Here is a 72,089-nt window from a genome sequence, read left to right as displayed (position 1 = left end):
TAACACTCAGAAAGGAAAACTCATATGAGCAGGTGCTTGCAGAGGTGGCCCCGTGAAGGTGGCCTGCACTAAATGATTAACCTAACTCTATCAAACTCTTGCTCACAATTAAGGTTGTTTTTTCCTTGTTTCAGTGTGGGATTCCCTTTCCAGGTCTCCAGTTCTCTCACTGTAGTGGAGCCAACAGTAAAAAACAAGATTCTGGCATCCCCATTCTGTGTATGATGGAGAAGGATCCCCATGACTTGGAAAAGGGAAGTCAGACATCCCAGATCGCTGCTGGGTTTCTTTGAAGGCTTCAGCCAACGTGAACGGGAGGTGAATTCCCGTCGATGTATCCTGCTTGGCTTTCCAAAACACTCTTGACAGTGTCTCCCACCTTTCTCAGGGAAGTTACTGTTCCGGGAAAGGATGTGATGTCTCCTAAGAATCTGTAACTAGTCCAAAAAAGGGAAGCAAAGAGTAGTTACAGGCCACTTTTCATAGCAGAGGGAAGTGGAATTGCATGAGCAGGCCTGCTTAGGTCGGGGCTGCTCAACGTATTCCCAAGCAATTTGGAGAAGGGAGCAAATGCTCTCAAAATCTGTGTATAGCTGAGCCCTCTAGTATGGTAAAGATGATGACTTAATGTGAAGAACATCAAGAGTAGTTCACCATACTGAGTGGGATGCAAAATGGCAGGTGAAATTCAGTGTAAATATTAATGTAAAGTTACTCACATGGACTGAAGTCGCATCCAAGGTAATAGATTCCAGCCTGTTATTGCTCAGAAATAAGATTCTGTTATAGTCCTGCACAAAGAAAAGTGAGCTAAAGCATTGAATGGATCACGTACAAAGAATGTGTAAACAGCCTTTTCAGACTGAAAAAGAAGTAAGAGAGAAGAGAGAGCATAGAAATATTTAAAAAGTACAAGTGGAGCAGAGAAAATAAATACTTAAAGGAGGTTGTTCTTCACACAAAGTGTAATATGGGGTGCAGATCTCTGCCACAAAATATTGCAGACACTACTACATTAAGTTTACGTAAGTTCAAAACCCAGAAGCGGTGACGGGGCTAATTCATGCAAGAAAAACCCTCTAAAGGCCACTAAGACACCAACTTCTGGTTCCAGAAGCCCCTAAGGTGCAAAATACTATGAGAGAATTCTGTAAAATTGTGGTTTGCTGGACAGGATACTGGGCTAGATAGACCCTTGATCTGGCCCAGTAGGGCCATTTCTGTGCTCTTCACGTACTCTTGAAATCACATCTCGTTCCCTTGCTAATGTCCTACTGCAGTCACGTAGTATTATCAAAAATATCAACATTTCTGACCTATATTTTATGCAACACTGTACGATGGCCCAGTTCTGCTTCTGCACTATTCTACAAATATTGGTACATGTTTACAAATTACAGATGCAAACCCATACACTAATAAGAATAAAACCATTGATGGCCACAGCATCAGTGAAATAGTTTCTGTTTACTCTTGCACTCTTGCTTTCCCAGTGCATTTCAGGAGCAAAGCTTCCAAAAAGTCAATAATGAGTTTACACTACGCAACCCCAAAATGTACTAATTACTCTAATCTACATTAAGAAACCATTATTAAGATCTCCACATTAAAGGTAATTTAAATAGAAGCTTCGTTTTAGTGAAGCTTCAGTGTGTTGGCGCTCAGCTAGGCAACGCTTATATCCCAATGCAGATATTAATAGAACTAACCATAAAACATCTTTTCCTCCACAATTTTGTATCATTACGTACAACGAAGAACATTGTGCTTTGAAACGGGCGTCTGGTCTTTCTCTCTTCCAGTGATGGCAAAGCCGCACCGTAAAGAGAAAGTTCATTTGCAATTGGGAAATCCGCCTTCACTCCAAACAGGAGGAAAATGTGGCTTTTTGTTCCATTTTCTGTGAAAGGAAAATTGTAGCAGGAAGGAATGTCATTCACTTTGACAAAAAAAAAACCTGTTAAAACTGCAAGATATAAAGAACATCCAATTGAAAAGTCATTTCCAAAACTTCTGTTTTGATAGTGGCAAAATGGGACATCTTGGCTGGATTTTTCCATTTTCCCATTTTCTTCCTTCCCTAAACTTCTAGTAAAGCCAGTGTTATTTCACAAGTTGCTTTAACAAATTTATATATTTCAACAGGATAGAATTACATCAGAGCTTCTTATAGGGACAACAAAATCCTGCATGAAGTTATTACACATGCAAAGAGAAAAGCATTTTCATTCCTGTTTTTAAGCACAAAAAAGTCAAGTTCAACTGGAAAAGTCACATGTCCAAAATCAGTCCAATATATCAATGGCAATTTTGGACTCTGAAATTGCTTATTCGACCCCCAATTTTGAATTCCAGCCACCAGCCTGATGGTGCACGCCAAGGCTCTCAAATATAAAAGAGCAGCTGTAGTTACATTGAATTACATTGACTTTTTCGTAGAAAAAGTAGGTGTTTTCATTCTAGATTACTGAGGATGTGTTTATGAGAAAGCCACACAATTCAACTTGAAATAAGCTCTTTCCTGCCTTTCTTTTACATAACTCATCACACCCACAATTTAATATGCGTGTTCATGTTTCAAATCTGCACTGCCAATGTATTGTATAAGCAGCACCTTGATCTTCGTTCTGCACAACAAATTTCTGACAAAAGCTGACTTCGGTGCTAGTTTTTATTAGCAGGATAGTAGGAACAGTTGATAGGAGGCTACAGGCCTCAGTTTTAGCAAAACACTGAAGCATGTGCTTACATTTAAGCGTGAGAATAATCTCCTTTTGGTTCAGCAGAGCATAATGGCTATGCTTTACTTTAAGCACACGCTTAAATTCAATTAACTTCATTTTAATCATGGGCTTAAGTGCTTTGCTCTCTCGGGATAATAAGGCCATTGGCATTTCATTTAGCTTGCTGGGCTTGTTTTAAGTAAATCTCCAGCTCTCAAGCACAAACTGAGGAACATGCAAATAACAGTTACCTTTTTTGCCTAAAGACAGTAAATGATAAACCAAGTAGTTTTACAGTCCATGAGGGGAAACACCTCGGCAGAGAGCAGATTTTCATTTCCCTGATACTATCATATTAATTATCCGCTAGTGAAATACTGCCTTGCAAACACAGATTGTACCATCTTTGATCTACGTTCTGTACCTCAGCAAAGGCAGGCACGATCATTATTTCTCAGGAAAATGAGCATTTCGTTGCTTGTCTGCTAGACAAAAGCAAAGGTCTTTGAGACGTTGTGGACCATAGCTTCGCTTGCTATAAATTGGCACATCTCTCTCATTCCTCTGGAATTAGACTAATTTTACACCTCGGAGTAAATCTCAGTCTTTCCACGTCGTGTATAAACTTGACTAGGGAGATGGTATATCACGAGGAGAGATCATAATATGCAAGTGTTTCACAGACATAAAACTTGGAGGCCCGGGAATGCTACATGGTAGCTAGAATAGTGAATACTCCCTGTTCGGGTAATTTGGGGGACTGATGGTTTGTAAGAAGAATAAACCAGGTTGTAAGTAGAGCCAAAAAGCAGTTTTCTTTACCCTGGTACTTCTAATTATCACCTTTTCCTCAATGAATTAGTAAAATACGAATTAAGTCTTAGATTGTTCAGAAAAAAAAACCCTTCAAACTTCATGAACGTTCACTAGAGAAGTGACCATTTTAGAAAGAAGTTAAAACATAACTGACAATTTGGCATAAACTAACTTATACCACTGGATAGAATATTTTTGATGAGAATTGAGATCCAACATAAAATAATGCCAATTTCACCCAAATCCAATTTTAAAGGAAATAAGTGTTGTGTTGTAATAGTTACTTCAGTTCTCCTGACATAGATTTTCAAAATTTGCTACCACATTGAGCGTTTTTGAACTCAGACCAAAAGCAAGCCCAGTAAAATCAGCATTTCTGTCTCCTATACAATTACATCTAGAAATAACGATATTAACGAAGGCTTGGCGTTAAAAAAAAAAAGGGGGGGAAAAAGCATCCAATGCATACTTCCGTTTTTATCTTGTGAACACCACTTCAATTATTTTCAAATACAGGAAAAAATATTCTTAGCGGAAGAAGAACAATGCTGAACGGATATTAGGAGAACTTTAGACAGGAAACCTGATACCTTCAGAACCAGGGCTGGAGAAAACGTTGGGAAAGCTCCGCAACCGGCTTGGGGAGCTGGGAAACCGCCGACAGCTGCTCATCCATGGAAAAGCTGGAAGGCACCTGGGAGTGTGAGGAGGGCACCGGGGGTGCCAGCACCTGAGCTGCCACGTGTGGCCGTCACGTAGAAAACAGCTGGTTTGAGGAAACAACGGCATCTGTGAGAAATCCCTAAAAATATTCCCAGTGGGGTAGATTGAGCGGGCTTCTTGGCATCGCCCGCGGCACGTTCCCAGGTTCCAGCCTGGGAGAGGTGGGAAAAGACTGGGCTTTTTCCATTGCAGTCAATATTGTTCCAGGAAGCCAGCATGGAAATAATGGAGAGAGATCGTTAAGAGCTTGCAGTGGTTATGTTGTTGTCTCAGAATGCAAAATATTCCTCCTGCTGTTAGTAACCCCCAAATTTATAGGGAACAAGTGCTGAATAGAAAGGCTTTCCCCAGAGCTACCCTTCACCTGGCTGACAAATACCTTCCTCTGTACAAAAGTGGTCTTTGGCCCTCCTTTTAACTGGTTGTCTCCTCTTGCCTTCCTTCCTCTTCCCAAGGCTGAAGTGAAAAGAGCATAAAGCCGTATAAAAGCCCTAAGAATATTTATTAGACCCCTTTTCTGGAAGAAAATATCCAGGGGCAGAATGATTTCAGGGTGCTCAAGATTCCTGACATGGAAAACCCTGTGATGAGCCAAAAGATAATCCAGTTGTTTCCACCAGTTTTACAGCGCTCCAACCATCCCTTCCTGTTGGCTGGTTGCAAATCTGCTTTGGTGTTGAGTGAGAACAAAGTGAAATCATCCCTGAGCGCAGAAGGGCTTTTGGACCTCTATAAGAGGTCACTGCCTTGTCACACATGGCAATAATTCAGGAGAATCCTTCCTGGGTCCCTTGCATTTGAACATCAAATACCACGTAAGGCTTCAGAAGTGCTTTCTATCTCCACTGTGAATCAGAGAAAAAAAATAAAGCAGAGTTAATAGCTTCTTTGGAGCAAATCATCATTTACAGCCAATTCACCTTTAATTTGTACCTGTGCAACTACCCTGAGTTCATCAGGCTCAATGAGTTCAGTAAAATTTAATGGAGAGTATCATATATTAAAAGTCAAGTCATACTTTTGTTTTTGGTGCAGAGGTCTTCTTTCTTCTTTCACTAATAGGGCCTGATTAGTGTCAGCAGAATTCAGCAGTATGTGAATGCACCATTTTAGTGCCCCAATTTTGTATATCTGACAGTAAATTAGAAGTAAAAAATAACAAATTAAAATGGTGCATGGCAAGTGTCTTCCACGTACTTTTTCTCATAAGCTGAATGGTTCTTTTCATAACCCAAAGACTGAAAACAGCCTCCTTCCCCCTGGAGCTCTTTTTTTTTTTTTTTTTAATTTAGCCTTTACAATCCTTTATAGCGAAAAACCCACCCTTAGCATATGTTGATGCTCTGCTTGCAGACACCCTTCCGTTCCAAGGGGCACAATGCGGCTCCCCGGCTGGTGCACGGTTGGGGGAGAATCGTCCATTTTTATCACTTTCCTTTCAGTTATTGTTTCCTTCCTTCACCGCAACCGTTTCCCGCCGTGCCACGACTTGCTGCTGCCTCCTTCCTCATCCCAGCGAGCAGCAAGGGGCACGCTGGGCATTTTGTCCGGTGTTTTTATGTTCTGGTAGGCATGAAAACACCCCGTAGGGATTCCATTATGTTTTTAGTGGTTGTGTTGAAGGGTGAAATAACTTCACAGCCTGTCACGGTAGTGATGCAGCCTGAATAGTTCCTTCCTGATGCTACGTGTTTTTACTTAAACATTCCGAAATGTGTTTTGTGACAAACTGCTTTCAGTGTATGAAGCTGTTCAGCGGAGGAAGAGCTGTTTTAATTTTCAAATGACCATGAAAGATCAGAGAGAAGCACCAAACAGGCACATCTCTGGATTAAGCCATCCAACTCCTTCTGGGGATCCGAGGCCGGAGAGCCAAATGTTGGCAGGTTTTAACCTTCCTTCAGTGTTTTCCTGCCTTTGTTTGCAGAAATGGAGACGGTTTTCATCTGGACATTGACTGCATCTCAAATTTGGGCAATTTTGTCTGCTTTGGGATTTCTCTTAACACCAAATCCACCAGGGTTTGCATGGGTAAAGGGCAAATCAAGGCAAAACCCACATTTGTGTCCTCATTGCCCCACTTTTACAGACAGTTTTGGCCTTCAAAGTCTTGTCAACAAGTCCTGCTTGTCAACAAGTCCCACACCAAAAAAAAACCACCATAAAATGGCATTTTTGCCTTTTTGTGTGACTAGAACACACCTCACATACAGACTCTTCATTGCTAGAAAGTTGGAATTTTTCACTGGTTTGGTCACCTTCCTGCACGAATGATGCAGGCACTTCCAAGACCACCTTGTTCCCTGACACGTTAAGTTTAAACGAGGACAACAGCCCCTTCATTGGAGAAACACCTAAATCCTGGGCATTTAGAGGCACTGGTTCCTTGGGGTGTTTTTCCAACCAACAACAGCAATAGCTGCTTAGGGGAAGCTGTGGCAAGTATTACATTGCTTACTAGTTCTAGCCAAAGCCACCAACTGAGACAGGACATCAGACCTCCACAGGGGTAGTATAGCATTGGGTTTCCTCACCTCTTCACATTGTAAAATTTCAAAAAAAAAAATAACCTGCTCCCCAGCTTCCCATCTTAAAAGCAGACTGATTTCTAGACTATTGGCTTCTGGATGTTGGAGTAGTGACTTGGTGATGCAGAGTGAGGCCTAGCGGAGCGCCTGCGGCCTGCACACGGCCGGCACGACACGCGCTGCCCAGCGCCGGGCTGCGGATGCGGCCCCGGCTCCGGGCGATGCTGCTCTTCCTTCCTTGCCGCTTCCTTCCTGCCTGCCTCCAGGAAGCGGCTCCTAGCGCAGCTCTACGCCTGGAACAAAGGGCGGCCCCATCCCGGCATGGCCGATGGGGAGGAAAGGAGTTCCCTGCCCGCGCGGCCGCGTCGCTTCCCGGCGAGGACGTGGCTGCCCTGCTGGGAGCGCTGGCTTTGATGCGGCGCCCGGCGCCCCTGATCCGCACCCGGCCGCTGGGCAGTGCCACCTGCATCCCTCCCTGCCACCTCGGCACGTGGACGGGAGAAGCTTCCAAGCCCACCTGCCATTCCTAAAGGAACAAGCGGAGGAGAAAAAAACCTCAAATCAGTCAACTTCCCGTTAAAAAGATGGCAGCGAAATGGGATTTGGGCAACCCCTACGATGACTGGAAACATCAGACCCCCCCTTCAAATCTCTGTATCCCTGTGATGATATACAAGTCCTAAAGATGAAATTCATTAAGAATAACACCCTCATGACTCGACCTGGGTTGGAAATATTTTTTTTCGCCATTGGCTAATATATACCCTAAGGACAATAACACAGTGTTTCGCAACTGACCCAGCAGAAAAAAAAAAAAAAACAGATTTAAATAGAGAATTAGATAGATTCAGCAGCGTACCTATGTACACTAAAGTAATTGCACCAAAATAATACTGAGAAGCTTTATATGTGCAGCAAAAATAAATCAGATCTATCCTTGAGCTGAATTTTCATAGATTTACTATAATGGGAAAGCTTGAAAGGGAGCTTTTGCCTGAAAACTCGTGGTGAACAATAACAAGGTTTCTACAGCATAATGATAAATTTGCACAAAATGAGGAGAAAATTTTGGAAAGCTCTGCATCACAAATCTACCCTGCCTTTTTAGGGAATACTGTGGGGTGGCAGGAGTTTGCAAAGGTAACACAGTAAATTTAGCAGCACAAAGTTAACAGCAGCTTGTTCTTTTAGCAGCAAAGAGGTTTTGAAAACAACCAAACTTATCTTTATCTCAGATTTCTCAGAATTTGGAGAAAACACTTTTTTTTTCTTTACAAATAAAATCAGCAATTCTTAGTAAGTGGATTTAGAATCCATTTACTCAGGGAATAATTAAACTGCATGCCAAGGTTGCTGGCAGCATGTAGCTTGCACGCAAAGGACTCAGACAAGACTTAGTGCTGCCTCCTGCCTCAGCTACAGGAGCAATTAATAACGTCCCAGAATTGATTCGCATTCACAAACTCAGTGAAACACAACACAGGAAAAATAATCACCTGGGAATGCACAGAACACAAGAACTAGTAGAAAAAGATAGAGTACAGTCAGAACACGTGCTCCATCATCGTATTTTCACTCATGTACTTGCATCTTTAAAGACCCTGCACCGCCATCACTGGAAATCATGTTTTTTGTTTTCTTAAAAGATCAGATAGAACCTATTAGCTACATGCATAAAAATTACAGTTGTTTTCTGAATAAAGAGCAAAGAAAATCCAGCCTTTGGTTTTACTTAGACCAGAATTTTCCTGCTGATAGCTCAAAAGCAGGTTGAGAAGTGGGCGCTTACAGGAGAAGCGACCAAGAAGAGCAGAGGGATGTCAACACGAAGCAGGAGGCAGCCTGAGGTTTACTTGGGGGACTGCCACAAAGACTGACGTTCTTCGTGCTGAATAGTCTGCTACTAAGTCACAGTAAATAGACCCAGAACATCTAATGCTACCTGCATATGTGTTATTCTGGTTGCATGCACCCTTAATAGAGTAAGCGAGGTGCTTGAGTGGCCATTGCTTTGGAAGAGCAGATGCCATGTGCTCTTTTCTACCATCTCTGGTCAGAGGAAGGAAGGAGAGAAGCTAAGGACGCTTGTGATTGCGAACCAGAGGCCGTATCCACAGTGTGTTGTCAACAGAAAGGTTTCCATTGATGTCAACCAGCATCAGGATGGGCCCCAGGAGCTTCACTGAGTGCCAACCACGTTCTGTTGCCAGCTAGAGCGTTGCTGGGTGCATTTCAGATGCCCAGGTTGCAGCAAGGGTAAAAGGGCAGCCTGCAAACGCAAGGCTGCAGCTTTTCAGGCTGGATCTAAGCAAGGACCAAGCAGCAGCGCATTGCAGAGCAGCCTTGGGCCGTGCTAAATTAATGCCATCTGCTCCTGGCCTTCCTCCCCTTGCCTCCTCCCACCTCCTCCCTCAGGGGGCTTCTGACAGTGGAGAATAGCTGGAGTCCAGTCGCAGGGACTCACGCCTCTTCCTGTCCCCAACACACCCTTTACACCCTTTGTTTCTCACCAAGTGTCATGGGTGGAGTAGGATCCCAGTGCGTTGGCTCCGAACCAGCTGGCAGCATCTGGCCGCTCTCGGCCCCCTTCGCTTCTCCTGTACAGCTCGCACGTCTTGAAGAGCCTAGCTCTGCGAGCTCAAGGGTTTATTATTATTATTATTATTATCATCACTAATTATAATAGTAATTTTCACCCAGGAATTGAGTCATTTTCAGTGACATTAGAGCCCAAAAACCTGCAAACTTTTCAAACACAAAGAATCATAAAAAACGTGTGAAATCTGTCCCTCCTGCTTGCACTCTTTGCCAAGGACTCTCTGAGCGGAAAGCTCCATTGCTCCTAGAGTTCAAAAGGTAAGAACCATTTCTCACCACCAGTGTTTGCAAAGGCAGTTGAAAGTAAAGATCCTAATTACATTTGGCATTTCTAATAGTCACTCTTCCGCTAAACAAATGACATCATTTGTGGCATTGGCAGTAAAAGAGCCCACTGTAAGAGACCGTAAACAAGAGTCCATCCAGCTTTAACAAAAGGAAGGGGAAGGGGGTTGAATCCTGCTAAAGGACCATGATGTTCAAGCCTTTTTTCAAGTATTGCACATCTCCTGATACCTCTGCAACATATTTTTGAAATGGGAGGAAAAAAAACACGCTGAGAAGCTGGGACTTTCAGAAAACATAAGGAAATCCCTGTGCTCAGCAATGCACACCCGCAGCTCTGTGCTGGGCCACTCCTCTCTTCTGGATCCAAATTCTGCCAGTGTTACAGATCTGTGAGGCTGGACTGAACTTCCTTCTAATTACTTGGATGCTATATTTGACATTTCCATGGGATGCACTTTCCCAAACAGGAGTTACATTTACAATTCCTCTTAAAAAAAAAATGCACATCAGTGTTTTTTTCCTAATACAATACTCTACTCTTTGACCTTCACTTGAGGGTGTCACAGGTCACAGCTCCGCAGAAGCGGGAGACGCGATGGTTATACTTAGATATATAGAGCTCCCTCTAGAGTGGAGCAAAGAGGTTATTTCCCAGTAGGAACTGCAGAATTTAAAAAAAAAGCAGTGCATCAGCCTGACCTTGCAAGGAAGAGGCCACTGAGAGAATGCAGGATCAATGCACCAAAACATGAAAGAGAAATGAGAACAATTTTCCCCTGCTTTAGAAAAATAAAATAAAATAAAATAAAATAAAATAAAATAAAATAAAATAAATAAAAATACCAGAGTGCAACATCTCAGTCTCAGTTTGCATGACCAAATGAGACATGGATCCTACCACTGTGCTTAGGTATTAATTCCATAACAGTTCAGAGCAAAGAACGTGGTTGACACATAAGCGTCCCTTGGCCATCTCCTTTCCGTGTAATGATCCTGCTCAACTCTGCTTAGTTTGTGATATTTGAGGGCATCACGGCATGGAGCAGCGTGAACCCAGACCATTAATTGTAACAGGATGCGGTTAGAGGCTTTTTGATATCCACACGCCTGTAACTGTAACCTGTATTCAGCTATTTTCAACCCTTAATGCAAATAAAAGTAACATTTGCATTCAGATTGCCTTCAGTGCATAGATGCATTGTGTGATAAGTTAAAACTGCAGTGTAAGGGGAATATCTATCTATTCCACATCAAATATATATATTTTTTTTCTGCCCAGGAACTGGAGTGACCTTTGTTGGATCTGTTTTTAGGCAACTGAACTCACCGCTTCAGAAAAGCAACTGCTCCTTTGCACTGCGAGCTGAACTGAGATCTTAATAATTTCACACCTCTCTGTCTTTGAAATCTACTTAATTATGCTTCTGGTAGAAGCCTTAACCTAAGGATAGGACTTTTGCTTGGCAGTTAGGGCATACAGGCTTGACCCAAACATACGGAAATATCTCCTCACCTATAAAAGATAAGCTCATAATGTTCCATTCTCTTATTAATCTAGTTGCAAGATACTGCCTGTGAATCACCCGTGCTATCAGCCTGCAATCCCTTCAGCCACAGTTTGCCCTTATTTATAGGAACAGCCTCCTTGTCGAGTGTGAAAGGGGCTATTTATGCCTAATAATGATATTAACCAGCCGTTGGGAGACTGGGGAAAGCAAGGGAAAATAAAACACGAGAGAAGTTTACAGGAAAGGACGGTCAGCGCTGCCAGGAGGGTGAGGAGGTCAGACATCTGGTGCTTCGTCCCGCTCCGGATTTGGGGCAGGAATGCGCGGCTGTGGGAGGTGGGCTGGGGCAGCCCCTGCTCCTGCCAGGGGCCATCGAGGCTGCGGGGACATCTGGCTTTGCCCGCGTGCCCCTGGGGACACCAGGCTTCATTTCTGCAGCAGGGTCAGGGCACAGACCTGGCTGCTTCTGCATAGTCCAACTCCCAGCAACTCAACAGAATCTGAGCAAAAGGAGAAAAATACTCCCTGAAAAAAAGATTTGGAGCTTAGGCTGTGTGAAAGACAAGGAAGTGCTTATAAAAAGCCCTCAGAAATTGCATCGTGCTCATGCTTGCTAATCATAGCAAATGGACAAATAAAACAGGGATCAGATTGACTTCCATGCCCTAACTCAGTGGTCCCAAGTTTTCTGGGCATGGAGCAGAGGTATCTCATTAAGAAGTGTGTATTTCTGGGAAACCAGCTGCAAACTACCCTGCGATTCAGATGTCCTGCTTTAAGCAGCCCCAGACATTGCTGCTTTGTTCTGCGCTGGCAAAGGAGCCACGGGGTTAGGGTCTTATCTCAGCAGCGCAGTGAAATCCCCATTGCTGTTACAGCAAACACGGTCTGGACACCACCACAGCGTTTGTGCTTCGTTGCAAGAGACCGAAAGAACGTCCTGAAATTGCAAGTATTGAACCAGCAGGTCGCTCTGGGGTTCATGGCGCTCACCGAACACTCCCGGGCCAAGGCTCCCGCAACCAGACCCCTGCACACGTGTTCAATAAACACAATAAAAAAGACACATGGACCCATTGTGAGGCTGATTTGTATTTAGTGATGGGCCTTGCAAATAGGAATTGCGGAGCAGTGTCCTAGCTTCTTCCTGCTGCAAAAACAATGGGATGAAAAGCTCATTTTATCAGCTGTTATTTGGCCACAAATCATTGAACTATAAAGAGAAAAGCAGGGAGATGTAGGCTACAAAGTAACTACAAAGTGCCTACAAACCCTGTGTTTTCCTAAAACTCGAACTTGAGTTTAGCTTATGAGAGCTCAACAGCCCACAAGAAAAGCAGCATTTTATTAGCAAATCTTGTAAGAGCCTCCAGTGTTTTCCCTTTGATGCTGCAATTTCACCACCTCCAGCCTTTATTGTAAGTTATCTCAAATATTCACTGCTCAGTTTGCATTCAGATCCATCTATTTTTAACAAAAAAATAAACCCCAATCCACACTGAAGCAGTACAATGTTTCTCTTGAGTATCATAAGACTGCTTGATCACATCTTTTCCTGGCACTTAGTTCATGGGTTTATGAATTATTTTCTTACGCAGGGTACATACTTGATAGTTTAATGGCTGAAAGTGATTGTTCTTGAAGTATGGATGGAGTTGTCATGGCAATACATTGCTAGGAAGATTAAGGCATGCTTAAATTAAGGCATGCGTTGGATTCTCCGTTGTTTTAGCTACTCTTTCATTGCCATGTTTGGAGAACATCATATCTAGTGAAATCCTCCAAGGCATCTTATTGGATTACCCGTCGAGTGGTGACTAACCAAGGTTTGAGTCACCAATTTGCCATCCTTGGGTTTCATCCAGCCATGTGCAGCCTACGTAGGAAGGCCCTTTCCAACAGGCAGGACAGGGATGGGACACTCACACTGTTTTGCAATACTAGAAATTCTTTCCAGCTTCTTTGAGCTACATCTTGAAGAGACTAATACTCCACTGGAACATTTGGCTCAAAGCACAGGGAGATTGTCAAAAGCACAGAAGAGTCCAAACAATAACAGAAGCTGGGTTTGAGGGCTTGGTTTTTAAGGGGTTTTAAAGCATTTAAGGGGTTTAAAAACATTTAGAGTAATAGATGGAGTCTTAAGGGATTTTCAGAAATATTGATTGGAAGCGTCACCCCCAGGGTTGCCTCCCACACACCCTACCCAGCAGTTTGTTCGGAGGTCACCATAGCGATTCCTATCAGAAATTCTGATGAAGAAGATGTTTAGTTAAGTAGATCAGCATTCCTTGTGTACTGATATCATTTATGATTTTTATTGAATGAGATCAGCTGACACTAATTAAATATCCAGCCGTATGTGAACTGCCCCAGGGGGTTTCCACGTGAAGGTTATGTGGATGGGAGGAGAAGATGGGAAGAGGAGAAGCATCATTTCTCCCAAACTGGCTCCCCATAACCAACCCACTTGAACCATCTCAGCGGTCTACCAAAAACCTAGTCCCTGCCTACCCATCCATGCACAGCAGTGAAAAACACACACTGAAAACTCATCTTTGAGAACATCTGCTGCACCAGAAAGGAACGTTATTGTCTGTCCCACAGAGTGTCCCCAGTCCATACTGGTATTTGAAACATGAGAAACAGTTGTGCAAGGACACTTGAGGAAAAAAAAATATTAAATGAAACAAAAGATCAGTCTATGAACACACATAAATGCAGTTTTCAGGATTACCTAACTGGAACAGGAGCCTGTTCACCGTATTTCCGAAGCTCCCGTTACCATGGATGGAGCAACCCCCTGCAATAATCATTTGTGAAGAAAGCCCTTGTCAAGCACACTGATGCAGAGCAAATCAACCCACTGCAGCTGCAGCCAGCGCTTTCCTTGTAAATCAAGCAAATAAATATTCAGTGCCCTGTACGTGCTCTGCAGCTTGCAGCAACGGCGACCCCAAGCACATGGGAAAAGGATCAAAACAAAAAGCACGTGACGATCCTTAACAGAAACCATGTTATCCAAAGGGACAAACACATATGGCCTTCAGATTCCTTCAGAACAATACGAGGGCTGCACCATGGCCAAAACGAGGAAAAGCAGCTGCTGAGCAGGGGTCGTTCAGCCCGCACAGCGCGCGGAGGAAACCCGAGCGCTCCCGCACGCGGAGCGGGGCTCGTTGCGAGCTCGTTTCCACAGAGCTTAGGTGAACCCGGGAGAAAGGCAGGACTCGGACCAGCATCAGGAGGTTCCCTCGGACCCTTCACCCTCTCACGCAGCTTCTCCTGGAGACCGGAGCCAGCTACCCAAACGATGCCTGGATTAATGTCAAGAGCTACTCACAATGCATTGCAGCTTTTCCTCTTAAGAGTCCTCATTAGCCACACTAAGGACTAGACTGTTTTGGTTGGTGTTCTTCATTAGAAATAAGAGATTCACACCAAACCCTGAAGTACAAGGAAGAAGAATTCCCTGCACGTGTTTTTTCACTCCCCCAGAGCTGCATTCAGTTTAACCCACCGATGCAGAGATATCTCTGCAATCCAAGGTCATCTCTAGTTTTGAACGGGTATCGAATCCACTGCTTTGGCTAGAAAGCCAAGTGAGCTATCGTTTTGGGATGGTGGAAGGAACCAGATGACCCACACAGATCCCTGTCACACTATTTTCCATCATTTTATAAGCTAATTACAACATGCAGAGTTTTAGGTGCGTCCAAGAACGTTTGACCTCCTTTGAAGTGCAAACCTAAACATATAAAAGTTAGTACTGTAATTTGTAAGGACTAGTACATTTATTTTTTTAATATAACCTATTCCCAGTTCATAGTAACACATGTAGAAAATCTGCACTATTTTTACAGCTGTTTTAGAACCAATACTCAGTTTATGGCTCAGCCCTGTGACTCTTACTCAGCAGTGACACATATTTTGGGCGTCCATGTGAGTTGAGCATCTCAGTGGGGAAATGTTCTTCCCGAGAGAGCTCCTATGGGGAGGGAGGGAGTTTCATACGTGTGCGTAAATGGGTGGACACATTTCCCAGTTTATAGATGGGAGAGAAAGAAACTCCAGAGCTCAACTACAGCCGTGATGGAAGGAAGGGGCTCACGCAGACCAGCCGTGCCGACAGCCACAGAGGCTCCCGAAGCAGCCGCTCCAGCAGCAGAATTCCCCCTTTTCTTGCATGTGCGGAATGAGCATGATTTATCTGGGAAGGAATTTGCCCTCAGCGTTGATCTCCTTAAAAGAGCCAGTCACTAAAATAGCAGCAGGCTGCTAGAAAAGGAACCAGCTTCCACATGCAGCCATTTGGGCCTCTTTTTTCCGCCCTTGTCACCAAAACAGGGAATTCTCTTCCCAGTGATCATGTTGTTATCCAGCAGGTAGCAACAGTGTGGCTGAATGGGGAAAGAGGTCGTCATGGCTTTCAGGGGGGTTGTGATGCTGAAGCAGCATCTTGGTTGCTTGATTGGGTTGGATCATTCCCAACCACCAGAAAGACCCCATAGAATCGAGGCTCTTTTGTAGATTCGATGGCCAAACTGCCACACAACCCACAGCTGAGCATTGGGTGCATCTGGGCTTCACTTTGCTAGCCAAAAACACAGCAGATTTGCAGGGCAGGGCTGGCCTGAGCTGGGGAGGTTCATATGTCTCCTAATCTGCTACAACTAAGATCTGCTGTAATTCACACTTACCCATCAAAACCCCAGTCGCATCTGGCTTTGCATCTCCATGCAATGCAACAGAAGATGCCAACTCAAAGATTCACTCAAAAAATCTCCTCATCTCTGACCCACCTGCAGAGCTAGGCACAGTTTTGCCCATAGTGCTTCTTTATCACAGAAAGCTTGTATGCTATCAGCCCAAAGCACTTGTCTGGGGTCTTGGGGCCCTTGTCCCACCTCAGGGAGCCCAGGGGCAGCCAGAGGTTGAATTTGTCACCTTGCCCCAACCTCAAGACTTCATAGAGATGATTGTGAGCACAGGAAAGGAAACAGGCCAATTTCCTCCAACATCTCCCACCTCGCATTTTAGGAACATAAGTTTTTCTCAAGTCTTTTTACTGGTTTTCCTACTCACAAAAATTCTTTGTTTTAGGCTTTCACTTAAAAAAAAAAAAAAAAAAAAAAGCTCATTCAAAAGTTTAATGAACCTCTAAAGAAATCACTGTATAGCCTGCAAAATTAACCTGCCAAAACATTATTGCCGAGCGCCTGGAAATTCATGATGGGAAAATGCAAGTTTAATGCACCTTGTTTAATTCACACTATTCGGAGGAATCAGCAGGTGCATTGCTCTTAAGCACAGGAGATGCTAATGGAAGGCATTGTGCAGTCATTAAGCTTGTGCCCTTTCCAGAACTGAGGAAAAACAGTAAGAAAGAGAAACACTTTCCTCTCTCCCCAGAGCCAGAGGCAGAGGGGGGTTTTTGGTTCCTGAATTACCTGCTCTAAGTAGCCCATAGTCACTGATGCAGCCTGCTGTAGAAGAGCAGACTGGTTTGATTGCCCAAATGTCAGCAGAAAGCAAAAATGGGGAGAAGTAAATTCAGGAAAAATCCTGTACATTATTAGCATGTAAGAGGGCAACATAAGTAACAATTGGAAATACGGTAGAAGCCAGGAAGCCCCTGAGCCCACATCCTCACTGATGCAAGAGATGTAACTCATTTTTCAGGACCGGAGCAAGGAGATTTGGACATCCCCAATGTGCTGGGGTTGTCCTGGAGCATGTCCGGCCTGTTCTCTCCATTCCCCTTTCGCACACCTAAGACCCACACTGATGCCCTGAAGACCTTTGCTCCCCAGCTCTGCCACCCAGGAAGCACCTAAAAACCTCACTTGAAACTTCACCAAGCGCTTAATTAAGCTTGGGCAAGAAGAAACCAAAAGTCACATATTTTGCTCCCCAAGAGTCTGCTTTGGCCACCAAACTCCATTTCCCCTGAAGCTACAAGTGCACGGACAGAGAATTTGTGATTCACCGGTACCAGAGCCTGATGTTACTGCACAGGGGCTGCGTCCTCGTCTCCAGCAGGACGAAAGCGGAGAGGATTCTGCTCTTTGCTTCCAAAACTGCTCCATCTGATGGCGAGTTGATGTAAAACATACCCATGGATAAAACAGAGTAGCGGTGAGAGCGGCTGTCCGCAAGGAGCTGCCAAGCTCTGTTCTCTTCCCAGAGCCCACTCATCCCACAGCATCACAGCAGGGATCACAACAGTTCCTGCAAAGCGGAGCAGGTTGAAGCAATGATGCTAATTCCCTCGTTTCGACAGACTGGCTCAGCTGGCCACTGGAGAAGGGGATCCTTGTGATGCTCTGCATCTGCATCACTCAATATTCACACCCCTTGGCCTCTTTGCTTCCACCTGGGAATTTGCAGGGCCTCCACAGCACAGAGAGGAAGAGCAGGGTGCCCAAGGGCTGGGCAAGCAGGACCTGAGCATCCCAGCCTCCTGCCTTCCACTTCCCTGGGTCTTGTGGGTTGCTAGAAACAATGTTGGGTTGCTCCTGCTTACTAAAATCAGTCCAGTTTTTTTTTTCTGTTTTGTTTTTTACAGTGTCATTTAAACTGTTTCCTGAGGAAATTTCACCAGTGCACTGGCAGGCAGTGATTTCAGGCAGAAAATATCCCAGCAGGAAACGTAGAAAGGAAAGATGTGCCGTAATTATCTCTCTGCCGAGCTGGCAGCACCGTGAAAGAGAAGGCATCAACTCATATGTGTGCTGAAGCTGCAACACGAAGTAACGCTGTAATTAATGCATGTAATTAATGAATGTAATTCGGGGCACTGCATTGGGATGCAAGCAGCTATGGACCGGGATGCAAACCCAGTTTTCAGGCAGTCTCTAGAAATAACACATGTCCCAACGGAAAGGAAACAGAAGCTCAACAGAAGGGTTCTGAGAAAGTCAGAAAGAAGCTGCTTCACCCTGGCACAACAGGAGACATGAGTTTTATACAACTTCTCTGAAACTACCTCGGGTTTAGCCAGTTTAGGATATTCACCCCCCTCCTTTAGCTAAACAGAGTTTAGTCTAGATCCATTTTTTTTTTCTGCTTCAAAATTTTCATAGTTTAGGAAATGTTTTAGAGTAATAATTACTCCCAGAAAACCCAAATTAAATTCCACTGAAGTTAAAAAATAAAAAGGGGGGGATTTTGCAGAGGCAGCATAAAATAGGTAGCTTTTCCTTTCTCTCCTGTACAATTTAAGTCCTACTTTGACTTTGCAGCCTGTATCCAGACGCAAACATTGCATCTGCTTATGAAAGGTGAAACGCACTTATTGCTTTACATTTCTCCTCAGGGCAGATTTACCTGCCCCTGTCTATACAAAAAAAAAAAAAAAAAAAAAAAAAAAAAAAAAAAAAAAGAAAAAATTCTGGTGCTGTGGGCGCAAACACAAAATTTGGGCACAGTTTCCCAGCTACATTTTTATGCATCTGATCCGTGGGCAGGGCGGCGCTCTGGCTCTAATGCTGCCTTGCAGCAGTTTCACTTTCCTTGGAGGTTAACGAGAAAAAAAAAAGAAAAAAAAAAGACACTTTATGGCAAGGTTGGGCCTCGCGAGCAGCTATTTATACCTGGGAAACAATAGGCGACCTTGGCCCGCGGCCCTGGGGACGCCACACGCTCCCATTGTCCCACACCCCGGCGAGCTTTCATTTTGGGATGAAAGTGTCATTTATCTCCACCTGAATTTAGGAGTTCCCAGTGCGAGTGCCATCAAGTCAATACATTTGCAGAAAGGCCTTGGAGAAGCTGGGCTTGCTGGCTCCCAGAATAGGCCATTTCATTGCTTTTTTTGCACTGTTTTGCAGCAAAAACGCAGCAAAAGCTGCTGGACACGGACCCATCGCTGTGCCCTGCAGTGGTGGCTGGGCCATTAACCCCTCGCAGGCAGAGCTGAGGCTTCAGACACTGCTTGGACGTGGCCCGAGCGGTTATTTCAGGCTAAACAATTTCCTACTCCCTCTTCTAATAGTGTCTTCAACTGGCACAGGTCCCAGTGGGAAGAGGAACCTGCCAAGGAAGTAGTTCTGAGCTGCAGCAACTCTGCTGGGGGATTTCAATTTCTCTCTAGCACAACCAGGTATCAATAAGCTCTGACACCAACTGGATGAGAGGTTGGATCACCTGCAAAACCCCGGGAAGAGCTGCAAAAACAACACGGAGAGGACTCCTGCAGCAAGACTCCTGCAGCAAGCCCAGCCAGCCCCACCAACATCCCCCATTGTGTCACAGAGCATCCACAGGACCGGCAAAGTGCCCAAGGGGTGCCCAGAACTGGCACCAGCTCCCTGCATCCGCTAAAAGCCTGGAGGCAGCTCCTGGGTGCAGATGCTGCCAGGGCTGCGCGCTGCAGCGAGCAACGTCAGGTCCTTTTTGCCAGCCTTGCTCCTGCTGCTGGAAAGAGGAAGTCTGGCATGGCGCTTAGTGCTGCATTTTGCTTTTCTCCTCATCCCCAATACCAAGGGGAGCCTCCGAGCAAAAATCTTTTGCTGGCGCTATTCAGAGCGGAGCTTCAGGGGCAGGAGAACCCTTGCGAGCAGCGGTGCTCGCTGTTCAGCACCGCTTCCCGGCAGCTTCCCGGGGCTCCAGCACAGCCCCGGGCGTCACCTCCGCTCCGGAGCGGCTCCCGCAGCCCTCGGCCGGGCAGCGGAGCGGGAGCCGCAGCGCCCGGAAGGTGGCGGTGCTGCCGGCGCCATCGCGCCACCCGGGACGTCCCCGCGGGCCCGGGAGCGTCACCCGCTGCAGCCCGGCCCCAAGACCCGGCTACCTGTGCGGAAAACCTGCAGCGAGGAGCCCTGCATGTCCAAGAGCACGAGCTGCCCGCGCTGCCGCCGGCACTCGGCGTGTGGAGCAAGGGCTCGGGGGCGGCTCGCGTGGCAGGTTGGCAGTAAAAGCGTGGTCAAAAAGAATACTAAAAAAAAAATCAGTTTCTATGGTTCATTCTGTTACATCAAAGGCACTAAAACCCTGGGAAATAAGTCATAGTGAAGAGCAATAACTTTCTTTTTGAATAGGTCCTGGAAACAGCTGGACTCATCTCTTGAGTTAATTTTTACATGTGAACATAAATATATGTATTTACATATTTTATATATATATATACACACACACACACATATATATATAAACTGCAAGGCCATAATTATAGCCGTGAGAAAACCTCTTACATTTTGAATGTTGAGATCCTGCTAATTTAAGGAATTTGGTGAATGCCCAATGCGTTTCTGAGGTTTGGAAGGAGTTTGGCTGTGTTGCCATGTTGTTGGGCTCTCCAACCCACCAGATCCAATTCTCTCACTGCTCCCATGGACATGCCCAGACCATGGTGGCATAAACACCTGTGGAGAGCAGGGGAGTTTTGCTGAATTACCCCTTTACTTCCCACCTCTTCTTTCCATATGTGTTTTAGTTAAAACTTAGTTAAGTCTCCCTCCTCCATTCAGCTGGGTCTAATTGATCTTTCTGTGCTTTCAGAGACACCTTTTGCCATCCCCTGCTAGTCCTCTTTCCTCTGCCCTTTTTGCCTCTGCACAGCCTGTCGGCAAACTGAACCTCCTGAAAAACGCTGACTTCCTCCTCTCCATGCCCAAGAAGGCTGCTTGCTAGAAAGGATGTTGCAGAAAAGTGGAAGTGCTGCAGACAAACCAAGCATCAGCACGAAATTACCAGAAATGCGAGGGACTGAGTGCTGCTTTTGAAAAGCTGATTTATTTCTTATCCTCCCCTTGCATGAGCAGGGACCAGCACCTCAGGGTGCAAACCCCAGTGTGCTCAGACAACACAGCCAGAACATCAAATCAGATTTATTTCACTTTAGTCTGGGGCCATTTTGAATGATCATGTGTAGCCTCTACCTCCATTTAACTCCCAATTGCTTTGCCTCATAGGGTAGTCATCCACATGCACCACTTGGTTGTTGGTAAAGTGAGCCCTAACGACTGATATCCTTAGGAAACGTGACAAAAATGGGACTCCAAAATCATCCTTCAACTTTTGCAAAAGCCTCGTGCTCCTTCGCATAAGCAGCAAAGCCCCAGAATCAGTCCCTTTTCCATGAACAAGAAACAGCAGCTGCAAGTCAAGAACCACGAGCACTCCAAACGATGTGTGGATTAATTCACTAATTGATGTTAAGGGGGTTTCCTTTCTCGACACAATCTATCTGGAAGGGAGCTGTCCCCTTGGCCATCATGACAGGCTGAGCTGGCGCTCTATTGGCTCCTGCCTCCCTTGTTTTTTTTTTTGGTTCGTTCACAGCAGAGATGACACATCCCTCTGGAAAATTCAGTAAAGAGTGATAGCCCCTTGCCAATTTGCTGTTTTCCCATTAGGGAACTCAAGTCATCTCCTAGTTAGTTTTAGCTTCCTTCTTTTGGGCAAGACACAGCTTCTCCCCCCACCTTGTTTGGTGACCTCAAGGAACCACCCATCCTTTCTTGAACTTTTTCTTCTCCCAGTTCTTTCCTTCCCCTCCTGCCATCCAGCTGGACCGGAGCCTCCTGGATGTCCCAAGCCCCAGAGTGTTCGAGCAGCAGCACGAGCATCCTTAGGCAAGGCAATGGAGCAACATCTCACTGCAGACCTCCCCAGATGGCATCACACCAACGTCTGCCTCAGAGCCCGTTGTCCCCTTGCCCAATACGCGATTTCAGCACAAAGAAGAGGTTCCTCATTAATTACAGCTAAGATGCTCTGAAAATTTTGCATGTACCTCATCATGCTGATGAAGATTAATGCTCCAAAGTCCTGGATGAAACAATTCTTCAAAAAAACCCAAAGGGCTTCAAAGGGAAAAGTATTCCCTACAGTCAAGCCTAATTCCCACTGAAATCACCGTAAGTCTTTCCACTGACTTCAGGGGCAATTGGACCAGATGCTGTCCAGGAGGCAACCTATGATGGATGAGGTTTCTGAATCATCTGCATTTACAGACAAATTTAGATTCTTTCCCCGGAAGGTCTTTTATCATGGCAATGCTATTTATGTGAGGAGCTCTGTCCTCCTATCCCCTCTTTGCTGCTACGACCTGGCATCGCGCTTGCTGTGCTCACCACAGATTGCAAAGGCTCAAAGCATCACCTCCCAGCTTCGTGTTTAAATGTGTATTCATCTTTTCCCCCTCAGCATCAGCATTTGTCTCTCACGTACATCACCCTCTACAGCAAAATCTTTTCCCTCTATTGTGAAAATAACACATAACCATTTAAAAGGAGTAGGGTTTCGTGTCCTTGGCCATATCCTTGGTACTGTCAGATTATAAAGGCATTTTTTCCTTAGACTGACTTAAATTAAATACCTACTTAATCCTGATATCTCAATAGCATATCCTGCAGGAACATGGCTTCCCTACATATTTTCCAGAAATGCCCTATGTAGTAGCTGTCAACAAGAACAGCCGTTCTGCTGTCAGTCCTTGTCCTAGTGGTGGGATTCCTTGGTCAGACTCCACTCTTGCCATGCTCCTTTGTCCATAACTTGATCTAACAAGCAGAAGACCACCCCAGGAAATTGAGAAGTGTGGAAATCATACCAAAAAGACTCTCAGAAAATGATGTACAGCACTTAGAGGCAGCCATTACGTGATCACGTGAATGAGCAGCTACAGAGAGAATGAGCTATCACAGCATCTTTGTAGATGCAGGCATCACCTGTAAACTCTATAGCATGAGATCTTCAAAAAAAAATTAAAGAAATAAAGAATTGCTTATGTATTAAAAGGGCTTAAGCAAATTGAAGCTTAACGAGTTCTCCAAGAACACCCAGAAAAAACAAGCATACATGGAAAGAGAGTCCTCCAAATCCAAGTCCATCCCTTCTCTGCTTCACCAAAACACCTCTCAAGTCAATTAGGGGGATTTAGGAGAACCTGGTGTGTTTTAGGAGGGGGCTGATGAAGACACTGGCAGTTAGAAGTACAGTAATTATAAAGAAGGCTTTAAGAAGCAATGAAAGCTTTGAAAGCATTTCATTGAAAGCAATGAAAGAAACATCATACCACATGTCTGAGACTGAAAGCAACAAATAAAAGCTGTAATTACCAGAAAGAAATGCTTCCAAAGCCAACAATTATCTAGTTAAAATATACAGAGCCAACCTGAGGACAAGCAGCCAGCCCGTGTCCGTGAACTGGCCCTGCATGTAAGCCAAGGAAGAAACCCTTAAAGTTCCTGCTTGAAGGGGTTCTTCTAGGCAGTGCAGCTGGATGGCATTTGGGGGAAAGAAAAGAAATAAATCAATAAGGCAAAGCACACAGACAACAGCCCCCAGAACGACTTCTTTTGCTGGGTGGGTGTTTTTCCCACTGGAGGCAGAAGAGCTGGGTTCAGCTGGCCGCCTGCCATAGCTCAAGCAAATGCTGTCCATTAGGTCCTGTCCAAAGTCACGGATTTCATTACACTCCTACACTGCTTGGCACGGAGGGCCAAGCGTAATCCTAGAAGGTGTTCAACACCCACCTTTCCATAGGTTAGTGCCAGAGGCTCGGGATTAAATAGGAGATAAAGCTTCATGCTATGGCAACCGCGTGCAGCCTTGCACACTGTCACTTCTCAGACTAGTCTTTGAGACACGTCCCGGTGCCCTTACCCTTTGGATTGCTTTGTATTGGTGGGGAAAAGTTCATTTATAAAAGATGGAGAAGTAGATTTTGCGATTTCTGACATTAGTAGGAAAACTACATAAGCATATGCTTGTGTAACATTACCTGTAAAAAATGTAGCTGAGCAACATCTGTTTTTCTTAAGTGTAACTTTCATTTTTTAAAATTTAGTTTTGCTAATTGCATAAACTCACTTATAATGATAAGATTAGAATGCAGATAGGGAATTTTTCTTTCCTTTACATTTTTTACCTATTTCTTTAATTTCTTGGCCCAAAAGAAAGGGGCCAAGACTTTTTGCCTTTTCTTATCAGTGTTCCATGCTTATTGTTAATTTTGTTCTGTAAATTAAAGTCCAGATGTCTTCCCTGTAAAACCAAGCCAGAATTTACAATGGCACCAAAGCTAAAGCAATAACTCTTGCAGAAACTAAGCAGATTTCATTACTGTCAGCATGCTTTTCACATCAGAGGAAAAGGTTGGACAATTCAAGTATCATATAAAAGGTGAGATCATTTTACTCGGAGACCATACTGGAGTATCTTAGTCCCTTCGGTGTTTTAGCAGCAATAATTCCTCATTTGAGGAATTATTTTGTCTAGAGACAAAATACTGAAGAGAAAGCTTTTGTTTCAGTAGGATTTGGACCAACCCAGATATGCAGAAATAAGCTTGTTTTGAGTCTCATTCAGCTCATACAGAAGGTTTTGGCATCTACTTTAGCTGGAGCCAGCTATTGCTGTGGAAGACAGGTCTGCAAGGAAGGCTGCCAAACAGATGAAGAAGCAAACAGACCAACCAAACAGAAATGTATTCTGTAGCCCAAGGTCTAAATTTCTTCTTAATTCTCAAGTCACCTTGGGCAGCCCTTGGGAATTCTTCCAAGAGCTTTGGGATATTTCTCCTGAGGCACTGCTCTTTAAATCCTCTCCTGTCAGCACCTTATTCATTTAAGTGAGGGGAAAAAATAATTAAAGTAATATATAGGAGAAATCCAGCACACAGCAAACACAGGCACCAGTGAGGAATATAGAAATCATTTTGCTTCCTGCAACAGTAGAGGCACTTTCAGATTGCAATCATTAGGGCAGATAGGCAAATTCAGGATGACTCCTTAGAGTTAAAAGCCCATTAATAAAAAAACAGATGGGTTTCTTGCAGTAAGAGCCTGCTTTCCTTTTGGTCTCATACATAAGTACTACTGAACATTTTCCCACCACATTCACATATTTAATTCCCTCCTAAAGCAGGGCTTAGCCAGAATGAAGCCCTATCACGACTTCCTCCATAGCTGAGGCCCATATGAAGGCCGTGCCACCCTGGGGGTTCAGCACATTTTGAGGTGTTTTCTGGGCAGAATAGGCAGAGAGAGAAAATGAAGACATGCAACACTTGCAGTGATGGAGACATCTTCACTCTTACCCCAGAGGAGAAAGGGAAATTAGCAGCAAGATAAACCCATCTACATTTCTCATTTATTGCAGGAAACCAGGCCAAAATGTGAAATTCCATCACAGGCAACAGGGCTACACCCATTCATGTTGGTGTTGAATTTTTCCCCCCTGTTTATATATGTGGTGCTCCTGAACTGCATTCTGCTCTGTGGCAGAGGAAAGATTTTTTTTCCATTTATCAGTCAACACCCACTTTCTTCCACTTTTCAGCTAGAGTAACAGGATATCTACCATGCTCAGACAGTTATATAAACAAAAATCATCTTAATTTTATAATAATGAACAAATTTATTGTGAAGTTTAATAGGTGATGAAGAAATAATTAAAGCTTGGGATTGGCAGATCATTTCTGCAGGAATTTTCATGACTAGACTGTAACTGCTGAGCATGGATAGTTTCAGTCCCAGAGAGACTAAATTTCCAGTATACTCTGGCTTTAACGTACCTGAACATTACTACTAGTGATTGCTAGAAATGTCAAATTAGGAGCCAACTGGTGTGTGCATGCCCAATGCCTGGCTCTTGGTCTGTACAAGCATTCCAGATTACACCACCGAAGCTGGAATAACAAAACCATATGGAGAGCCACAGCCTGTGGAAAACACTGAAGGCCTAGGTTTTCTTTACTTAGCAATAGAAACAAAATATTGTTTGAGTGAAATCTGAGAAAAATGTATTCTTCAAGACCAACTCCAACTTTAACTCCAACTTTAGAAGATGTATATCTATACATATATATATATATATATACACACACACACACGCATATATATAGCCTTAAATGGCACAACAGTAGTTAGAAATCCTAGGAATGATACGACATGTAGTTTGCTCTTGACCATGAATAATTGCTCTTCACCTCAACATAAGGCAGTTCTCTCAACATTTTTCAATGCAGAAGTAACTGGAAAAACATCAGGTTATGAATGCAAAGGACCAGCCAGCCCTTCTGTGCACTAACATCGTGTTGAGAAGCTTTCCTCCAACATCACGTTGATGACCTGACTGCTTCACCATCCGCTTCTGCCTGGCACCCAAACGCACTGGAGGCTCCATCCCCTCCCGCTCCCAGTGCTCAGCAAGAATGGAGAGCAGCTTTGCCGGAGAAAGAGGGAATCCAGGACTTTTTCCAGGAGGTTGTGAAGAGCTGCTTCCATGCGGAGTTCCACAGGGAGCAGAGCAAACCAAGAGCACAGAGAAAGATGCTGACAGATCCCTGCCTACAAAGCCCAGCAGAGCCAGGAGAAAAGGCAAAGAGAGCAGGGACAAGCTGAAGTCCAGGATCATCTGTGCAAAATTGGGATCATCCTTAAAGCACACAGGCAAGGACACATTGCCCTGAATGGGAAAGGTGGCCTGGGAATGGCAGGTCTTGGACCAAGGCCCAGTGAAAATCAGCTCGGGTTTTGCAGGGCAGCACGAAGGCACTTTTTCCTACTAATGCAAAACTTTTCTTACTGAGGAAATGGATCAAGATGCAGCAGCCACATTTCAAATAACTGCAGATGGTGAGTGGGCTGGGAAAGAAAGCCTGGGACACACAATATTATAGACAAAGCAAAAGCTTGAAACAGCAGTAAGTTTAAGGAAATGATTTCTGAAATCCCTCGGTTGTCTGAGTACAGCCTGACCATATTAAAATGACTGTGTTCTTTCCAAAACTAAAACATTTTATATGCCCGAAGAAGCTTTATGTAAACAAATCAGCTTGCTTATATTTCATCAAGTGAAAACACCAGTTGTGGTGGCACTTTGCTGTTGGCACAGCGAGTTTTCATTTTCAAAGTGATACAGAAATAAAAGGAAGAGGAAACAGGAGTGACCATCCCAGGAAAACCACAGAAAACTGCCTGGAATAGCGCAAAATCCTGCCGCCGAACAAGCCCTGTGGCCCCCAGCCTCACTGCGCCTCCCTTTGCAGGCCAGAGGCCAGGAAAGAACAGCCAAGGTCTCCTGATACCTGTCTTCATCTTCTCTCTCAGGAACAAGTCCAAAAAATATCACCATTTTCCAGGCCATTCTCTCTTGCCTTTCTATTTCTTAACTTTACAAGCAGGAGTGTTTTTTTTTTTTTTTTTTTTTTTTTTTTCAGTGGGAAGATAGAATAGTTTGCAGGAAATGGCTCTATTTTCTCTATCTAGAATTGTGATTTGCAGCTTTAGGTGAAGCACCTTCAGGATCCCTTATAAGTGCTTCTAATGGGTTCCCCTTTTTTCCATTAACTGCCTCCCATCTTGCAGGAGACAATTGCTAGGGAGAAAGCATCAGTGTGGCAGAAGCCCATCATGAAGATGATGGTTTCGACATGAGTTTGAGAATGGAATAGCTTTCGGTCTTAAAAATATTTATTATCCAATAAAATTTGGTGGTCAAGAAATTAATGTTGTCATGTGGAAGCTACTGCTGGGAAGGAATGTTCACACAATGGCGAAGGAGGAAAGACTTTCAAGCTCAAGCAGTCACTCTGGGACAAACTGACTCATGGAGGCTGGAAATGGAGCTAGAGTTAAATAAATAAATAAATAAAAAGCCTCAACTGAGCCTCTCCTAATGAGTCATTTTGATCTGGGAACATTTCTTCAGTATAGCTGCCTTCAGATCCAAATGTTGACATGATGATTGAAATCTTCAGAGAGATGTATGAGGCTTGGGCACTCTCTGCAAACCCCACTGCAAGAACAGAGAGTTCAAAACACTCAGAGCATCTCAGGCTCTGCACACGCGGCTGTCTTGCACTAATGACACAAGCGCTGAAAATGACCAAACCTTTTCTACAAGTCTTTTCTCCTCAAAGACTTTTTGAAAGTATTTTTCTCCTCAAAGACTTTGTCAAAGAATTTTTGAGGAGAAAAGACTTCTAGAAAAGGTTTGAGGAGAACAAGTTTGAAAAGTTGAGAGGGGACATTTGTTGTCTTAGATACTTGACTTAGCAAAGCTAAGGACTTAGGGTCTCTCTGTAGTCAGAGGAGAGAAGTTGCAAACTCTCCCCACTGCAATCCATGGATGAATAGAGGAAGATGTTCTTAAAGAACATCCCTTACAGGAAAGCAAAAGAAGGGAACAGGCACATTCGCAGATGCTACTTTCAAGGCAAAACTGCTCTGACAACCCAGCAGAGAGTTTGCTTTTCGGAAATTGTTTTCCAATTTCTCAGCTAGCTGAACATGGTATTTAATATCCTTATAGTCTAGTTTTGGGCAAGATTGAGGATGAGGAGACAAAAGCAAACACAGGCAAGGCAGAAGGGCGGACAACATCTGCAAATCCTAAGTGAGGAAATCAAAGCAAAACAATGCAAATGCAGCAGGAACAGAAAGAAGAAAGCTGGCAAAATGCTCCATGTGCCTTCCAAGGTCTGAGCACTTGGTCTGAAGTCTATTGGCAGCCACGGTCTGTACACACTCTTGTATATGCAAGCCAGTCTGTAGGATCTTTGGGAACAGAGGAATCCCACAAACACATTTAACATCCCAAAAGGCAGGCCAGGACCTGCTCCAAAACAGCAAGAGTCTCTTGCAGAGCAGGACGATCCCTTCTAAAAAGTCTTAGTGACAGTAGAGAAGTTCCCAGGAGCCTTTTGCAGATGAAGACCTGAATCACCACTGGTATGACTGAAGTAAGAGACTAAAAGCACCTTTTTGCCTTATCCAGGAGGGCAAAGGGCTCCCAGGACAGCCCTGCTATACAACTATGTTCCACCACACATGAAGCAGACCCTAATACCCAGGAAGAAGATACTAGATATCTGGCCCCTATAGACACCTCCAGGTCTAGGTTCAGCTCTTCTGTGCTATTTTGCAACATTACAAAGGAAAGAGGAGGACAAGAATTGCTGTTTATTAGTTCATCTTCCACCTTGCCATCCCTTTTTCTCCTGGCTTTGTAAACAGCAGTATAATTGAACATTGTGAGGCTGCCCTTTCTCCTCTCAGTGCATTTTGGTTCATGCAGTGTTCGCCCCTCTACCAGAGTACACAGACACACATCTGTCCAAGAAGCACCACTGACTTTTAGACTCTTTACCCACAAAATCACCATCACTGTCGTATTCCTTCATATAGTTAAGTGTTCTGATTTCCATTTTAATATACATTCCTTGAATTAAAAAAAAAAATGAAGATTGATTTAATCAAATATTTTTACCTTTGTCCTCAAGATTTCTTGAGCACAGGAGTAGGAGGAAAATACCCCGGTACCTCCTATAATCACAACACCTATTTGCTTCTGCTCTTCCTCCTTTCCCTTTTCCCCATGGCCTCCAAGGGCCATTAACATTTCCATACCTAAGCTGGAAACAATTAATGCAGAGACAACAGGAAAACATCCTTTACGGATTAGCTCAGGCAAGCAATTGTATTAATGTTCTCAGCAAAGCTGTGCTCGAGCCAAAAGGCTCCTGGCTTTAGTAAGTGCAGGTGGTTCCAATTATAGACACCCTATTATGAACATATTTCAAGCCGTGCGATTCTGCTCTTACAGAAGTTGAGTTACGTGACACAACAGCACATAGTTCTGCAGTTGTGATATACTCGACTGCCAGAGACAGGGCTATCAAGTCTCCAGAAACAGATTACTAGAACCAGAAAAATGTGCATAGAGCTTACAGTAAGCAGAGTTACACTACTGCCTTATCCTGTTGGTATATTTTCTAAATAGGGCTTGTAAAATATAAGGCATCTGTGTATGCAAAATGTGGAACAATGAAGAAAAAAGTATTAAAATCTAACAGATAAAGCACAGAACAGATTCCAGAGTCTGTCAGTATTGGGACAACAGCAGATAGAGATTCCAGAATCTAAAACTTTATAGAAATCTGCATCCCATAGGCACATAATCGCAAAAACAGTCATTCCCAAGGACAGCTTGTATCACAGTTTAAAATGGCACATTAAAGTGAACATACACTTAAAATCTGTGGAGCTACTATGCACATGTGGGATTCCTTACTGCGTATGTGCAGCACCAAAGTATAAAGTGCATGTTTTATATTTACTTAGGCAGTTTACTTAGATGGAGAGGCAGATTTTCATGGCTGATGACACTAGCCAAAGCACTTGTGGTTTAGTTTCAGCATCCTCCAAAGCACGAGGGTCACCCATTCGATAGCAGATCTCAAGGGAGCAGAGATGGGGAAGGCTGAACTGAGGTGAACACAAAACCAGAAGCAGGTCTTGCAATTGCACCAGCCACTTGCCAAAGTTCAAAGTGCTGTGAGCAGATGCACTGCTCATTGTGGTACATTTGCAAATGCATTTTGAATTCTTGCCCTACTTAAAAATAGCTAGGGAAGCAGAAGGGAAAGACATCTTTCCATGAGGGAGTGGGCTGGTTGTACACAGCACAAGTGTGCAGAGCACTGCATCTATGAGTAGATCCCTGGTGGCTGGATCTCTTTTGTAACAGTAACACTAATAAGGCATAATTTTTACTTTTGGACCTACACATGACCTGTGCAGATAACCAAAGGGTATTACTGTCAGGGATAAGTCAACTCAGAAAGACAAAAATGCTATTTAATGGCACAATCCATACATGCTAAATCCATGTCCAGAATGACTGAGGTCCATGCATAGCTCTGCCTGCTGGCTTGGGCTGACATCCACTCTACTGGTCTCCAATCTCCTTCCCAGTGACTACCATCCTGTGCCACAGCCTGAATTACAATTCACAGATTTACAGCTGCACAGATGTGGCAAGGTGCAGATGGAGCCACACTGCCCCCCTCCTTACTGGTCCCATTCTGTGCCTCTGTCTAACAGGGGCCCAAATTAATCAAAAGATATAAACTACATTTCAAGACGATGACCCACTTTCAGCAGCACAGACTTGCTCAGCTAAATCTACAATGTGGAATGGTAAAACCTTCTTTTACTGAATGGCCTAAATAACGGAGTTGGCTTTTCTTCCTCTTTTCCATCCTTCTCTAATCAGCTGTCATCCCTGGCAAGCAACCATTACAGTCCTCAAAATGCAGAAAAAAAAAGTCATTTTGAGGTAAGAGTCATTGCTTTTCAAATTAAGTATTAGAAGTTGGGTGCAAACAGATGCTGTAATGTTTAACACATATGGGGATCCATTGAGCTTAATCTACCCTTCCACTTTTGCAGCTGGGTAAAGCTTGTGGAATTGTAAGAGTTGTCAGATATTTAAACTGGACGAGTTAAATCCCTGCACTGTAAAGCCAGGAACAGATGTGAACTCATTCACTTCCACCTGCTGCAAGTCTCCAGTTAGGCTGCCATGCCGCTGTTATTAAAGTATGCTTCATTAAGGGACCATCAAGTACTGCATGGCTAGTCAGGGAAATTGCTTCCTCACTACACTGTCTCCTCCAGTCTCAGAGAACCTCCTGGGACTTCATGCAGAACCAGCCTGTTCCAACACTCTCCAATGCTCATTCTTCAAGCTGCCTGGCTCAGAATGAGGAAGCTGAGGGACTTAACTGGGAAAAAGTTGGGTGTGAGACACCAATATCAGTTTCTCAATCCCTAGTGTGAGCCGTAATGATATCTGCCACCAAAGTGCACACCCAGGACATTCGCTGGAGAACGCTTTCCAATTATACCTTTCTCAGAAGGTTTTGGATTCAATGAATTGACATTTCCCAGCAAAGAATGATTTCATTTGAAAATTCCTAAACCAGATCTAATCTATTCCTAATCTAATAAAAATTGCAGACCAGATCCTCAGCTGCTGTAGCTCCAGAGCCTGAGGAACTAGTGGAGTGATGCCACCTCACTGTGACCTGGCACATACTGCTTTGGCCAACTACCTGGTTCTAGCTTTTTATGGGCATTCCAGTTTGCCTTTACCTTAAATGACCCAGGCTACTGTGGACAGCTGTAAAATCTGATCTGTAGCTTGCTCCTCTTTCATGTCTTGCTATTCAATCAGTCTTGGTGATCGCTCTCTAAATGGTTTGTGGTCTTTTAGCTGGCAGTGTACAATAAAGCCCAGCATATTCATGATTCACTGCTTTTGTTCTGGTTGGTCTGGTGCGAGTCATCTTTGCCTTTTGGGATGTGGTTATCTATCTCATGTGGTTAGAGAAGACCCTGGAGACATCTAAACCCAAACAAGAGTCATAGCACAGCAGATAATGAAGAACTGAGCCTGATCCAATAGTACAGTCACAGAAATGTGGGGAAAAAAAAAAACAGACTTTACATCATCTTCTTTCCTACATGTGCTTGCAAGATCTGCATCAAAACCTCAACCAGCCCTTGGGTAAGGCCATCACACTACATTTTGAGAAGACATATCTTTGATGGGAAGGTATTTGTAGAAGAACAGCCATCTGAGGGCCCAAATCTGACACTGTTACAATTATTTAAGAACATATCAGATAATACAAAAAAGAGAAGGTAGTTTGGGCACTTCCCTGCCACAATTTCACCTTATGATGCTTGGAACTCTAAAGCATTAACTAGGAATAAAAAGAAAGACATTATTTCCTGCCAGGACATGTCCCTCCTGACTGCCTACACATCTGCAGAGGCTCAGAAGCACGTTCCTTTCTCACTGCCTGGTTTAAATTAAACTCAGTAACTTGCTTCAGACTCCAGAACACGAAGGACTCGTGACTCATACGCAACCATTCCTATTTTGGCTGAATAAAGCATGACAGGGAAGCCCAGTGCTCATCAGAAGCAGGGAAAGGATATGGAAACCCAACAGTAGGGTAGAGGAGGTGGCAGAAGAGCACTGTGGCCACAGGAGATGCCAAGGAATCCATCACTGGGTCCCTTGAGCACAGGATCTATGCATCAGCCACAGAAGTCAACCCCGGACGCAGGTGCTCTCAGGTCCAGGATGGATATCCGCTTATCCACAATGGGACAAAGGCACAATCCTGGCCAGCTCTCAAGGAAGAAGTCATTCAAAGAGGGCAAACTGGAACTTAGCAACCATGCCGATTGAGGGGGATTCAGCATTAAAAGGAAGTGGCAGATTACCTGGCAACAAACAGCTAAGCGAGATATCCTGTTTAAAGAAACTTGTGATTAAGAACATTTATGTGGATGCTATCCAAAGGTCCCCACCTTTGTTTTCAGCTGCTCTGGCATCTTTCCAGCTCCTGGAAAATTCTGTTTGGATTTTGAAGGTAGAACTACTGCGTTTTTCTCATGCACTAAGTTTCTGGCTTGTGAGGTGGTGATACTCCAAGAATATCGCATTCTCCAAGAAGCTGGCAGGGTCCTGTAGGTGCCACAGATGGCATCAACCATTCTGCTGTTTGCGCTCCCATTAGTCCCATGCTTGGCATAAGACCTTCATTCATCACATTATTTAAAAATAAAATCAAGCAATCAATCAAGGCTCTTGTGAGCGCTTGGCTTTCCACTCATTTCAGATTGAATTCATTCAAGTACAATAGCTATGAAAAAAAATTGCTACTGAACTCTACGTTTATACTGCAATAAAGCTATTGAGGTAGCATCATCGGTACCATTGGGTCACTGGAATTTACAAGGACTCTTAAAAGTTCATTTGGTTATATAATTTTGCACCTCCTAACATGAATGCTCCTCATTAAGAATCACCTACAACAAAGTGCAATTCAGAGCATGACCTGCTACAACTGATCTCATCAACCTTCACTGACCTATTCAAAACAAGTTAACTCACATAGTGAAGGTGGGCAGGGATTTTCAACCAACAGTCAAAAACTTAAGACAAAAAAAAGAATCTTAATAACAGGACACAGTTTTGGAATGCTCTTGCGAATGTACCATAATAAGCCAGGTTTGCTGGGGACATTGCAAGAGGAACTCTTAAAAATACCTATATGGGAAGGCTAGTAGATATTGTGTTCTTGCACTAATCCTCATTTCTCAGCAGCCTTAGGTCATAGATCTGCACTTCTCCAGTCTGAAGATACCTGATCTAGAGAACGCAAATTCAAACTTAACATGGACTTGTGCACCCTGAGGACATTTGCTTCATTTCATCTCTGCTTGAATAGCACCATTGACTGTACCATTAAATGAAACTCAGTTCCCGAAGCTTCATAAAGCCTAAAGATGGAATTCGATGACTTCATAAATGGCAGGAGTTATTTAAAACAAACAGATCATTCCACAAAGATTTAAGTGTTATATTTTTCCGTTTCTTCAAAATATTGTCTCAATACCAAATAACAAGTGAGCAGTGGGAAGAAAAACCTTAAGAGGGAAATAAAAAAATAAGAAAAAGTGCTACGTGGAAAGCCAGACATAATGAGGACATGAAGTGACCACTGCTCACACCAGACATCTCTCAGGCATTGTTTTCCATTCAAGTTTTGTGTTTTTTTTCCTTGAATACACTTTAACTAACAGCTTAAAACGTCAGCCCCCCCGAGACAGACAGCTACTATGAGACCAGGTACAATATGTACCCTTACCAAAAGCTTCCTGATGGCCTTTTCTGGTGTGAGTCAGCCCTAAGTTAAAGACCACAGTGTTACCTGGGGTGGTCGCTTCATCCAGCTGTACTGCTTGCCTTAAGGTACAGCTTGGTTTTATCAAAGCCACCTTCCAAAGGGCTATGCAGGCATCCTGCTCCTGGAAAATGGACTATCCAAAAGGGACCAAGAGTTCAAGATTCCAAAACTTTTATTAGAACGAAAAGCAATAGAAGTTCATTGCTATTTAGACTGTTAAAAAAAAAAAAAAATCCTAGCTACGGTTTACTTTTCCCCACTTAGAAACGTGGAAAAGTTTGTTCAGCTTAAAATTTCCTGTTTGGCGTTAGCAGCTGCTGGCTCTGGTATTTATAAATATTTCAGCAGACGTTTTGGAGGGGATCTGGTTACAATTAGAAGGCGAGCAATGCAATGCTGCCGTCCCCGCATCCCGCGAGGCCTTTCCCGGAGCGAGGTCACTCGAAGGAGGAGAGGGCGCATGGTTCTGCAGGCCACGCGTGTTCCAGGATGTGCTTTAGGTTTACCTTAAGGGACCTGTTTTTAAACATGCAAGTGAAATCACTTGCCTGTGGTACCCAAACCCAACCCAGCAGTGGGCCTTAGCCAGTCACTCAAGTAATGCCCAGAAAAGACCAAGTTTTGGTGTTTGCAGTAGATGGCAAGATGAAATGTCTGCCTGCCTGCCCAGCTTAGGTCTGGCCCATCCTGCAGAGTCTCCTTCTCGGAAAGTTTTCCACAGCCCCATTCCCACAGTAAAGAGCAAAAGGAAGAGCCAAGAGGAACGCAACCCTTCGATAGCCCAGCCACATCCACCCAAGGTTCCCCAGAGTATTTACCACTGGGGAACCAAAGGCCAGTGGTAGCTCCTCTGCAGCCACCACTATGCCATGGTCTCCCTTGCTCCAGGGCATCCCAGGCCTCGTTCCCACCAGCGGGCTGGAGGTGGGAAGCCTCCCAGGCAAATGTCTGCTGCAACCTTGAGCCACACAGGGCAGCATCCATCATTAAAAACACAGCAAAAATAGCTTTGCTGTCATGAAGCACTTGCAACCCTGACAAATTATCCCAACAAATACCTATTGCATAGGTTCATCAGCTTAGCACCATGTCTGGGACCACAAGGCTTATCACCCTGGGCTCAGAGCTTAACTGACACAGCCATGGCTTAGAGATGACATAAATGTGTCAGATATTCTTATCAACCAGGGGGAAAAATATAGCAAGGGGAGCATGGATTGATGGGGGATGCAGGTGGTGAACAGAGCCTGTGAGCAGTGTCATTTCACAGCTTGCCTAAGGCAAGTTTGTCTCTAAGACTGTTCTGTAGCAGCTTCTCCATGGCTTGCATCAAGTGTCATCTCCCTCATCACATTTCCATACAGACAAAGATTGCAAGACCAAGACTCAAAACTGATGCAACTCACACTGTCCCCTATAACTCAACTCAAAGCTCTCTATAGCTTCCCAGGTATTTCAGAGGTGGAAGTCATTTTATTGCTCTTTCCCTAAATTCTAGCAAAATTCTAAATTCTAGGGAAAGAGCAGCACACACGTAAAATGAGACAGACCTGGAAGAAGAAAGTCCTTAAACAATTCTGCAACTAAAAGTCTCTATGGGAAAGTCACCTTTCCCAAGTTCCTCATTTGTTCTTTTTATGTGAAGAGATGCAAAATTTGCTGAGCAAATAAAAGGCATAATTGCATAGCCTCACCCCCAGTCTGTTTCCGGTCATACACAAGACCATCATGAATATCTTGAAGAGCAGCATTTCCTGAACTTCAAGTGCTCACAGATGGTGTCGTCCCAGAGCACGTTTCTGCTGATGCTTCTTGGTTCCCTTTGCTTTGCGTGACTGCTCTGGAGCTTTGGTTTGTTTATTCCACTTTTTCCTGGTCTTTAGTTACGAGCTAAGGAAGGGAACCAGCCACTTTTGCTAGTTTAGTCACTTGCTGATGCCAGTTCGCGTCAGTGGGAGTGATTAACGGGGTGTGTCGCTATCATTCATGTGAGCAAAGATTGCAAAACCAGACCCCTTTCATTTGAACGCAGTGAAGGATGTCCCGTTGTCAAGGATGAGTCTGTAAATATTTCCATTTGAGCACTGTCGAGTCCTTGTGATAGAGAAAGAGGCTGAGGCTCTGCTACCTGTCCAGTTTTAGAGTAAATTTTGGTAGAGCACCCCATCCAGCCAGATGGCAAGTCTACCCATGCACCAACTTGGCCAAGCACATGCTTGAGTCTTTTATGGGATATCCACGTCGTGGACGTTAAAAAGGGTCCCCACTGTAGCGACTTTGAAAACAAGGTCAAAAGATGGAGAGCTATGCAGAAGTACAGACAGAAATCCTGAATTCTATGAGTTAAGCTGCCTGCACCCGTGAAACAAGAAATTCAGTGAAAGTCCTCAGAGGACCTCCAGGTTTTGCAGGCAAGAGTTCCAGAATCTTCCCCTAGATGGAACATGTAAACCTGTAGTGATGCATTCGTCCCAGACAAAAGTAGGGCTTGATGTGCATGCAAAAAAAAATGGAAGGTAAGATTGCAGAATTCAGATGAAGTCCCATTGGGAAGATTGATTGAACAGAGAAAGAAAACACTGGCTGAAAGTTAAGAACATTACAGGAAGCCAATATTCCTGAAAAGGTGCAGAAAAGTCAAGGATAAGTGTACCAGGAAAAAGATGTCCCTGGGCTGACTCATGATAACTCCATAAAGCTTTTTTTTTCCCCCCACACTGTATCTTGAATGACAGCATCCAGCAAACAAACCTTTCCTGTCACCTTCTTTTCCAGGAAGATGTAACTAATCCTTTGGAAAATTACTATACCTTAGCAGAGGGATGCTTTTATGCTGTGCAGCTTGCTGCATGACTCACTAGACAGTTGATACCTTGCTGTTTACACACCAAATAACCTCTCTGAGGAAAAGCTCCGAGTCTCTGCAAGGTGCTAGCTCATAAAATACGATTAAACAAAGACATTATTAATTGTGGGAGGAAATCTCCCTGCCAGGTATTCTTGTTTGGGAAATTTACTGATTTCTGCAAAGCTCAAGATTTGTCACTGGAAAAGACCCTGGGTGGAAAACAAAAGAAAAGAAGATAGAGAAAAACACAAGTGTTGCCCAAGCCACAGCCGGACACTTCGAATGCCGATTGCCCCTTCGAGTCCATCTTTCACTAGGGCTAACACCACCCTTTGCTTTTCTCCTCGCCCCTCCTGAGAAGGAGCCAAACAGGTGCCAAATCTCCCCTGCAGCTCACACGCAGCGATGAGCATGGGCGCACAGTGGGAAAGCAAGGAGGCTAATTTCTTCCAGCAGTGGCATGTGGGTGGCTTCACCTCTGCCTTCAGCTTCTAGCTTTGGAAGGCCCAGGGGAGCATCTTTCCGCAGCACATCTGGCCGGGGCGCCCCGGCATCATCGCGCCGCCGTCTCCCCTCGCCTGCCCTTTGACACGAGCGGATGCTCCTGCCCTTGCGCGTTGAGGACGCGCTTGTGCAACGCGATGCGCATCGCCACCGAGCCCCGGCGCGGCCTCCCTGACCACCCAAACACCAGCACATGGGGCAAATCAAGGGTTTTTTTCCACAAGCCAAGCAAACAACGCTCCAAGATTTCCATGATGCTGGAAGAGCACGTGTTTTCCACTACATCACTTTGCATGCCGTCTCTCCTGGGACAAAGCATAGCCTTGTTCTCCTGCTTTAAATCTATTTGCAGCAGGCTCCTGGAAATGTCTGGAAGAAACAGTTTTCTAGGTGAAAAGTAGCCCCTGGTTCTTGCCTTAAAATGCAAATGAGCAAGACCACTGCATTAAACTTCCCAAAAATGAAGCATTTCACATTTAAAATGTTTGCCTTGGTATACAGTTTCCAGCCCTTCAGAAAAGTTGCTTTATTTTCAGTGTCCTGATTCAGAAAAGCATTTGTGCTCAAGCTGCACAGAAAGCACCTTTCAGCACAGGCTTTTCACTTAAATTATCCGAGGGAGTCGACGCAATTTCAGGACTTACAGCTATTAAGTGTGTGCTTCAGTGTACTTTTCCTAAATGGGCTTCAGCATTTAATTATTTTCTTGAACTGGAGCCACTGCAAGTGAAGGAATTATTGTTACAAAAAAATGTAAACAAGGGAGGCTGCACATTCCTGCAAACATGCAGCATAAAAGCACCCTTGCTCCTAAGGAAAAAAAAAAGTGGTATTTTCCTCAAAAAGGCTCATATTTACTCCATTAGGCTCTTTTACTCCCTGAGATGTCTCAACCTGGGAGAGACCTCCTGCTGAAGATAAGCCAGTTTGAGCTTACAGGGCAACGCACTCTGCCCAAACTGTTTTTCTGCTGAAAATATTCCAATAGAGGGCAAAAAAAAAACCATTATATTGTAACATTATATAAGCAATATATTTACATGGACACCTCAGCAGTGTTGGCCACAAGAATGTTGGTCTTAGACGCAGCTTGCCTAGGGACCTGCACAATGCAAACCTTACTCTGCAAAGGGAATCCCAGAAGAGGGTGATTTTAACCCGTTCTGTGGTTGCTCATGTGCCAGAAGAGAGGTGCCAGCCCAGGACAAGGACAAGACTCTCAGGAATGTCACATCCCACACAGCCTTTCCTCGACAGCCTCTCGCTGGGGCTCAGGAATCACAGGAGTTTCCCTTGGTCTTGCTCAAGGAGCTGCTGCCTGGGAAAGCAGGGATTGCTGGCTGAGGCCGTAACCCCAGGGATGAGATTTCTCTGGAAAATGTTCCGCAAGCCTCATATTACCCATTAGCTCATAGCAATTTTGAGCACGGGCAGGCTGGCCTGGATTTGAACCAATAATGGCAAAAATACTTGTATGTTACAGTCAGGTCCTTAATTACCCCCAGCAAGGTCCGCTTCGGGCTCGGACCAAGCACTGATACCAGCCACGTGTGGCCAGCAGCTGCTGAGCTAGCCAGCCACCTTCACCAGCCCTTGACTAGCAGATTGTGGCCTCATCCAAAACTGCATGGATTCAGCTCAAAATTGCTAGCTGATATCTTCTCCATCTCACTGCATGCCATGCAGAAATAAAAGAGAAAAACCCTAGTAAGGCTTTTTTTGTGCTGGTGTAAGTTGTTGTCTCAGGACCTTCCCAACAGCTAAAAATGTGAGCCACCAATGTGGCTTGCTATCCTGGGGGCAAGTGTCCTGGAGAGACCCAGCTTCTCTCCTGCAGCTGCAGTTCTCAGATAGGAGCGCTGTCTCCATCACTTGGCCTGGTCTCTATGGAGCTCCTCAACCAGAACTTCCCTAGGAGATTTATGTTTGCCCTCAGCACCAGGGACTTCCTTCTTCCTTTAACTTCCACATTTAGTTACATTTAAAAAAAATCTCTTTAAGAAATGACACAGAAGTTTTATGTTCTCACAGTCTCAGCACTCCTTATTTCCTCATCTTTCAACTGCTCTTCTCCCTCTCACTTCCTCCCTTCACACCCTCGAGTCTGTAGCAATCCCTCCTCTCCCCACCATTGCCTTCCCCATTCCATTCAGCACATAGAGAATAAGGCAAGGGGACATGTAAATCCCTGCTAATGCTGAATGGAGCAAAACAGCTCTAAAAAATGCAGAATCAAACCAAGAAACACAGAGTCTTCTGATCAAATAGAATCAGCCATTGTCTTTAATCTCAGCCATCTAAGTGCTCCCTAACCACAGTGGGAGGAGAAATAAGGTCCCTTTGACCAGGGGAAATGGGGGAATTAGGTCATCACCAGAGTTTCCACCAACAGTTGAACCATGGTCTAGAGAACACCAAAGGGCTGGTGGGGCTCCCAAACATAGAGCTCATGGGAAAGAGCCCTGGGATGGCTTCTCAGCCCCCGACATCCTCATAGCTCTTCTCAGGATGTGGGATCCCAGGAAAATTACAGAGGAAACACAATGGGGAAATTATTCCTGCATTTCTGCTGCCAAAGACTCTACTGCTCTATAGCTCCAGCAGCTCAGAGTGGCCTGTGCGGTGGGATGAATAAGGAAAGGAGCACTACAGAAGAAGAGAACCAGAAAGGATAAAAACTGGGAGTACAAAAAGAGAATTAGCTTGAAAAGATAATCCCAGTGGGGAAGGATAATCCCTGGAGCCCACAGGCCACAGAAAGATCTAGGCACCTACCAGCTGCCATAGAAGTCTGAAGCCAGGAGGGAGATCTTCAGGCCATGTAATGTAAATCCTGTTGGGATTCATAAGCTTGGTGTCACCCCTGAAAGCAAGCCTAGCAAAGCCAGACCAAGCAGGAAACAAGAAGCAAAGTATTGCTTCCTTGCCTCTCTGCTTCCCCATGAAACATGCCTTAGGAAATCAGGGCTACATTCCCAGGAGGGGACTAAAACTGATAATTCTACTCCTAGAGGAATCCTTGTAATCACAAATTGACAGTTACACTTTTAAGCAAAGTTTCGCTCTTCCTACCTACAGAAGTAGTTCCATTTCTTGCAAGGAAACATTTAATAGGCCGGTGGGTCAGACAGCAAGAGGGTAGCGATGAGGAACACTCACCAAGCACAGGGCAGTACCTTCTAGCAGCTCAACCAGTAAAGGATTTACATTTTTTCTCCTCGAAGCATCTGCCCTTGCTATTGTATGTGCTATTAGGCTGTCTCAGCAGTGTTTTTCTCTCTCTCAGGTGGAGTAAATAGTTAATTATTCTAATTGCAAGAAGCTGAGCATCTCCCAGGAGCCAGTCTGCTGGTGTGGTACCTCTCCAGTGGGCTGCTGTGAATAGATGACTAAAAGGATTCCCCATTCGGTCTGACCTTAACTAACAATGAGAACTACATCATGCTAGAGGAATAAAAAGATGAGATGGGAGGTTGGGGAGGGGAAGTAAAAGAAGAGTCTGATTGTTTTTCACAGTGTGAGGCAGATGGCTCACGCAGGGGATTTCAATTTGGACTTTTAATGGAGGAAAAAAAAATACCTATCCTCATCTTTCTCAGCCAGGGCAACCAAAACAACTGTTATTTTTTGTATTCTAAACTTGATATCTTTCCGTTTATTTTATTTTTCTGCTTTTTTGACTGGTAATCATTGTTTTTATCCAGGGCATATAACTGGCTGGAGAATTAATCTAAAGCTTTTAGGATAATGCAGAAATGTTCGTGGCATCCTGAGATGCTAGAGGCAGCAGCACCTCCTCCCCAGGCCAGCCCGTGGTGTCCACTATCTCCCTTTGGGCAACCTGCTTTGGTACCGAAGTGGCCTCTGGATGCAGTTCTCTGCTGATGTGGCTCCACTGAAGACAGCAGCACGTACACCCGTGGAACCAGCTAGTTTCTGGCACTGTCCCCTGTTGAAATTTTGTGCAAGGATAGTAAAAAAAAAAAAAAAAAAGGCCTTCATCAAGTGATTCGCTTTTCTGCTTCTTTGGATGATGCTCCTTCATCCAGCTTTTTGCTCACCCATCTTTCGAGCATTGATCTAAAGAAAACAGACCTGTTGCTGTGTTTTGCACATTTAATTCATGTTCTGCTCATGCTAGCAAAGAGGAATAGTCCACCACCCACCTAGGCAAGGACAATCTTTTCTCCTCTTCCAGCTTTGGCCACCAAAAGTGCAATGGCCCTGGACTGCAGCCAGCTTGGAACCTGCCCAAGACCAAGTCTTCAGGCATGGAAACACTGGAGTGAAACTTCTGCCTTGTGAGGTGGAGAGAATCTAGGTCAAGCTTTCTAATCAACTGTGTGACCCTTTTTCTTTCCCAGCCTGAACACTGGGGAGAATGTGGAGGTGGCAGGAAGCCAATGGGAAAAGGGAGCCAAGGGGACCCAAATGCACCTGGTGACCAGCACGGAAGAAAGTGCTGTGCATACCTCCTCCCTCAAGCAACTTCAGCATTACAATCCCACTAAGCTTTCCATGAGAACAGCACTCATCCTGCTTCCCATCTCATTGCCTTTGCAGCCCCATAGATTGGGAAAGCACGGGTTTGGAAAGGAGAAATAATTCTTCACCCCACTCCAGAGGAAGCCCATAAGGACTGATCTGGCCCAAGATGAGCTCTTCTTTGTCAGGTATTTTAAATCACTCAAATGCCATCAAGAGAGTAAAGAAAAACAAGCATTACCATCACTTGTCATATTTATATTTTTGATTTTATTTTTAAGTTTTATTAAAAAAAAATTATTACAAATGAATCATTTACTGGAAGGCTTCTGCCAGGGAGAACTTTCATTTTCATCTCATTGTGAAAAAAATGCAGCACAGATAAAACCCATAGGCATAAACAAAACCAAAAAAAAAAAAACAGTTAAAACAGTTAAAACTGTAGCTTATAATCATGCAGTTTCCTCAATGTCAACAGGAGGCTTTAAAAAGAAAAAAAAAGCCTCTCAATTCAGAATTTCATGGGAGACTTAAAACAGAGGGGAAGGAAACATGCTGGTAAAGAAAAAAAAAAGAAACCAGAAAAGAAGAAGAATTGCTTGGCTAATGGCTAGTGAATTGAACAAATTTACCTCCTCCAGAGCAATCCCAATTTGCCTAGCTGTGCAGTTGGCCACTGGGTGATGTATATACTGTGAAATGCTGAAAAGATTGAATTCCTGCCATGTCATTCTGGCAAAAATTTCCCAGTGTTAGCACTCATTTGGAGGAGATTTTCACTGAGATTATACCCAGCTTCCCATTTCAGGAACCTGGAATTTGCAGTACCATTTGGTGCCTGGAGAAGGATCTTTAATTCAAAGTCTCCTTAACTGAGACAACTTCATGGAAAGCTCTAAGTGTCTTTTTATGCATTTTTGAATCAAGGCTGAATTAAGCACCTGCCCTGGTACCATGGGTAGCAAGCCCAAAACTGGGTATGCCAAAAGCTGCAAATTAATGACTATTTCGTACAAAAACAAAACACAATATCCTTAGTGTGAAAACTTGCAAGTCAAAAACAAATAAAAATGGTCTTAAAATATATACATATATATATATGGCTTTTAATTTTTCCTATCCTTTTCACTGAAGACAAAAATAAATTTAAGGGTGATATTTGGTTTTCAAAAAGAATTCTGTCCTTCTCTTAAGCTGTCAGTGGCGGTCAGAGGAGGCGCTGGTCTGGGGATGCTCACGTTGGGACTTCTGCGTCAACCTCTCTAGTAGCCTGATGTACACAGGTGCTGGAAGAGAGAAGAGTCCATCTGCATGGGACAAGCACGCAGCATTTCACTTCCCCATCTCCTCCCGCCTATGATGAACCTTGCTTGGGGCAAGACAAGTTGCTTGTTCGCTGCTAGTGGGACCACTGCGTGCAGGAGCTGGCCAAGAGCACCCTCACCTCTAATTGAGGCCAATTTGGTCTATGAAATCCCTCAAGACTGATCTCTAAGGCTGAGCAGTGGCTCTGTTTTCAATCTCTTTTTCAGTGAATAACGTAACTCTTCTCAAGCTGGTGGGGAATTTTGCCGGCCTCCTAAAGCCACAGCTGACCCAGAGAAGCAAGGGATGTCCAGGCGGGAGAGCTGAAGCTACTTGTGGGCACGCCAAGGGGTCTCGTAGGAGGGGACCAGGTCAAGGCTGGTCCTGCAGTGCTCCCCTCGCTCCTGCGGCCAGCCCGAAGCACCGGACGGAGGGATGAGCCTCTCTCACTGACACACGATAGCAATTGGAAACAAGCTGGAGAAAGAGACATTTGCCTTACCTAGCCGAGGACTCCTTTGAGGAACCTACAGGGAAAGAAAAACATGAGAAAAAAAATCAAATTTATTACTTGCTAATTCTTACTCTAACACTCCCTAAAGAGCAGGTCAGATGCACGACTCTTCAGGACCATATATGTTATTGCAGGTTGTTATAGATCGTATTGTGCCAAGGCTACAGACACGGTATGTTACAAGCTATAAGCTTCGTGTTACAAAACTTACACATACTTCTTATATAAGTATATAAGTTCTCTTATATAAGAGAAGAATGCCTTGATTGGTCCATGAAACAAGTACACTCAGTCTCTTTGGAAAAGAAAATCTGAATGTGGCCAGTTACTTTTAAACCAGTAATAATACTAAAATGTAATTTTGGAAGAACTACTTGATGAGAGGGTTTTTTGGTTTTGGGGGGTGTTTTTTTTGTTTGTTTTTGGGGTTTTTTTTTGTCTTTTACCGTGGATAATGCAGATGCCTGTTTGAAGATTTCCAGTGCAGGATCTGCCGGTTCATCTCCTCTTTCCTGAGGCCTTGAAGCTAAGGGCAGAACATAAATAGAAATTGAGCACCAGCCCTGCTTGTACCCCCATTCCACTCCTGCTTTCAATATGTTCTTTTTATACAAGAATAATTTTGGTTGGCAGCTCTGCACTGGTGCAGAAACCATACAGCTCTAGGTATTTCTAAACATGGACCTACCCTGAGGCTGCAGCACTGAGTTCACGGCATAAATCACACCGTTCGTGGCCATGATATCACTTTCGGCAACAGGTTCCTTGTTGATATGTATTACATGGTTTTTCTGTTAAAGGAATAAGGAAAAAAAATGTGGAAAATGAGAGGGTTCTGTCACCTGCAGTTTCCAGTTTTATTGGAAAAACTCACACTTTGCATTCATTCATATATTCAATGGCTGTAGGCACTTTTGTTGCTCTTGCTAATGAAGAATACAAAAATCAAATTATAATTCCAGAAGTTTGTCCTAGAGTGACCAGTGGGCTCTGGAGTCCTTGACCTCTCCCATGCACGGGGCAGGAGATCCCTCTGCCCCCTCAGGGAGGCCAATAGCAGAAGGTTGCAGATCAAGCCACCAGAGAGTCTACCATGCAAGCTGGCCAACTCCAAACAGCCAGAAACAGCAGCCTTCCCATTTTTGCCATCCTGAATTTCTTCTCTACATGTGCAGAGCGGGTCATGAGTTATTCATTTGCTGAAAATATATCATTTTTCACTCCATAGAGGATGCTACGGTCTCTTAATTTAGTGCAAAGTTTTGGAAATAAAATTACACATCTAAATAAATCCTGCTGTGCTAAGGCAGCGCATGCAGAGATCATTGTCATTACACTAAAAAAAGAAAAGTTTTAGCTGAACAGGCTATTCGTTTCATTTATTTACGCTTTTTCCCCCATGACTCAGGGTGAAATTTATTACAGCTTCTGGAAATCATTTACAATTAGTCTTTGGGGAAGAAAGCTGAAGCAAACCACATCTTAAGACTGCCAGCTTGTTGACTTGCACACATGGCAGCCTCCCCTCCACAACAGGCTCAGAAAGCAGTTTTGTGGGACAACACATGCATTTAGGATAGGTTCCCATGCCACCCAGATGTCCATGCCATGGTAGACCCCAACGTGGGCAGCCCACCACAAAAGCAGACTCCATACCCGTGTTCACTGCAAATGCCCATGCAAGGTGACTCACCACGCTGACTTCCAGCTTGTCTCCCTGCATGGACTTGAGTCGCACGAGAGCCCCGACGGCACCGCTCACCAGGATCTCGTCCGCAATGTGGAACTTGAGGATGTTGGCAAGCTCTTTGGCATTACCTGTGAGAAGACAACATTTACATGTGCAAAACAGCATCAGAGGTGGCTTTCCATAGCTCACTCTCTGCAATGGCATTATCTGGAAAAGACAAGAACTTCCTGAGAGTGCAAGAAAAACATGTCAGGTTAAAAGACGAGGTAGAAGCACGTTGGCTGGAGATTGTTGGGACATTGGGACTAATCTAGCCAGCGCACAGAGGGGCTGGGAAATCCAGATCCCTGAGGATCCTGTAAGTCCAGGACGCTCTCTCAACACTCCTCCTTAGCCTTGCTCTAAACAGAAAATCTCCATCTCTTTTTTTCAGTGTCTTCTCTCACTGTGCACTATATGAACATGTTTCTATTGCTGCTTTCACTTCTCAAAGCAGATTAGGAAAAAAAATCTATATTAAGTAAGGAAACTTACAGGATACTCTGGTATTTGCAAGCGTCAGTCAATACTTGTGCCAGCATCAGTATCACTTGACAATACTCCTAATGGGTGAAACTCCAAGATATCTCAGTGAGAAGAGGAAAAGGGTAGGATAGATGACCCTGGTGGTTCTCAGATGCTAGTAGTATGGATCAGGCTAGCAGTGAGTGTCTCTCAACTCATCTAGCTATGATTTGAAGTAAGTCTTAGAAAGATGAACCACTTACACTTCATGGTCCATCTTCGCCTTTAGAGGCTGCAGCATCACAGGCAAAAACCACAGACAGATGATGGGGAACAACTAGCATAAAAAAGGCCTAATTCTACCAAACCAGAGGAGCATCCTTAGCAGGATGGACTTCTCATCTCACTGCCTGCATCTGAATAAACTGTGAGTTTCTTTTCCATTTCAGTTTTTATAGGGTGGCCACAGTTCACACTGCCTTCAGCAGCATGATTCACTTCTCCTCCAAAAGCATAAGCTAAATATTTGCATGAAAAAAATAAGAACGTTTGAAGTGCCGGCATCTGGCATACTTCATTCCTGCAGCCGTTTACAATAGCTACAAAACAGTCCTGAAATATTTATACATGAAATCCTAGGCTGAATGTGCAGTCTGCTATTACCAATTGCTTGTCCATGCACTTAAAAGGATAACCAGCCACCATGGGCAGAGGTTTCCCAAATTATGATGTCAATGTTTGGTTGTGCTTTAGTGATGAGAAGACATTACGCTCAAATACCTGACGTTGTTTCCAAACCACAGCCATTTTTCAACATGAAGAAAATAAAAGACCCTGCTGCACATACAAAAGAGTGTTATTAAACATTCCTGTCTTTTTTTTTCCCTCATTCAATCTGCTGGCCTGTGCTTTTCAAGTTATTGGTCTTGGTCTTTGTCTATACTAGACTAGAATATTTTGTCATCCGAGGATCCGATTGGATTTCCTGCTTTGCCTGAGTACACATACACAGAACAACAGCTCCATCCTTTTAATGCTTAAATTGCATACGGCTTGAAGCTGAACGTGGACCTGGCTTTCTATTTGCAACATTCATTTTAGACACCCTGGTCCTACGTGGGTGAGAATCCAGGTGGAATAAGGCCAGACACATCCTCACTTTTTTCATCCCTAATGTGCAAGGCAGAAACATCAGCCTCTAGAAACACTCTCAAGTTCTCTTGCTTACAGCACCTGTCAGAGCCAAATAAAAGTCAAAGGGAGTATGCAGCATTCACTATAAATTTGACTTCCAAGCCCAGCAGAAATGGGGTTGAAAAGGGAAACGGAAACCCATGCTTATGCCTTGTAGAAGGAATAACCATCCTACATACATTGTAGGAAAGTTCAGGGCCACCCCAATCTTTCAGATGAAAAAGGAAAAGCCAAAGCCGTGTAGGAAGCCTGTGCTTCCTACAGACAGGGCCAAAAAATGAGATACAGAAGACAAATTACCCAAGTCAGTTGCCAAGTATCATGCCAATAACACACAGCAGCTGTTCATCTACATGCTCTGCAAACCACTCACCCATTAGTTTGTTCAGTTCCCCTTGCGGCATGGCTCGGAAAGCTTCGTTTGTTGGAGCAAACACTGTGAAGGTTCCGGGCCTGTTCAAGGTCTCCATTAGCCCTGCAGATTGGATTGCAGCCACCAGAGTACTGCAAGACACACAGGTATTAAAAACTCCAATGGCTTCATCTGTTGAAACTATGTTGGTCTTTGAGCAATTGCATATCGTATTCAAGACAGCTATGAGGTTGCAATTGCAAAATCCCACTGGTATCCAACAAAATAAAAAGTCAATCAGAAATGAACTGAGCTGTGTGAGATCCAAGAACACTGGAGTAACAGCAAAGCAGCCAGGGATGCTGAATGCCTGGGAATAACGAGGCTAGTGAAATGACAGAGGCCTGACCGCAAAGCCTGGCAAAGTCAGCTATGCAGCCAAGGTTTTAGTGTAATAATGTACTCACAAGGTCTTGCTAAGATGATGAAGCAAAACAAAAATATTCACAGTTAGGTCTCAGCCCAGTTCTCACTAAGCTGATTTACTTGAAGTCTCTCTGTCTTTAGGGACGGGACTTGTGGATGCTCTTTCCATGTTAAGAAATTATGTATAGTCATGGCTATGATCCACAGTAAACTGCTTTGGCAGCTCTTCTGCTCCAAACTGGCCATTAGGAAGAGCAGAAAGGTCACCTGAATCGATGATCTGCCTTGAGAACATCCATCACTGAACCAGACGGTGGGGTCAACATTTTGTCCATGCTGAACAAGGTCCCAAACCTGCCTCTCTTGTCATGGGCAGCAATACAGGCATTTTCAATGCACAGGTTCTGCAAACAAAGTGGCAAACCAAAGACATCCTTAGTGTCTGCTTCGAAAGAGAAATTTTATACTTTTCTCAGTGCTCAATTACACTTTTTACATGCTAGCCATCACATTACAGAGGTCAATCATTGACCAGCAGGCAGAGCATTTACCACAGATAGTAGGGGACAAGAAAATCCAACGTAACCTCTCCTTCCTGCCTGCAATTAAATGGTTGTTTAGAAAGACCAGTGACATTCTGACTTATTGACAAACTCCAACTGATTTGGGGAAGCTGAGGCTAGCTCCTCATCTAAACATGGACTCACTGATGAACTAGAGACCCAGTGAAATAGCCCATATCCAGCAACCACCCTTTTACAGCACTGCAAACTGCAGGAACTTACATTGCGGTACACAAATACTCTCAGTTCCTTGTCACCCAGCGTCTGCAGTTTCTGCCCATGGTAAAGATATTTAGAGGAAAGCTGGTCTCTAACAATGTGGTTCAGAAGCAAATTTTTCATGTAGCTGTCAACGGGGGGATTTCCATCTGCAGCAAGAAATACGGAAGTAGACAGTGATTCACTTAAAATAATCCCTGAGATGTCAAAAAGGCCCAAATACAGAATATTGTCTACATCAGCTCTAATTTTAAAACTACGTGCCACTGTCTATAACATTTGAAGGAGAGTTTGCCTGCACGTGCAGCGCGACTCTGTCTAAGCAAGTTTCTCAAAAGCAGATCTGTGGTACACACTGGTAGAAGAAAGGGACCTACTCCTAGGTTTACCTTTGAATGCATCATTTACTGGGGCAAGAAGCGTCACACGCTCATTGCCAGTCAGATGAGAATTGAGACCAGCTTGTCTGAAAAGGTCCATAGACTTGGAAACTTCAGATTCTTGGGCCAACTCAAACAGGGTCTTAGCTGAAAAGAAAAGCAGTACCTAGTAAACTTATGTTAAAGGCAATTCACCCAAAGTCAAAAGAAAGAAAGATGCAGAGAGGCACCAGTACCAGAGTCTGGAATCAGAAGCTCATTGACAAAGTGAACGACACCATTGGTGGCCAGGATATCCTTGTTAGCTATAATGGGCTTCCCGTTGAGGGTCAGGTCCTCCCCACTGCAGCCTACATCCAAGGTGGTTCCTTCCAGGGTCTCCATCGTCAAGCCAGCAATGATGGCCTCGGCGCACATGGCTGATTTCAGTATGTGGTGGTTCAAAAGGTCTGTAAGAGAAATAGGTGCCTAAGTGAGAAGGAAAAATAGCCATGGAAATGTCATTGTGTGGATTATTGTAGCTTCTACAGGGTCCGTTCAAAGGCAAAGCCATCTCGTATGGAACTTCATTCCAAAAAATGCACAGTAATTCAAAATAGGCCTTTTGCACTGTAGGCTGTGAAGTCAGATGCCTAGAAAGTACAGTTTTTATAGACTTTTGTCTAATTAGGAAGTGTTTCATATAATTGTTTGACCCATTTTACGGGGGAAGGTACGCTGAGTAGATGCTACTTCTCTTTCACCTTGAAAAATCAGCTGAAGCCACCATCATCTATAGTAATATATACTATAGCATATATAGTATAGATCAGCCGCCTCATGAATCTTCTACATCTTTTCCCATTCAAATTGCAGTCTTGAAAAGAGACCGACTAGGAGGCAATTTCCTCCACTCCCATAGAAAATCCTGCCCAAGTCCCCCCAGGAATATACTGGATGACGTAAAAAAAGCTGTTTCAGCAGCCTCTTCCACATCTGGATAACACACACTTCGCCACATCTATCATGTCCAGCTCTAAAGAAGTCTATGCTGTCCACTGGAAAAGCTGAGGGCTCTCATATGGGTTTATTCTAGCTATTAGCAGAGCGTTTCTGGGATCAGATCACATCTATTTGAAAAGGCATTGAGAGGAATGGCAAAATCCTCTTCCATCTCCCAACATGCTCAATAAACAAGTCCTTACCCCTGAGGGCCTCTGGATCTCCCAGGATTCGGTTCAGGGTCTCCTGTGGGATCTTCTCAAAGGCTTCATTGGTTGGAGCCAAGAGCGTGTACTGGCCTTCACTTTCCAGCAAGCTGTTCAGGTTGGAAGCAGCCACTGCAGCCTGTAGAGGAGTGAGGAAAGAGGGTCAAACATTCAACAAGAAAATAATGGTCATCAACTCCACCCAGTCACTAAGGGCCAGGTTTATTAAGGTATTTATTATTTCAAAACACTTAAAATGAAGCCCTAAATAGCCTCTTTCAGCACTTTGGTACTTTTACAAATTTTATCCTGCGCCTTGGCTCTCTCTTGCGCTTCAATAATTTGAGCATGAGATGGACAGAGTCTTTTCTGGATACTTTCAGATTTAGTTCTAATATGCTAAAATGCCTGGAAAGGTTTGCAGTAATTCCAGTGAATAACTCAGATCACAACCCAAAGCTGGCTAACTGCAAAAGCCCTGTGTTTTTTTTTTTTTCCCAATTATTCCTTAGCTTGGCAAATAGCAAGTCAAATAAATTGGTATTCATTAAATGTGAACAGTTAATATCACTTAAGGCAAAGATGAGGAACCAGACAAAGAGAGAGGAAACAGACTCAGGCTATTTCCTTTTACAGACAGCAACAGCAGGGTGGCACTTACACTGATATCAAGCTTTTCTCTACCTAAAGCAATATAAGCTACATTGAAACAAGGATTTTATCAGCAGCTTTAGAGTCACAGCAGTTAGGTGCTGGTAAGCTCTTCACTGCAATTCCCTGGGGGGGAATATCCCCCCTGGCTAGTGGGGTCCCCCAGGGGTCAGTCCTTGGTCCAGTCCTGTTCAATTTATTCATCAATGACCTGGATGAAGGCACAGAGTGCTCCCTCAGCAAGTTTGCTGATGACACGAAACTGGGAGGAGTAGCCGATACCCCAGAGGGCTGTGCTGCCATCCAGAGGGACCTGGACAGACTGGACAACTGGGCGGTGAAAAACCTCATGCAATTCAACAAGGCCAAGTGCAAGGTCCTGCACCTGGGGAGGAATAACCCCAGACACCAGTACAATACAGGCTGGGAACCGACCTTCTGGAGAGCAGCTCTGCAGAGAAAGACCTGGGTGTCATGGTGGATGATAAGTTGACCATGAGGCAGCAGTGTGCCCTCGTGGCCAAGAAGGCCAATGGGATCCTGGGCTGCATTAAGAAGAGCATCTCTAGCAGGTCGAGGGAGGTGATCCTGCCCCTCTACTCAGCCCTGGTGAGGCCGCATCTGGAGTACTGTGTCCAGTTCTGGGCTCCACAGTACAAGAGGGATGTGGAGCTGCTGGAGAGAGTCCAGCGCAGGGCTACAAGGATGATCAGGGGCCTGGAACATCTGCCCTATGAGGAGAGGCTGAGGGAGCTGGGCCTGTTCAGCCTGGAGAAGAGAAGGCTGAGAGGGGATCTAATCAGTGTATATAAATACCTCAAGGGAGGGAGAGCAGAGGACGGGGATGGTCTCTTTTCAGTGGTGGCCACTGATAGGACTAGAGGAAATGGCCGGAAACTGAAACATCAAAAATTCCATAGGAACTTAAGGAAAAATTTCTTAACAGTGAGGGTGACAGAGCACTGGAACAGGCTGCCCAGAGAGGTTGTGGAGTCTCCTTCTCTGGAGATCTTCAAAACCCGCTTGGACGCAGTCCTGTGCCACGTGCTCTAGGTGTCCCTGCGTGTGCAGGGGGGTTGGACTAGATGATCTCTAGAGGTCCCTTCCAACCCTAAGCATTCTATGATTCTATGATTCTATGATCCTTAAGGTCCCCTGGCACACACTTGGAATGGACTCACCCGGAGGGTTTCCAGGCTTTCCTCAGTTTCGATGATCTGCTGAATGCTGTTTGTGGTGGTGGCAATGACTTTGTCAATGACATGGACCACGCCGTTGGTGGCATGGTGGTCAGCTTTCAAGAGCCTGGCGCAGTTCACCGTCACAATCTGCAAGGGGAAAGAGCCACAGGGTGTTATGTGCACTAAAACAGGAAGGTAAAGTCGCTTCTGCTGTTTTTCTATTCCAAACACAGTGAGTGTTGTAATACTGAATCAGCAGGAGCAGAAATGTGGTTTCCTAGAAAAACAAATGAAGAATGAGAACGTTCTATCAAAAAAACACAGTTGAAACATTTTGTATTTAAAGAGCTTTGAAAGTAATCAGTGGTTTTGTCTAGTATGCATCGGCAAGGCTAAGAAAATATGTCACATTAAACAGTTATGCAAGTTACTATATACCAGAATGTGCAACTTTCCTGCAATATTGTCTATGAAACTATCTGCTTATAAGTATTTTATCAAAGGTCCATCCCAAAATGTTCCCTTAATCAATAGCCTAAGCATCTTCAACCTAAGATGAGCCCTTGAGGTCCTATGACCGTGTTGGAGGTGCAAGGTATCAGAAGAGCAAGCCTTAAATTCACCATACAACATTTCATGACCTTTAGGCACCTTCTAGGGGGCCACAGGCCTCAATGATTCCGGGTAACACTTTGTCGTTGTGCGTCAACTGGTATTTATGCATAGTCTTACCATGAAGACAGCTTTAGTCTCTGGGGGATGACTAAATGCAGACACATTTCTCAACACACCATGCAGTGCTTTGGGTGAGGAGAAGAGGGGTTTGGATGAAGGCAATAGCTTCAGAGTGCCCTCAACACCTAGTGCTGGCTGTGTAGTCAAAGTTTCTTCACTAGAAATTTTATACCTCACTTCTTTTATCCTTAGAAAAGAAAACCCAGCTCATGTAGTTAATATAGGTTCATTCGCAGCTCCACCTAGGTAATGATGATATTTTCAAAGAGTTGTCTTACCCCATTGGGATAATGGTGAATCTGGATAGGGAGGTTCTGGTACATTGAGTTAAGCGTTGTCCCATGTTTCAGCTCGTCTGTTAGCACCCGTTTGTTCACCATATGGTAGCGGAGGGCGTTGAGCAGCTCAATGTTAACATTACTGACTAAGGAATCCAAAGTTTCCTGTAAATAAGCAAAATGAACCTCAGGGCCGAGAACAACAAAGTCCATGAGAGCATCCCCGCACTAGGAGGCCTGACTATATCCAAGAATCATCTGATGAGACTTTCTTTCTTTCGTGCATGTTTGTGTGTAGTTCTCCTGCTTCCATTAGACCTTATCTTTTGCCTTCCTACAATAGCTAGCAGCTCTGGCATCCCTGTCCTGGGCAGGCAGATGGACAATGTCTAGAGTGGCAGTAAGGCAACCAAAGACACTATGCAGAGCCATATAAAATATATCTATAAGTAATGAAGCAGACAAATGCACTGATGCAGGAAGGCTATGAATTTACAACCAGGGCTGAATATTTGTACAAATATTAACAATAAATAGAGTGGCATAGTAGACATCAACAGTAAAACTGATGGAAGAGATGTTAAGTCTCTTGTTGCAGATTTCATGATGATCTCCAGCAGTAAGAGATAGGGAAAATTGAATGAGGTGACTGTTATATTCACCCCCTAGAGAATATCTACACCTTCACCTAGTGCTGGTTTCTTGCAGAAACAAAGCTTGGAGCTGATGGACCAGTACAGTGCTTCCTGTTTTGGAATAGCCTTCCTATATCAGGGCAGTATTTATATTTGTCTTCAGCCCCTGGGGCTGAATATCCACTACTGAAGGAAGAGGGGGAAAAAAAGAGGAACCAAATCTTACAGCAGACAAGGATGCCCAGGCCTCGTTACTTGGAGCAAAAATTGTAAAACTTCCAGGTCCTTCAATTTCTGGTCTTAGATTAGACCGGTCAGAGTAGAGCTGCGTGGTTGCTGATCCGACAACACCAAGGGTTTCATAGATGTTTGAAAGCGGCAACGCTGAAAGAAGGGAAGATTACGTTTCTAGCACAACATCACTCATCCTTCACTGTATGTTGCTGAATTCAGAGAGAGCTACTGGCAAAATGCTTCTGGGAATGGAGCATGTCCGTGAATTCATATCTGTTCATTAATTAGATCACGAATAATCTTGGGTGTCAGCTCAAATCTCAATTACAACTGTGTTACCCAGGACCCACTGCGTCTCTGCAAGCTTAAATAGAGACGTGCATGCAAACTGGAGGAAAAATCATACCCTAGCATTGTATCAGGCCTGAGAGATGAAAGAGGCAGGCAAAGACAACCTTTGCTGTCACCAGATCCATCAAGGATCTCTTCCCTGGTTGGTCATACCTAGGGCCAGGCAGTCAGACCATGGCACCAGAGTGACTCGAGAGCAGGTGATAAGGGTGGGATGTCACCCCAGTTTGTATGCAGTGGGTCATCTTTGTCACTCTCCTGCAAGAGGTACCTGGCCCCAAAGGATGTCCCAGTCGCACCACGGCCAAGCTCTTCCCACCCATCATTAACGAGGCGGCCATGAGCTCACTGGGGCAGGAGGTGTAAAGAAAGCAAAACCAGAACACGTCTGTCTTCGACAGTCCCAGGCAATTCCCTTTCCCCACCAGGGACCAAACTGTACTTTCTATTAAATGCAATTTTGCTAAACTCAAGCTTGCCAAAATAGAAATGAAAAGAGACTGGCAGAACTGTCTGCAACTGTATCATTACTTTGTATTGTATTTCCAATAGAGCTATATTGCTTGTTGGAATAAGTAATTCCCTGTGGCTCTCCCATGCTTCATTCAGTTTAATTATATCCAGGGTTTTAAATTATCTGGAGTGTTTTGCATGCTTTGGAGCTGCTCTGGCACTCAGATGGTGCTCTGCTGCGCCTTTGCAACTTGTTCAGGGCAACATCATACATAAACTGCAAAAAAATCAAGTCTGCTTTGAATAATTTTCTAGCATTTCTTTTCACTAGGCAGCTGTATAGTTTTAAAAAGTATAAATAAATGTCAAACATATTTTTACCAGCTGGGCAGCCTTTTTCTCCAGGAACTTTTTCATATCCAGGACAGCACTCATAACTGATTACTCTGGAATAAGAAATGGATACAGCAGATTAACCAATGCCACTTTAATTTCCCCTCCTCTGTATCAGCTATACTCTTCTCTGTGTTCATCCATATTTGGTGCTGTTTCTCAAGCAGACCTTTCACTAGATATATAGACTTGAACAGAGCACAAACCACAATTTTTATCTCCTTCAGGACTGCACGGTGCCAATTTCTCTCCAGAACAAAAGCAGACAAAAGTTATTTTCAAAACCCACACTTTCCCCAGTGACTTCACTCAATCCCTATTCAAACAGTGAACGGAAAACACTATTTTAAGGGATGCTGCAATGCTTTACACTTAAGGTGGCAATGAGACATAGGCTCAGGATCTACACTGCGTACAGAGAAGTAAAGAAGAGAGACCTAGGGTGTCCGTATGTGTTTCCATATAACTCATATATCTGATATAAGCCTGGGTACCATGCAAGCATCCTCATTTCAGTGCACAGCTTCTTCCAGCTGGCAACAAGCAGCACAATTTTTAAGTACTGTCCCTGCAGGGCAAAGCAAAGAGGGGGTCACAGACTCCCTCCTGGTCTGCAGATTTGCCTGAGTAAGCAGGAGCTGCCCGGAGCCTGCGGTCATGGTCTGCAATTCAATGGAAAAGAGAGAGTCATCTGATTCTTAAGCTGGCTGTTTAAGGGAATATGTCGCAGTATTAAAATAAATAAATAAATAAAAACACAGAAGTTAAGTTATCCTTTTACTTTTCATAGGGCTTCCTTCCCCCTGTTGACAGCCCTTCCTCATGGGGACAAGCTTTTCCCCGGGGCTCCCAGCCAGGCTGGGTACCAGCCTGATGCAAGGGCCCCAGCTTGGGCTCTTTTGTCATCGTTTGAACCCCCTTAACAACCAAGGGAAGGGCCTGGGGGTTGGGAGGGAATTCCTGGGGGTAATTAAGAGCCTGTAAGTGAAACAAATACCTGCGTTTCTCTGACAGAAGCAAATAAATTTGGTGTCACGGTTTCCTAAGAGCGCTGCAAAGCAAACCCAGACTGATTGTCTAGACATTATATATGCCATGGGGGAAAGAGTTTGCCTAAAGCAATCCCTTCCTTTGACTACCGGAGATCCGCTTTTCACAGTTCCCCTCTCGTGTTCATTAGAAACACACACTACCCACCCCCGCCCGGCTCCAATTTCTCTTTTTTTCACCCCAGAAACTTAATCCAGTCTAGACAGTTCCCCTGGTTCACAACTGCAATCAAAGCCGAAGAGCCGATTTAAGAGAAATCCTTCCAAAGCTCAGCATAAATAATTCCCCGGTGCTGATGCCGACTTTTAAAGGCTGATTTGCAGCTTGACGGGAGATGAAGGAGCCTCCAGCAGGCAAGCAGTCCCCTGGCCATCTCTGCCATCCCACCAAGGGATGCTCGTGGCCAGGTCACCAAGGATCTGGGGCTAGCACCAGCTCAAGCACCCCCAGTCAGTGCCTTGCCACCCTTCCCTCCTCCAGCATCACCTCCCTTTCTCCCAACCTGACCCACAGCACCTCAGCTGGGACTTTTTCCCCTTTTTTAAGCCGCCTGAGCACCCACAAGCTTCTGCAAAGGGAAATGTGGAGGTGCCCGGCTAAGTGCAGCACCAGAGACAAGAAACTGGGGAGCAAAAGAATCCATCTTTGACATCAGCCCCTTGGAGCTCCCATGGCTGCTCATTCCCCAGCCACGTTTCAGTGCTCAGGTGCCCCATGGGAAGCAAGGGAACATCCTGTGGGTGCTGAGACATCTTTGGAAGCCAGCCCCTGCAGCCCACCAAGGCTGGGTGACTTCCTTCACCCTGGGTTCTGGTGGCTGCAAGCTTGGTGCCACGCTGGGGACTCCAAGAGCATCTTCATCTACCACTCAGGGCATCACAAGCTCTTCTTGATGGACCCAGGACCAAGGCAAGAGCCTGCCCAGCTCATCACACAGGGGCAAGGCAGGAGAACGTTCCCAGTCTCCCACCACGCTTCTCGCCATGCGCAGGAGGAGTTTCTGGTGTCCCGTCAGCAGTCACACGTCTCTGCATCCCCACGCGGCCGCTGCCAGTTCCACGGGTTGAATAAGCAATGCACAAAGGGCGTTTGTCACCCGCTCCACATCACTTCCAGCCACTGCTTCCCAAGCAAGTTGTTGAGGAATCAGGAGTCAACTCTGAACAGCAACTGCGGCCAAGGCCTCCAAACGCCGCGGTGCACTAGCTCCCAAAAGTGAGCGACCTTGGTTTATTCACCGCCGTTTCAGCGGTGCATTCTGAGGCTCTGAAATTAAATTTTAAGTGCGTTTTTTCTTCAAGGCAATAAAAATAAGCTTAGGCCTATATAAGTGAATAAAGATCCATTTGTAATAATTTCCTGTAATAAAGCCCATATGTTTTGTTTTTGAAGAAAGAGCACCAGATGCTCATTCTTTGCCTGAACTGGCAAAAGTACGTTGGATAAAAAAAAAAAAAAGGAATGTTAATTTAAAAGGAGTGGGGGGAAAAAGTACTAAGGGGCAGCTTACTGCTACTAGTTATTCCTAAAAAAAAGCACACTAAGAATTTATATAAATTGTCTTCTTGTTCTCAAGACAAAAGAATGTGTGGAGGAGGGGCCCTGAATTGCAACCCAAATTCTAGAAGAATGAGTTTAGTGCATTAGAGAGTTTTAAAAATATATTTTTCTAAAAACAGAAGGCAACAATGAGAATATATGCTAAATAATTTATTTCTTTGGCCCCGGAATAACCAACAGTGGAAAATTACCTAATTATCCAAACAATCTTGTTTCAGTGCTTATTAAAACCAAAGCAGTGTCAGACTCCTTGCCAACTACCTTATCTCACTTCATCATTAAGCAACGCAATGATAAAATACACATAAATCCTCATCTAATTTCTTCCTAACCACGTGAGCCAAACCTTTAGCAAAAAGAACAGCAAAGGAAAAAAGCAGATGAGTCAAGAGTTCCCCTGTGACAAATGAGTTTCTACCGTGCTGCAGATCCCCAGTGTTCACTGCACCCATCAGAGCCACCCTGAGGGAAGTCCCCTATGAACCCAACTGCCACCCTCAACTGATACATCAAGCCAAGACCAGAGACCAGACACATCCACATTTTCCATGCTGGCTTCCCTTGCTGTTCCATGTCCCCAGACACTGGATGTGATCATCCTCGAAGGGGTGAAGTCCTTACTGACTGCTACAGGCTTGAGGCAACTTTGCCTCCCTCGGAGCAACTTTTGAGTTTTCTAAGACAACTTTGGGGTTCAACACTGCTCCTCTACAATATCTGGCCTCTTGCTGACTGACCTCCCTCCTACTTATGAGAAACACTGTTCGTAGCAGGGAAAGAAGTCAAAGCAACTAAAACTATCTTTCTAGAGCCCGGTATTTCCCCATGACACATTTCCAACTTGCAGCAGTGTTGATCCTTTAAGCAAATATGAATGATCATGGAAAGGTCAGACGCAGAATAAGTAGATGAGAAATGAGCCATGTGTCTCCCATTCCAGGACTGCCATCATCACGGACCTTGCTTTCTAGGAACATGATTATCTACACAGCCACCAGCCTTGGGCGGGTTGGAGCTTCCCCATGCTCTCCTGCTCTCAAAACTTCTCATTGAGCAGCTCAGCCCCACAAAAAGGGCCAGTTTCAGGGCACACGTTCTGCAGCGTTAGCTGAGCTCGTGTCCTCTCCGAGGAGCTGAGAGGCTCTGTGATATTCATTTTTTTAGGCCTCCGATTGCCGCAGCATAACACACTGTGCCCTTTGCAGCCCGCAAGACTCCTGATTGCTTCCATACGCCAGGAATACCACATCCAATGGGAGCCCTCACCAGCAAGTGTTTGTAATCAGAGCTGTCCCAGGGACCTCCGGAAAAATCAGAGTCCAGGCACATGTCTCTGGTTGTACACAGGCACCGCTACGGGTCAGGGTAAGGCCTGGCTCAAAAATAGCTAGGAGGAGAGCAAGACAGTAAAACTCATTGTCTAGAGGACGCAAAGTGAAGACTATTTAGCAAATCTTGGTATAATGGGGCCATTATCTCCTAGGTTCATGCAGGTTAATGCTGTGTCTGCTTTTCTCTCAGCAATGCATTGCTGGATTAGATATTTGGGTGAAACCACAGAAAAATGAGGTTAGGGGAGATCGCTGCATCTCCTCAAATGAAATTTTGAAATGCTGGTAGGTGCCAGCTGCTCTACCTCTTCCTGAGACACACAGCAGAGTTTGTCTCTGCCAGATACAGCTGCTCACTTGGGTTACTTGAGGCTTAGTTTCTGATTTATGACAGGGCTAAAGAAATTTGCAGCTGGACCTCCTCATCTTTGAGCGATTTTAAAAGCAACGCTGTCCCATAACCAAAGCTGAGTGAGGCTTTGCTTGGAGATCCACAACACCACTCAGTTACCATAATGATCTTCTACAGAACAAGTGATGATGATACCATATTACTATGCCACAATCTGAGCCATTTTACATCAAGGACATTTTAAAAAGGCCAGCATTCAGATAAGGTGACTATCTTAACTCCACACTGCTAAATTAAGTCTTCCCCAATTTAGTCATTTGTAGATTTAGGTGTGCATGTGGGGGAGCTGGATTAGCTTTTTTGAAACACTGCCACTTCTTTTCTTTTTTATAAAGACAGTTGGACATAAAGGAAACCACTACACATGCTGCACCACTACACATGCAGTATTTGCATATGCTGCAATACTACCTCTAGAAGTTTTCCTATTTTAGATTAATCCATGGGAAATGTGATAAAAGGCCAAAAACTGCCCACAGGGGCAACTGCTGTTTTGCATCCTCCTCATAATACCGGCAACGGACACTCAAAACTAAACCTGATAGCCAGGAAACTCAATTGAGCCGATCCAAGCAACTAAAATAAATCCAAAAGATATGTCTTAGCACAGACAAAGATGTCTAAGTATGCTGTTTGGTAGAGAGGCAGCATTTACTTAATCTGCAGAACATAATTATATGTTGCATTAGATCAAATTACGACTTGCATAGGACCACACCAGGAACATACTGGCCCACTTGGCATGGGCCAGCGAATGCATCTGGAAGCCCCATTTGGCCCACACCAAGGAGAAGGGATTTCCCCGCTCCTGATCTAGCCAAATATGCCCATCCTTAATTATCTGCTGACTACTTCCTTCAAAAGGATGTTCCGAGACTGGTTACTGTGCAGCAGCTACTTGCATGCAGTTATTTGCAATTTTAGATTTGGAATTGGCCTACAGGACTAATTGACTTTCTTGATGAAACCGAAGAGCACTGGCTAAAGCTGATACCTCTCTCTCTCCATTCCTGTTTTCCCTTCCAAAGAAAACTTATGTAAATGAATTTTATGTTCTTTCCAATATCCATCAACTCTGTGTTGCAAGGTTGTTCAGCATTAGGTCTAGGATTTACAGAGACACAACTAAGAACTAGAAAACATCTCGTACACACTTCGTTACAGCACTGAGAGTTATACAAGTATATATAGAAATGCAATTAGGCTAACTCATCAGGATTCGAGTTTATAGAGCACTTTCTAAGTGCTTCAAGATCACGCTTTGGCGTTTGAGAAAAGCCAAGGACCCACTGCACCACCCTGGCGAGCACTCACGTGGATTTGCCGCAGATTTTGCGCTGGTACCACTGCTTGCAGTTGGTGAAATATTTCCGGTTGGTCCCAATGAGCTTCTGCACGGCGCACACGTTGGGGCTGGAGTGGGCGACAAAGCAGAACAGGAGCCCGTGAGTCTCCCCTCTCTCTATCCTGTCCCAGAGCCTGGGATAGCCCCACCTGAAAATGCCTTAAAAGCCCCCACAGGTTTCACTTATCCCCAAAATAAAAAGAAATCAAGTTGAAAACATCATTTTCTCCAGTATTTCTATGGTGAGCAGCTACTTATAATTTGGCATTAACTGGGATCCCAAATAAAGCCGTCCAGAGCTATGCAATATTGCAAACACTTCCCAACAAAAACAGCATTTTATTGTTTAGGACATTTATCGGGCTTTGGACCAACTTACACTGCAAAAGAATTAGTGACACAGGCCAAGTAACAGATTCATTTTCTTCTGGACATGAATACTGAGTTATTGATGGTTAAAAATGAGCAAGCAATTCAGTACACTGGATTCAATGTACACTTTATGATAGCATACATTAACAGTAGCTATGTCAGTTCCTAAGGTCCCAAGAGCTCTGCTCAACCAGAAAAATTACACACTTGAAGTTGCACATGTGACTAATCCCACTGAAATCCGACTGCAGCCTCCAGGCTTTCTAAGAAGCACAGTCATCGAGCGTAAAGATGTGGTCAAACAGGAGCTCACTCGCTCCCAGTCTGGCCAGCACGGTGTTTCCCCGCTCACCCTGGCTGGCTGCACCCTTTTCCCATGGATATGGACAAGATAAAGTCATTGCACTAGATGCAATTTATACGTGGGGGCTGCAAGGCCACCGACTGCCCCTGGGTTTTGAGCCAGAGGTGGAGCAAGCACCCAGCCAGGCTGGGGATGCTCAGCCCGGCTGCAGCTGGGGTGCAAAATTTGGCCTTAAATCACTCAGAAATCCCCAACCCATGGCCGGTGTGAGCTTAGCCACGCTCAGGGATGTCCACCTGGACTGCACCAGCCCTGCAGCACCTACATGTGGCTCCAGTGACATCCAAAGCCCACAACTCGCCTCGATTTCACCAGCTGGTTCAGGACCCTTCCCTTCACTCATCTTGGCAGCCCTGGCTTCCAAAGGCCCAGGAGCTGAGCACTTTGGGGCTGTTACTTGTTTAGCTGGCAAATGTTTCCCATTTTTTTCCCAGTGCCCCGAAGAGCAGACGCGGCCGCACACCCTTCGTGTGCTCCCTGCAGAAAGCCAACACTGCACCGATCCTGCAGCAGCAGTTTGGCTGTTCCTGCATTGCTGCATCCAATGGACACACTGTTAATCAATGCTCATAACTTAGCTGATGCTCAAAAACTAGTTTGTTAAGTAGCACTTCTGCCACCAGGAAAGAGCCAAATCCTGCTATAAACTACTCTAGCTCAGTACAACGGACCAAATGTCCACCTGAGGCTATGGACAGAGCTGGGTCTTTGCTCAGCTCTAGGTTATGCAAAGCTGAAATGGAACATCATATTTGTGCGTAAATCACCATCATTCTTTTAGCACTGACAGTTTACAAACAGGAATCAGCTCCGATTCTGTCTAATGGACTTTGCACCCGGTCACAGAGGCAATTGGTGCCCCCCATTACAAACACTGCCCTGGCTCCCTGCCGGGCACTCCATCAAACAGCAATATTCCAGGCATTTCTTTTTCTTTTCTTAAGAAAAAAAAGCAACTCATGCCCCTGCCTTCAGCAGCCCTTTTAAAAGGAAGCAGCAGTTCAATCAATGTCACTGTCATGAAAGACAAAAACCACCTGAAATGTCTGTCCATCCCTTTCACCTCACCTAATTCCCAATAAACTGTTTAAAAACAGTGGCAACAACTACTAACACCTGGTTATTTTATTTTTTCAAATCAAGCCACCAGGATCCACAATGGCTTGCCAGCCTGGCAGGAGATGTCGACACACATTGGAGGATATTTCTTATCTCAGAAGGCTTAAGATTAGCCAAGCCATTCCTTTGAACAAGAACATTTCCGAGATGTCCTGAGGGATCCTGTCAAACAGCAAGTCAGTCCTTACTCCCTAGAGATACCCATCCACCATTAAAACTGTTTTCTTCCTTTTTTTTTTCTCCTGTAATCCTTGAAAACAGATTTCCTTCCACACTAAGCTTAATAATTTAAAGTCTTTCTTAACAACAACTTAAGCCTTTTTTTTTCCTAAATGAAGATAGACTAATTAAAAAAAAATCATTCAGCAGTCCCAGATGATCTTTGAACTTTTAAGCACCTTAAGGAAGTTAGTTAGTTAGTTGCCAGGGGATGAAACTCAGCTGGTTGTGGAGAGCAGGGACGCGCGGGACCCCCAGCACCACGAAAGCGCAAAAGTAGGGTGAAAGCTTCCCCCAGGGCCCCCAATTCTGTTTTTTTTAATTATTATTATTTTTGCTGTTTTGCCTTTTTTTTTTTTCGCCTGCCTTACCCGTGCTGCCGGCCGCGGAGCCGGCTGTGCTGCAGGACCTGCTGGTACGGAGACTTGGCGGCGGCGGCCAGGCCGAGCGCCAGCGCCAGGAGCAGCGGCGACAACGGCGACATGGCCGGGACGGCGGGAGCGGAGCCGGGCCGGGCCGGGGACGGGCGCGCGCCCCGTTAAATGCGGCGGCGGCGGCCGGGGGCGGGGAGCGGGGAGGGGAGAGGGGCCGGCGGGGGCAGCCCTCCCTCCAGCCCCCTCCTTCAGCCCCCTCCTTCATCCCCCCTCATCCCTCCGTCCTCCCCCGCGCCCGGGGCCCCTCTGCGGCGGCAGCAGCAAGTTCAGCATCTCCTTCGCGCTTGCTTTACTCTCTGCCTCTGCACGCCTTCTTTTCTCCTTTCTTTTTCCTTTCCCCATTCTTCCTTTTTTAAAAAACTTTCCTTTTTCTTTTTCCCCTTCTTTTTCTTTTCCTCCTTTCTTTTCTCTCTCAGCTTTCCTGGTGTCCCATTACCCTCCTCACCCAGTGCCATCCTTACTGCCTGCCATCACCTCCCCCTTCCCCGCTCGCTGGCTGTGCTGTCAGGGCACACATTGGGCTTTAGGTTTCTTTTCTACACCAAAAAGGGGCAGAAAGGCCACTGAACCCAGGGTGAACCTGGGTTTCCTGCACAATTTTGCCTACGAAGGAGTCCCAAGGCGCCTGGCTCCCGTTTTAGGCATCTTGACTAATTGCAGCATCCCAGTCATGCGTCCAGGGAACTCATTCTGCTTTGGACTGACACCAAACTTGAAGCACTCTCCCTAAAAATTCCCGGGAAGCAGAAGTGGCTCCTTCATGACCACTTCCCTTAGGAACGGGTCCTTCGAAACATCCACGCACATTTGCAGCCTGGGTGGTGGCCAACAAGGGCAGCTGCTCCACACAAGAGAGGAACCAAAATATATCCTGTGAGCAACCACCAAGGCAAACAGAAGAAGTCTTTAGCAATAATAAACCCTTTATATTTACAGTGGTATATCTTCCACAGTAAATATGTCAGATCAGCATAAACAGTACTAATACTTCTTGGATAGAAGGCACCAAATCCTTCCTCTGTGTCCGGGAAGCTCTTCACCACTCCCTCCATCTATGTAGGTAGGTCACAACGTTTGACTCATGCACGGGCTCGTGATTCAAGCCTGAAAGGCAAGAATCAGAGATTTCATAGAATTGTAGAAGGTGTCCTGCACCCCTGAGCAGAAGCTGAGGTTTGGACATGGGTGAGGTGGGCATTCAACGAGGTGCAGGAAGGTGCATGCATCTTCCTGCTGGAGGATGCACCTTTCCAAAGAGGATCTCCTTGTCCTGGCAGCACAGAGCCCCAGGATGGGCTTCCTGCAGCCTTTGCCCCAGGCTGGACTCACAGGGTCCTTCAGCCCCCATTGCAATGGTCCAAAACCTAGATTAAGCCTTCAACTCATTTCTATGAACCTTCAGTGTGGTTCAACACCAGCAAGAAAACACCCAGATGTTTAAACCCATGGGGTTCTGGTGAACTTATCTGCAACTTGCCACCCCTTTCTCTTGCACTTGTTTTAACCTCCGCTCACAGGCGGATGTTTGAAGTGCAGTCCGTGTCCAGTGCACTCTGGATGCACTCGGACAAATACTCTAAAATCAATCATGTAGAAAATAGACCTTGCACAAATCGACGCTCCTGTACACACTTCAGACTAAGCAATAAGCAGAAATAGCAGCTGCTCCAGCAACAGAGAGGGATCGCAGGACTCAGCCCTGAGCCAAACAGAAGAAGTCTTCAGCAATAATAAACATTTATCTTTGGAAAAGATTTTGCTATTTAAACAAATCTGAAGAGTGGAATTATTGAATCATTTAAGGCCTTAAATATTTTTCGTGTTGTTCAGTGAGATGCATAGAAAAATCAGAGAGAGAGAGCTCCCCAAACTGACCACCTTTCCATCTTCCTATGAACGGTTGTAGGGGATGTGTCCAAGAGCATAAAGTTAAAGGCTCTTTTGTACATGTTGCCATACTGTATTTCTACTGCCCTCGTAATAGTGTAAATCTCCTAAAAAGTTATAGTTACATCTGATAAAACCACATCCCCAGAGCAGACTGATGCTCTCCATTTTATCTCAATCTCCAGCTAATGCTGATTTCAGACCCACTTTTTTTATTCCAAGACTGGCCTCAACTCCCATTTTTACAAGCCCCCCTGAGCACAAGCCCTGGAAAACAGGGCAGGGTTTGCTGTGTTTGTATCCTTGGACGTCCACGGAGGGGAGGACAAAGGAGCCACGAGCCTGCGCTTGACTTCCCCAAGCATCTGCAAAGTCCTGGACAGGCTCCTCCTGCGCAGGATGAGAAATCCACCCAGAAAAATGGAATATTTGCAAGAAACACTGCTGTAGGGCCCGAGCTGCATCAGGGAACCCACACGATCCAGGTCCCAGCTCTTTTCCAAGCTCCGGTTGCAGGGCACCTTGCACATGCATCCAGCCCAGCAGCGTGAGCAGCAGCGAGCCTGGGGGAAAGCCTGTGCATCACAGGGCTGAAATGAATAAATGAATAAAGCATCAAAACGGGGTTGTGCCCACAGAGGGAGCACGAGCAGAGGAGAGCAAGGAGCAAGCACGAAGCGCACTTTGCCTGTCTGGCTCATCCAGGAAGGCTGCAGCGTTTGGACAGGCATCCCACTGCCGGATCAGTGATTACAGGCACTTTTCATCTTCCTTTTAATAGCTCCTTGTGAGGGAAGAAATATGTGTTTTATCTGCTCTGGCATAAACAAAACAAATCCCTGACCTCATCGCATAGCCTTGCGATTAGCTCCCCACTTGAGAAACGGGAGATGAACTTTTCTGCTCCCAGCATCCCCGTGCTCACCACTTCCCTCTCCTTCTCCCACCGAATAAACCTGCAGCATTGTTGGGCCAAAACGAGATCCCCCATCTGGTTCCTCCTTCTCTGCTCCCTGCAGACCCCTAATCCAGTGTGACTGCAGCCCTGGGAGTCCCAGAAAGCAGCAAATCAACCATCAGGGTAATAATTCAGTGCCACTCAGTGATATCAGCCACACATGGGGGAAAAAAAAAAAGGAGCAGGAGAGAGCAAACAGTTCCCCCCAGGCATTTCTATCTCTCACAGGTTCTTATTTTGCCCCTTATCCTGCAATTTATTTTCTTGCTTGCTGCATGCCAGCAAAGAAGTAGAAAACCCCCCATAAATCTGGGGCTGACGCGTCTTTATGGGGAGGATTCATTTCCCCGCGGTGCTGCACAAGCCATGGAAAGAGCCGTGCCCTCGCTGCCAGCAAAGTGATGCCGAGCGGAGCCTTCAGGCTCCTCAAAGGGATAAAAGGGAGTTTTTCCTGGCCTGCTCCAGCTGATGGAGAGGCCTGATAGGCGCCCGGTGCGGGAATCTGCTGGCGTTGGCCGCGGGCCACCCTGTAACGCAGGGAGGGAGTGAAGGCTGGAGCCTCCGGAGCCAAATTGCAACAGGCTGTTATTTGGGGGATGCTAAGCTTTGAAATCTGAATTCACTTAGTTTGTTATTATACATTGGAACTTGCTAAAGAGACACTCGCTAGATTCAGTTAAATACAAGGCAGACAAAAGCATCCCCTGCCAAAAAGATACCCGAGCTACGTTATGTCAATAGAATAACTGGCAACGGGACATGGAGCAGCCCGAAGGCTGCTTCTGCTTCCCCATAAGCTTTGGCTGAAATTCAGATTCCCTGAAACCCAGGACCAAATCCGGACTCTGTGTCTGCTTCCCCACGGATCGGCACAGAGATCTCTCTGGCAGGGCCAAAGGAGGCCTCTTCTTCTCTGTGTCTCCAGCACAGGAGATGTTGAAGCCCATAGCAAGGTGCTTGGTATTACCTAGTGCTCTTTGCAAATCACCTCTCCAAAGGTTTCACCCATTGTCATGGGCATGGAGGAAAGGGCAAGTTGAAGGCACCAAGACCTTCCTTCTGCCGATGCAAGAGCAGCCCCTGACCCCTGTAATGTTATCCAAATCCCAGGTCATTTCTCTGGTTGTGCCTCTCTTCACGCTACAACCTCCTCTTGTATTAAAGCCAAGCATGTAGGTAAGAAAGTGCCAGGCAAAAGACAAAGCAAGCAGTGACAAACACGAGGAAAATGAGGTCACCAAATCTGGTATTGCCTGGGAAACAGCGTTCCTGCACTTTCGGCAATGCCTCAGACAAACATCTGCTGGGCAGGGAGCCCTGTGATGGGAGATGGACTAGATGACCCAAGCTTTCAGTGTGCATGCGACGGACCCACACGCTGCTGGATCCGCTTCCGCAGGGTTGGACATTACATCTGACTTGATCCAAAATGGATGTTTTCACCAAAGCATCTCCCCCTCGCCAGCCTGCCTGGCCCAGCGCCTCAGAGCTGGTCCCCAGGAGTCAGGCTATGTTAGATATTAGAGCAGAATAGTCCTTCTAACCATGCTCTCAAGCCCATCAGCACCTCAGGCGCGACAAGGGACCTTCTGCAAAACTGCACTGAAGGTGATTATCGACCTCACCACAGATTTTACCTTTTCCTTCTCCTTCCTGACGCCCCGCAGACTTGCTGTGACATGAAGAGCAGAGAAACTGGAGACACCCCCTTCTCCACGTCTGCTTTCTGGGGCAGCCAGCCAGGCCGAGCTTCACCAGAGCCATTGCTTCAGGAATACTGCTCCTTATACACATGCATACACTAAAAAATATACGCACATGTATTTATAAATTAGGTATTATGAGTTGGTTGTTATCACACAGTCTTGTGGGGGGGTCATGTGGCTTAATTTAGTTGCAGTGGTTTTGCAGGTTCCAGCTGAGAAGATAACATGACAAGGAGAATAATCATCTCTAAGAGGGAGTGATTTAGTAATAGAGTCTGCAGAGCTCGTAAAGCCTCCTTGATGAAGGGCCAGGGAGAGCTGGAACAGTTCGGATCCGTCTCCCCGCTGCTGCCGAGACTGAATGTTGCAATATGTGTTAGGAAGGTTTAATGGAAAATAATTGCCTTCATTATGCGAGTCCGACACGCAGACATATGTTCCTGGGTAAGCCGCTTTCACCGCCAGCCAGGCCCACGGAGCTCGTTTTCTGCAAGACCTGGGGAGCTGCAGGAGGCGAGCGCAGGACGGGGGATTCACCAGGGGCTCGTTTATTAAGAGAAGCATTCGGCATTTCTGCGGCACGTCGGGTATCCAGACGTGGCTGGGTAGGGGGGAATGGGCTCCACGGACCACGTCCGAACACGCAGCAGGACTTGGGCACAGCCAAAGCGGAGAGAAACTGGAGACAGAGCCTTTTACAGGAGATACAGCACATTGTAAAACGAGATGTCTGGGGCCAAATCTAGCTCCTTTTATGAGCACTGACCTTTTCATTGCAGTAGTGCTTCTTGCTTGAATGAGGTAAACAGTACTTGAGCTCCTGGCATTTATGGGAAGCCTTGGAGAAGCCACAGTGTCAGTGCAATACAATAGGACTTCATGTTAAAATTAATCCAAAGGGCCTGAAAATCTGGAATTCACCTCAAGCAAAATCTCACTACCAATAAAGAGTTTCTTAGGCAAAATTGTTTCCACTACTGCTTTTAAAAAGCAGACTGGCCAGCTGCTAAGTAAGTGATGCTCTAATCCCATCGGATTCCAGGCGGATTAGCCCGTCATTTGCAGAGTGATGGAGACAGACTAATTTCTCTGCTATTAGTTTTTAATTCTTCTCGGTCTACTTTTCACAATGGCTTGGCACCTTCCACGCGCGCCACTCGCTGACGCTAATGCTGGCGAGCAGCAGCATCTGCCTCCATCATTTATCACACTGGCGGGACGGGATAATTTCCACACAGAGCCTGGTGAGTCTGGGAAACGCCACCAGATCACCGGGAAAGACGGCGCCTCCGTGAGCGGGAGCAAATATTTATGTAGCATCAGCCGGTCCTAATCCCTGCAGGAAGGCAAAACTCCCTGGATGAGGTCACGGTTGGTGTTTAATGCTAAAGTACAGAGGTTTGTCAAGAGCAGGTAGGTGTGAGGAGGTTGTGGGCTGCAGGATGTTTAACCAAAAGTTAGAAATCTGAGGAAAAATTGTTTGTTGCTCTAAATTTTCAGGAGCTGGCAAGTAATTATCCTAAAACACACCGAGGCCAACAGCACTCAGAAGTGCAGTTTAAAAAAAAATAAAAAATAAAAAAAAAATCCCACTTTAAGGCAGGTTATCAAAAGATCTTCCCACCACATTAGAATGGCTGGGAATACTTTCATAGGTGGCTGAGGTGTTTTTTGCTTTACGTGTTAGTCTCCCAGTGACTCGGGTGATTTACACCATCCTCATAAGCACCAAGCAATTTCTCAGCCATTTTCTCAGCCAGTGACTGCTCAAATCTGGAATTGTCCAAATTAGGAATTGTATCCAAAGCATCCTGAAGATTGAGCTAACCGACTGGCTTCTGCTGGACCCATATTATTTTAGCCTGGAGGGTGCTAAAAAAAGATCCATCTCCAAAACATGAGATATCCAATATCTTATTTTAGGACTGCAAACTAAACGCACAACACAACTATATTCCCTCAGGTTCACCCTTACGTGAAGGGTGGCATTTCATGTATATGATAATATTTCACACCTCTTGTGATATCTGGTGAAAAAAATGTGTTCCTCATCAATATACAAGGTGCAGCACCACTCCATTGAGGAATCAGGGATTTCTTATGGCAGAGCAGACACAATGAGTTCTAGCAGAACACATCAGTTTTTCAGCTGAAGGTTCCTCAAATCTTAGACAAGATGAAGTCTTCGTTGCTCCCAGAATAACTCAATAGCCAAGTAATGAGGGATGTTGGAAAGTCAGGCTACATGTCTCATTTTGAAACAACTTTTGGCACAGTAATTTATATGAGATGAAATGATTCCTGTAAATGAGGTTATGAGTGATTAAGCCAGAAGCGCCCATCATCCTGTGGCCAGGTTATTCCCAAGAAATGGGTTTCCCACAACCCAGGTGAGCCCAAACCACCAAGCACTAAGTTTCGCTTTTGGAAATTTTTCTCTCCTCACATTATTTTTTTCCCAGAAGTCTTGGTTTTATGTCAAAACAAATGAGAGCATCAATTAAAACCTCCGGGTTTCCCTGGGAAGAGGGGCTGTCTCCTGGGTGTCCCATGCTCCACCATCATACAGATGCTCCAGTGAAGTCCCCCCGCCTAGGCCATGCTGTTGAATGAGAACAAAAAGCCACCAAATCCAGTATCACCAGCTGAATCCCAAATGCACACACAAAATCCAGGCAAAAGACAAGGCAAACATGCTCTAGTTGCCATCAATAAATAACAGAGGAGGAACAGCAAGAGAAAGTAGCTCATGCACCAGAGCCTGGGTGTTTACTGCGTATCTCAAGCAGGTCCCTTATTCACTCCACACATGACAAGAACCAGCCCTAGGATCCTCAATTTTCTCCTTCTTCATCGCTCCTGTCAGCCAGGGAGAGCAGTGGTGTGGTAGGAGCCAGACCCTCCTGCTAAACCCCTTCCAGATGCCTCCGGCCACAGATACATCCGTCGCTGACGAGAGCTCAGTGACAAGTTGCTCCCTGTTTGCTAGCGATGGCTACTGTTTTCCAGCAGAAATGTCTTTTTCTCCCCACCAGAAAGCTTGACAGCAACTTTATAGGAAGGGTTTCATCTTCCTTCGCCCTTGACCAGACTCCCACGTAGCTCCACCACAGTCTGCAGCAAGCAAGGGGCTCCCTGGCCACCAGTGGCTACAAGGAACAGGCATAACTCATTGCACCATGGAGGCATTTGGAGGATTTGAAGAGAAGAAATCAGCCTTGAATGTGGCCACAGACCTCAGGATCCAACAGCCCCATCTCTGTGGCTCCCCACTAGTTTGGTGGCATTAAATGATCCTTTTTTGGAAAGAACGCAAGAGACCAGGTGGGAGCTAGAGCATAGATCTCACAACAGAGCAAGCCTAGAAAACAGAGATGAGCAGTGTGCTGAGGCAGTTTCTCAAGTCCAGGATCTGTTGGGACTTTGACTCCAAGCCTGGAAGTGAATTCTCTTCCTTTCTGTTGGCCCACAGCACGTTGCTATTTCCCTGACCATTTTTAGCTAAATTCTGCACAATTCTTTGAATGAATTTTGGTCAGTCAGTGATTGCTGCATAGGATGTGTCT

General features: G+C 45.1%; 1 protein-coding gene across 1 annotated transcript; it reads right to left on the bottom strand.

Annotated features, from left to right (window-relative positions):
- Positions 1–43,718: 43,718 nt before the first annotated feature.
- On the bottom strand, positions 43,719–64,111 carry TGFBI (transforming growth factor beta induced). The gene is made up of 17 exons (XM_088536911.1): positions 63,910–64,111; positions 61,434–61,532; positions 55,755–55,819; positions 54,562–54,719; positions 53,701–53,865; positions 52,688–52,834; positions 50,853–50,994; positions 49,905–50,117; positions 49,678–49,815; positions 49,292–49,437; positions 48,774–48,910; positions 48,102–48,232; positions 46,034–46,158; positions 45,029–45,131; positions 44,787–44,866; positions 44,329–44,353; positions 43,719–43,807 (listed from the first exon to the last, which is right to left on the bottom strand). Exons 1-17 carry the CDS (start codon positions 64,020–64,022, stop codon positions 43,719–43,721), a joined length of 2,076 nt encoding a protein of 691 aa, XP_088393037.1. The 5' UTR covers positions 64,023–64,111.
- Between the last annotated feature and the right edge of the window lie 7,978 nt (positions 64,112–72,089).

This window comes from Tinamus guttatus, unplaced genomic scaffold, assembly GCF_059628265.1.
Source record: "Tinamus guttatus ecotype Peru unplaced genomic scaffold, ASM5962826v1 Tinamus_guttatus_pri_ptg000710l, whole genome shotgun sequence".
Lineage (NCBI taxonomy): Eukaryota > Metazoa > Chordata > Aves > Tinamiformes > Tinamidae > Tinamus > Tinamus guttatus.
The sequence above is the reverse complement of the archived record's forward strand: the minus strand, read 5'-3'. Positions and strand labels throughout refer to the sequence as shown.

Bases quoted from the DNA above. Each gene is read 5' to 3' on its own strand.
- TGFBI (XM_088536911.1), bottom strand. From the start codon at position 64,022: ATGTCGCCGTTGTCGCCGCTGCTCCTGGCGCTGGCGCTCGGCCTGGCC. The intron at 50,995-52,687 runs GTGAGTCCATTC...ACTCCTCTACAG, and splicing joins AAAGCCTGGAAACCCTCCGG to GCTGCAGTGGCTGCTTCCAA. The intron at 44,867-45,028 runs GTAGGTCCATGT...TTCTGCCCTTAG, and splicing joins CTCAGTGCTGCAGCCTCAGG to CTTCAAGGCCTCAGGAAAGA.